The sequence below is a fragment of the Nicotiana tabacum genome, chromosome 1 (assembly GCF_000715075.1).
Source record: "Nicotiana tabacum cultivar K326 chromosome 1, ASM71507v2, whole genome shotgun sequence".
Classification (NCBI taxonomy): domain Eukaryota; kingdom Viridiplantae; phylum Streptophyta; class Magnoliopsida; order Solanales; family Solanaceae; genus Nicotiana; species Nicotiana tabacum.
Genome location: NC_134080.1, coordinates 90,435,502 through 90,507,590, shown reverse-complemented (window position 1 = coordinate 90,507,590; position 72,089 = coordinate 90,435,502).

The following is a 72,089-nucleotide window of genomic DNA, read 5'->3' as shown; positions in this document are numbered from 1 at the left end:
TTTTTATGATGTTTTTAGACCGTGTGGATGTTTGATTTGGAACCCCGGGTGCTTGAATGAGTTTCGGACGTGTTTCTGAATAGTTTTGAACTAAATCAGGTTGCTGGTGTATTGGTGCCTCTAATGTCATAATTACAAACACCAACATCGCAATTGCGGTCATAGCAAAGGGGCCTCATGTATCTCATTTCCGATGCCTTGATCGCATTTGCGAAAAATAGGCTAGACTAGGTAGTATCGCATTTGTCGTAATTTCGTTGCATTTGCGATTGGGACAGACTTAGCAGATGCGAAGCCAATGTTGCATTTGTGACTTCCCCCTTAGGCTGCCAGCAGCCGCACTTGCGAGACTTTCTTCGCAATTGTTAACCCAATGTAGCAATTGCGATAACTACAACTAAACAAAAGGTTAGAAAGTCAGGATTTTATCTTATTTCTCTTATTTTAGAACCCTAAACTCGGTAGGAGGCGATTGGAAGAGGGAATTTTCAATTACGATCATTGGGTAAATAGTTTTAATCAATTTCCAATATATTTCATGATTATATATGAGATTTAACATCAAATTTATGAGAATCAAAGAAATATTTTGGGGATTTTTGTCCAAGATTTGAAAAATAAAAATGGGTTTTGAGAGTCAAATTGGAAATGGATTTGAAAATTAAATACATATATAGACTCGTAGGTTATGGATACTCAAGATCTACCCTTTGACTCGGGTTTTGACCGAGCACGCCCGCTGTTGACTTTTGGAGAAATGGGGAAAATCATAGCTTTATCTATCGTTATTGGTTTCTCCTGCATGGTTTGATGTTATTAAGTCATTTTTATTAGATTTGAGCCTAACTTTGTGTGAGGGATTTACCCCTTAGGATTTGGAGTGATTAAGCTATTTGAATTATGTGAAAGATGTGTACACGAGGTGACAAGTGTATACACGGGCTTATATGTAGTATTTGACCGGTAGACACTCTTAGGTTACTTTTAAACCCTTAATTGAAATTATAATTATTTATTCTGCCTTTCGTTGTCTAGTTTACTCCTACATGTCTTATTTGAAATTATTATTATATATTCTAGTTTCCATTGTCACAGATTTCCCTGGGCCTTTATTTATAGTTGTTGTGACATGTTATTCATGCAATTGTCGAGTTATTCTCATGCCTTAGAAATAGTTGTTATTTTGTGCTAGCTCTTTCCTTATTAAATTTATGTTATGCGCTTGAATTGGAAGTTGTCGGTTCGTGGGAATACCTTCATTTTGAGTTATTGAAGTTGAAGTTGTGAAAGCTATTAACACATTGAGGTTGAAGTTGTGGATTATTAAGATATCTTTCCTCATTGAGTATTTGTCATACATTTTGTTATTTTTGAGATTCTTATTCATATTGTGGTTGATCTGTGGACTATATGTCATGGTAATATTGATATTATTGATTTTGGCAAGTGTTGCGGCATATGGGCACGTGTGGCGCGAGTTAATTATTGTTATGTGATATGCATGTAGTGGCATAAGGATGGGGTTTGTTGCGCATGCAATGAGATAAGGTGGGATTTATATGCATGTTGCTAGTAAGAAAATTACTTGAAGCCACGCAGTGAAATAAGGGGGCTAAAACGCGTGTAGCTATTTCGGAAAAAATATTTTCAAAAATAAATGCAAGGCTCCCGTGGTAATATAAGGAAGATTGTAATTGTGACTTGTGAAATGAGATTGTGAGGTGTGGTACCTCGGTTGTTATTCTTGTTGTACATTCCATATTCAAAGGCTTGTTGATTTGCAATAGTCGTTATCTTTTCTTCATTTTATTTACTTGTATTTTTACGGTACTTGATCGCTTGTTGTCCCTATCCTGTGTTTGATCATTTGTTATTCCTATTCTGTCGTCAAGTAATTAAGTGACTAAAAGTCGGATGTCGAACTCACAAGGACTTGTGATTAACTATTAACTAAATTAGAATATCCTAACTATCTAAATAAGAATTAAACATAGAAGTATTTGATTCTACTCTAATTAAAATAAAAAGAAAACCAATAATGAACTTTGAACAAAAGAAGAGCAGATTTTTATGTTATCAATGTTATGAAAACGATCTAGGCTTATGGGCTATCAGACATTCCTATTGTATTCTTCAATTGAATTGACTAACTAATTTATCTAGTTTATTAGTGAACAGGTTTAATATTGCTCATAAGAATCTGTCGAGTTCTTACTCTCCTATTCAAGCTAATCTAACGCCTATAGTTCTATGGAGTAAGAATCAACAAGAACGCATTTATAATTCCAGTACATCAACCAAGCAAGGCAATTAGGTATATGTCTATCCTAACCACGAATTCATTCCTCGATGCCCAGGTTCAAGAACTTGCTCTACTCAATCCTATATGCAATTTAGAATTACCACTTTCGAGTTCAATTCTAGATTCGTAGATAGTATTCAATAGGTGATCAAGAAATTAAATAATTAAGCACAAGATTAAATAAATAAACTAATACGATAAATTAAGAAATCAAGATCAATATCTGAATAACAATAGTCATGAAAGAACCACAACCCTAGAACGTGAAGTTTAGCTCCACATAGACATGGTAGCAAAACAACAAATCATACAAAGAAATATAAAAATTACAAAAGCTTGTGGAAGAAAGATGGAACTTGATGAATTCTGGCCTCCACGACGGCTCTGTGCTTGTGTTTTCCTCTCAAAAATGTCCTCATCGGGTGTTTCGTACTTTTTGTTCTCCTCTAAAAATCACGTCCTTCCTTTCAAAATAGGTTTAGATTATATGAGTTGGAGGCATCTTAGGGTCGAAATAACCGAGTCCTAGTCGAAATAGGACATATTCACGTCTCAAGCGTCTAGGGCAGCGTGGGGCGCTGCCCTAGCACTCAAAAATTTTAGCTGCTGTAAACTACGCCACAGCTAGCGCCCACGCTAGTTGTGGCCCTCAAATTTCACTATTTGCCTTTTTGTCCCGATTTTGCTCCAATTCGCACCATTTCGTCCCAAATTGCATATGAATGATTCTTACACATAGAAATACCACAATTTTGCACAAATCATCATATTAAACATCTCAAATCATCAAGACATGAGAAAAATGTGAGGCGATTTATATCAAAACATGCATACATTAAGCTGACTACTAACACCCCACACTTAAACGTTTCTCGTCCTCGAGTCAACCAACAAATAACTCTACTTTTTAGCACTCTACACCAATGACCATGGTTGATAGCATCAATTAAACTCTAGTATATGCAATCACCACACACTTCCCTTTAACTTATGCCATACTTCAAAAATATTCAAACAAAAACGATATGCTTATAATAATCCTAGCCTCACAAATCGACTCAATGTCACAATGTACTCGTGACTTGAACACCCAACGTCGTAGAGAAAACTAATAATGTTACCTATCCCTCGTATAACCATGTGCCCTCACAACAAAAGCAAAGAGAGTAAAATCAATCCACACATTCGAATCTCATGCTCACATATATCAAAGAAAATCGCTCACTCTCACAAAAGAAGTCACATGCATGTAATTGGTACCATAAGTTTGCCCTTAATGTAAATATTTGCTAATGTAAGCTTGTTCGATCAAAAATCAATTAGGGATTTTTCATGGTTGTAATGTGGGCTAGGGGACTGGTAGGATATATTTAGGAATAGTGGCTCAACCTCCTAAGCACTTTAACATATCACATGATAACTTAAGCACAGATTCCTCAATCCACTTTAATTTCACAATTACAATTACCCCCAACAATGTTCCCTCTTTCTTTAAGCACTACTTTAATTTATTCACTAGCAAGAACAAGACAATAATTTATTCATCTATATTGTTCTTCTTTTCTTTTTCCAGATTTTTCACTTTTATTTTCTTTTTCAATTTTCGCTATTGGTGTATTATTTTAAAAACAGGTGCACCTTCTTCCTTTCATTGGTTTCACTCAAAATCCACCCCACACATAGTCTCCTCTTACTTCTTTTAGCGCTTATTTTCCTATTAAAGTGCTTTAAGAGGTAAAAGGATCAAAACAATTCCAATTTAAGAACAAAAAGGGTATACGCTTGTAATGTGGGTGTCAAATAAAAGTCTATAGGCTCAAAAAGGTTAACTAGGGATATATTTTATTCATGATAAGCAATAAAGCTCAAAAAAGATCAAAGAAAGCCTAAAATCATTTTTCAAACCGAGCATCATCTAAAATTTCGCTTCAACTCACATACCAGGCAAGATTTAGACACAAGTACAATACATGGACTACACAAAAACCTCACCACACATGGCATATGACTCACTATGGACGGTCCCATTCCGACTCTCAAACAGTGCAAGTATTCACGGAGCCATGAGATATTAAGCATTGAGCGCAAAGTGAACATAAGTCAAGTAAACGAGATATAGGCACCACAAAACATGCTATCTAAGTAAGCAAGGCATCATCAATAATTTCAAATCATAGGAAAGATACTACACATGCCAAAGCCTAAATATGCTACTATCAAACAAGTCAAGGGCGCCTAGAAATCTCATCTTTCTTCCATTTATTCCCTAAATTCTATCTACTCTAAAAGAAAAAAAACTACCCGGTTCAAATTACATCCCATGGAAAAGTACCGATGCACAAAGAAAGACTACGAGGGATCATTACTACCTAAGGAAAGCTAAAAGACATATTTTTGGATTTTTTTGTTTAGACGTTAATCCCTCAAGAAAAGTGTCCACAAAATCCATCGTCAGGAAAAGTCAAAATTTTTTACTTTTTTTTTTTCCAATTTTTATTTTTTTTTCAAATATTTTTTTTTTACATAAAAACTACTGCACTAAGAAAGAATATTACACCTAACCTAGGATAACAGGAAAAATCATCCAAACAATTTCCTCACCCCACACTTAAAATTGTGCAATATACTCAATATACACTGTAAATAATAAGAGGGTAAAAGAGACTCCCTGGTAGGCCAAAGGCCGAAGCATTAGCAGCTCACTGATACTCAGACTTCTCTCAGGTATGATCCTTTGTTTGGGCTCCCCACACTTAGTTCCAACCACATGACTCACTTTTTCACACTTCCTATGGATTTGCTCCCTATGCTCAAAATTCTACAAAATAAAACAACACTACAAAAATAATACAATAAGAAAAAAAATAAAAAATAAAAGAAAGCAGTAAAGCTGGGTTGCCTCCCAACAAGCACCTAATTTAACGTTGCGGCATGACGTGAACCATTTTTTGCCTCCACCTCGAATTTATGAATTGCGCCCCCAATTTGGCTTCAAGCTTTTTGCTATGCTCTCGGGGTGGTGGGACAAATTTAATTGGGCCAAGCAACCAATATCGCATTCTGCACTTCTTGGCCTTCGGATGAGGTATGTAATTAAGTCTCTCTGGCACGAATAATTCAAGAATGTAAGCACCTCGTTCCTCTTCCATTGGCTCCTCCAAAGACTCAGATGACTCGATTTCTACGTCAACATCCAAACACAATGTTGAAAAATGTATGGAATGAGGACCAATATACCCTAACTCTAGAATTATATTACTCTTTACATCCTCATATTTACACACACTAGAGTCTCCAATTATAATATTTATCTACTTTCTCACATGACTCTAGAGTGTTTTCTTCAACATGGACATCATAAATAAAAGTATGGTCGAATGATTAACTCTCCACTTTTAACTCCTCAATTTGGCGTATAAGCTATTTTTCAGTTTCACACAACTCAGAACTATTTTGTTGGGCGTTAGACGCATCAACCTTTACAATCAATTGAGCTTCCAAGTTGTGAATAGTAGTGCCAACCTTTTCGATATCTTTTCCCAGTTCAGCTCTTCCTTCCATTAAGTCTTTCATCTCATCTGTAGTTTTCTCACATCGAGCTTCATATATTTCTAATAGTTCAGTTTGTTCCATTAGCCAAGTTTGGCTCAAAATCTCCACTTTTTCAAAATTTTCTTTTTGTTGGAACTCACTCTCTTAATTCGATTCTTCTATATTAGCCTTCATTCTTGTGATTGCTACCCTCATTCTTTTCATATCTTTTTTGAGTTCACCCTGTTGCTCATCTACTTGCCTCAGAATATACCTAATATATGCTTTACGTTCCATGTTCTGCACTCCATTGCCCCTATCAAACTCACAAACACTGTTAGAAAGATCATAATATGGGCTCAGAGAAGGATCAAAAGAATTAGGGCAACCATCCCAATGGCCATCTTGACCACCACACATATTACAAATATTACACTCAAAGGATTGAGATTGTGCGCACAACTCGCTCCCGGGAATATTATGATAATTTTTCCACCAGTGGGGTCCTCCACAATATTGACAGGGATATTCAAAATAAGAATAACCATCATTCGAATAATCTTCATTCCATGATGACATGCTAAAATAAATAAAAAATACTAACTAAACTAAAACACAAAAAATATGAATAGATAAAAAAGTAAATCTCTAATCTAGAAAATTAGCTAATTTCTAAGTTCACGGCAATGGCGCCAAAAACTTATTGTAGCTAAACGCACATGCAAGTATACGCGGTCGTCAAGTAATAAAGTGACTAAAAGTCGAATGTCGAACCCACGAGGACTTGTGATTAACAATTAACTAAATTAGCCTATCCTAATTATGTAAATAATAATTAAACCGAGAAGTATTTGATTCTAATCTAATTAAAATAAAAAGAAAACAAATAATGAACTCTGAACAAAAGAAGAGTAGATTTTTATGTTATCGATGTTATGAAAACGATCTAGGCCTATGGGCTATCTAACATTCTTATTGTATTCTTCAATTGAATTGGCTAACTAATTTATCTAGTTTATTGGTGAACAGGGTTAATATTGCTCATAAGAATCTGTCAAGTTCTTACTCGCCTATTCAAGCTAACCTAACGTCTATATGTCTATGGAGTTAGAATCAACAAGAACGTATTTATAATTCCTGTACATCAACCAAGCAAGGCAGTTAGGTATATATATATCCTAACCGCGAATCCATTCTCCGATGCCAGGTTTAATAACTTGCTATACTCAATTCTATATGCAATCTAGAATTCCCACATTCGAGTCCAATTCTAGATTCATAGATAGTATTCAATTGGTGATCAAACAATTAAATAATTAAGCGCAGGATTAAATAAATAAACTAATACGACAAATTAAGAAATCAAGATAAAATATCCGAATAACAATAGTCATGAAAGAACCACAACTCTAGAACGTGAAGTTTAGCTCCACATAGACATGGTAGCAAAACAACAAATCATACAAAGAAACATAAAAATTACAAAAATTCGGGGAAGAAAGATAGAACTTGTTGAATTCAGGCCTCCACGGCGGCTCTGTGCTTGTATTTTCCTCTCAAAAACGTCCTCCTCGAGTAATTTGTACTTTTTGTTCTCCTCTAAAAATCACGTCATGCCTTTAAAAATTAGTTTACGTTGGCTTTTATATGAGTTGAAGGCCTCTTAGGATCGAAATAACTGAGTCCCAGTCGAAATAGGACATATTCACGTCTCGAGCGTCCAGGGCAGCGTGGGGCGCTAGCCCTGGGGCTCAAAATTTTCAGCTGCTGTAAACCGCGCCACAGCCAGCGCCTTCATAGTAAGGTGTATAAGGTGTGTTAAAAGTAAGTAGTATTATAAGTAATTTGGGATAATTCTTAATTATATAGATAATCGGGTAATTGGTTAATTATTAATTAGTGGGAGATTAACTAGTTAATTAAGGATTAGTGAGTAATTAATTAGGATATTGGGATAAGTCTTAACAAGTCAAAATGTGGCATCCCCCTTGTAGTTTACGATGACTCTTAGTCATTCTTGATAGGTGGCAAGTTAGAAATGTGAAAATTTGTCATGTCTTATAACATGAGTCACCTACCCACTTTTAAGAAAAAAATTAAATATCCATTCCACATATTCCTTCTTAAGAAAGATTCAAATATCCATTTCTAGGATTTTTGAATATAAAACCACATTTTCATTTCTAACAAACATTAATACGTGATTCATTCTTACAAATTCCCTCCCATTTGCCCAACAAAGTGTGAAGTGACTCGGCTCCTCAATTGTTGCTCTGGTAGGTGCTATAGTTGTGGCACATGCCCAACCTCGGTCTCTACCTCTGCCCCGACCCCTAGCAACATCGGCCTTGGGGGAAGCATCATTAGTAACTACAATTCGTGTCTTCACCATCTATGAGGGAATAGAAAAACAAAGGCTCAAACTCCGAAATCAATAAATCTGTACGATAAGGAATGAAAGAAGTGGAATTTTCCTAATAGTTCTTTAGGCTCTCGAAGATAAGTACAAACGTCTCCGTACCGATTCACAAGACTCTATTAAACTCTCTCGTGACTAGTATAACCTATGAACCTAGAGCTCTCATACTAAACTTTTCACAACCCAAATCTCACCTTAAGGATTGTGATGGCACCTAGTCTCTAAAACTAAGTAAGTCAATCACTTACAATAGATAAACAAATAAAATATAATATTATGAAGTAGAGTTTAATATAAAAGTGGAAATAAAGGTTATACAAGCCAACACAACGATAATCACAATAACTCCCCAAGAATAAGTAGTACAAAGTCACGAACTCTAGCTGAATACATAGAAATATCTCAAAACAAAAATAGAATATTGTTTGGATAGATAATTGACAGTATAAATGTAAGGAAAGGGCTCCAAAGTACTACGACGATAAAGCAGATCTACCTTGAATCCTCGCGATCAAGAGCTAACACTACTTGGGCCCACTACTTCCAACACCTGTGTCTATACAAAAATATATTGAAGTGTAGTATAAGTATACCATGGTCGGTACTTAGTATGTATCAAGTCTAACCTCACTAGAGTAGTAACGAGGTTCAAGTCAAGATACTCACTAGTCAAATAACCTATGCAAATATTAAAAACTGGCAAAAAGGAATGATAACAAAAGCAATAACTATAATATCATCAAACTAAGCGATAACTATTTACATAAAATAAAAATCCCAATTTCGACAAATAAGTCATCAAATAGAGCCACACACTCACGTCACCTCTTGCGCACATTATCAATCACCCTGCTACGGCAAAGAGCTCATGCCACAACATAAGACATACCCCATATGGCAAAAACCTCATCCCACAATATAAGTCAGACTCGCACATCAAAGACCTCATACCACAATATAAGTCACATTCACACAGCAAAGACCTCGTGCCACAATATATGTCATACTCGCACAACAAAAAACTCGTGCCACAACATAAGTCACACCCGTACGACAAAGATCTCGTGCCACAAAATAAATCACACTCGCACGGAAAAAATATTTTGTGCCTCAACATATACCGCAATTGCACGGCAAAGACCTCGTGCCAATTACCAATAACATGTTCAAGAAGAATTCATCAAGTATCAAATAAAACAAAGAATTATAAAGACTTCCTTTTATTTAAATCTGTTATGTTACAATTAGCTCAACATAATGTGAGATAAAAATTTCACGTACGTAAAATCCATCCTGACAGCCAAATTATCACGTAATAATAGAGATACCAAGTAGCACATTGGGAAAAACACAACAAATCAAATAATATACATGACACACACAAGGAAGTCCTAAGCACAAATAAGAATACTCCCTTTTTCATCAATAATACGCCCCCAGACCATCACATATCATCCCCACATAGCCACCCTTATCTCACCGCCCACGCAATAATAAAATAAATGCCCACCTTATCTCTTCACACGTGTTTTAATAATTAACCCCCTTACCTCGCCACATGAACAAATAAGCAATTAAGCCAATCCTAAGGGGTAATTTTCCCATACAAAGTCAAGATACTTACCTCAAATAAGCTAAATTAATCCACTAATAAGCCCTTCCTATGCAATTCAACCACCAGATGGCTCGAATTTAGCCAAAATAATTTTGCCATAGGAAGCGATTATGAATAATAAAGCTTTGATCTTTAACTAAAATCAAGTGGTCAACCCAAAAATTCAACCCAGGCCCGCACCCAAAAACCAACAAAACTCACAAATTTTGAACTCCCATTCAAATACGAGTTCAACCATACGAACTTCATCCAAATTGGCCTTCAATTCATCAATTTATGTATTAGAAAAGTTTTTACTAAAATTCTCAATTTCCTCAATTTGATTCATCAAACAATCACTAAATTCAAGGTTGGAATCATGAAATATAAATAAATCCGCATAAAAAATAGTTACCCTAATCTAAATCATGAAAATCCCCTCCAAAATCGCCTATATTCGAGCTCTCTAACTCAAAATATGATAAAATAAACAAAGCCCTCGAAATAGAATACTTAAATGATTCTGACCGGTGATCCCGCGATCGCGAAGAACAAATCAAGCTCCTCCCACAATCCTTCCTCCCGAACGCGGTCTGACACCAATGAACGCGATGCTCACCCCTATTGGCCTAGGCAAAAACGGTCACCAACATGCGAACGTGAAGGCCATTAACTTGGTGCCTCATCCAGCTCACCCTCTATGTGAATGCGACTACTAGGGCGCAAACGCGATGAGCACAACTCGCCAGTGCTCTGCGATCGCAACGATCAATATGCGAATGCCGTGACCATTACAGATGCCTACCAAATTACACTCCACGATCGCAATGAACAGTAGAACACCAAAAAATCTGCGATCCAAACATGAGTGAAAATGATCCGCACTCATTTGAACCACACTTGAGGCCCTCGGGACCCTGTCCAATCACACCAAACAACATCAACATTACGAATCGCACCCCAATTCAAGCCTAATGAACTAATGAACTTTCAACTTCCAAAACTCACGCCGAACCATATCAAATTAACTCGAAATGACCTCAAATTTTGCATGCAAGTCTCAAATGACACAACTGACCTATTACAACTCCCAAAACTGCAATATGAACTTGATATCCACAAAGTCAATTCTTAGTCAAACCTTTCAAACATTCAACTATTCAACTTTCACTAATTCAAGCCAAAACAACATAGGAACCTCCAAATCCAAATTTGGACATACGCTATGTCCAAAATCACCATCCGAGCCTAAGGAACCATCAGAACTTTAATCCGAGATCAAATACGCAAAAGTCAAACTTGGTCGACTCTTCCAACTTAAAGCTTCTAAAATGAGAATTATTCTTTCAAATCAATCCTGAACCGCTCAAAAACTGAAACCAACCATACACGCAAGTCACAATACATCATGATATGAAGCTACCCGCAACCTCGAACCATCGAACGAAAATACAAATGATCAAAATGACTGGTCGGGTCGTTACAAGAATATTCCATTGAATTAAATATCTTACCTTCTATATGGGATAACTAATCTATCCCTTAATTGTTATCTCTTATCCCACCAACCAAACGACCCCAAAGAGTAAAAAATGTTGAACGTCTCTTTGACATCACAGGCTTTATCAATCCATAGATAACCAAAGGTTTATGATAACAAATGTAAAAAAAATATGTTAAAAGCAATTTATTATTTGAGCTGATTTGGAGCCCAAAGAACTAATTCAGAAATATTTCTTTGGAACTTGTGTTTGATATGGGGAATTAGTGGAGATTTGGTACTACGAGAGAGCATATTAATGAGAAGTTAGATATCCAGATTTGGTATAATATTTCCCATTTTTAGTTTTAAGGCCGGAAAAGGGATGTCATGAGTTACATTAAGAACCATATATATGAGTCGTGGCCGTTGCAATGAGATGGATAGGATAAGGAATGGGTTCCATGTGGGTTTGCTATATTTCTTAAAAAAGGTATGAGCATTTATAGCTAGTATGCAAGTGAAAGAAAGTATAATAAAAAGGTTCAAAATTAAAAGAATATCGTATTATTATGCTCAATTGAAAATAATGAGAAACCTAGGCAAGGAAAAAGGGAATATTTGTATAGAGTAAATAAAAAAGACAACAAGAAGCTTTGTCAACCACAAAGACAACAACTCTTAACAATCGGATCAACCAATGACGAACAACAATTATTTTATCTATTTACTGGAAAGGAATTTGGAGTAGTACGTACTGAATTTACTGTTTAGTTGTCTGAGAATTAAGAATAAGTAAATAGGATTAGAGACAGTAATGCAAGATCATGATTGTTGTCCAAATAATAAGGCCGCTTCTCTTTTCTGCTTGTATGTAAGAAATAGTACTATTAATAAGAATCTTCCTGCCTGCTTCTGTCTGCTTTGCCCATTGCCACACACTTTTCTGCCCCTATACAAATACAAACTATCCACGTGCCTAACATTTTTCATTCCCTACCCTTTCCATCTTGACAATAATTTCAGTGGCAAATCCGTTGGTAACTGCAATTTTTGACAGAATCGTTGGTAACTGATCCGTCTATGTTGCTTGTCGATTTTTTTTTTAATGCATTCCATTATATCCGGATTCACACACCATACGGCTCATTTAAGTGTAATCCTATAGTTGATTCTAAGTTTCTAACAATAATGTAATTCGTCATCTGATAGTTGGGCAAGATTATAAGACATATACCTAACCCTCACACATTACTTCAATAATCTCTTATGCGTTCAAAGTTATTTTCAAGCAGTCAAAACAGTAACAAGATTATGTTATAATGCACAATCTCACTGGTTACATCATTCCATTAAACTCGTGCCTCAGAAAGTTTGGTGCGAAGCTATCAGTTGGTCGCTTTCCAATTTATAAGTTCTCGCCTTATTAAAATCAGAAGTGTACGCCTTTAAAAGATAAACTAGTATACAACTTCCACGATGTGCTAATAATATTAAAGCGTATTAATTATGCACAATTGACATCTAACTTGTTTGAACAAATTATAAATATTATTGCTTAACAAATCAATGCAACATACCCAATAGTAAAATATCTATAAAATTAAGGAAGCAAATCAAATAATCATCGAATAATTTTCTGTTCCTCAGTTTTCTTTATTAGATTATCTACTGCTTGGTATTACTACTTTGCACTATGACTTTTTATTAATTTTTTTTTTCTTTCTCGTGAAATATTTTTTTTTTTAAATTTATTCTATTGTTCATAATTATTTAATTGTCTAGATTTATGAATAGTATTGTTAATACCAATTACCTAGTTTTTTTATTTTTTAAGTGAATTCAAAATATAAATATCGCCGCATGGTCTTCACCCCTCTCTTTTATTCTACTGTGATTAGTTTTATCCATTTAGTATTTTACTTATTATTGAAATAATTACTTCATATGTAATATAAAACATTGAATATAAATACGCCCGAGGTATAAGCATGGAAGTTCTTTTATTATTTTTTAATAAATTCTAATAATATTTTTTAATAATTATTACTTTCGTTTTATATGCAATAAGCAATGACATGTTTTCTTTTCCTTATTTATTTGTATAACTTCAGAACTTAATTTTAATTATTAAAAAAATTTATATGATAAATTTAATTTAATTTTATGTTTATTGTCACGACCCAAACCGATGGATCGCGACGGGCACCCGATACCTTACCCAACCGAGTACCAATATAACGTAACTTTTCATCTCATACTATCATAGATAACTGTGCCGGAAGGTTGCTGTGAGTCAGTAGAATATAACATGTGATACCAATTTATACATAAGACATACGGGCTTATAAAGCCAAAATAACCACTCGTATACTAAACATAGGCCGACAAGGCCATACAATCTTTTACGTACATGACATCTGTCTACAAGCCTCTAAGAATACATAATTTTCATAAAGGTTGAGAAAGAGTTCCGCGATACCAAATAGTACACGTCTAAATCATACTAACCAAACAAGCAACTCCGAAGCAAATGGAGCGCATCAACATCTTCCGCTGAGCTGATAGCCTACTTGGAGGGCTCTCGACTTGTCTATCGGGACCTGCGGACATGAAACGCACTGTCCTCAGGCAAAAGGGACATCAGTACGAATAATGTACCGAGTATGTATGTCACATAAATAAGTACATAACAGACATGGAAGAAATATAGAGTAAATAATTCACCTGTAAGTCTGGAAAATTTTGTAAATCATGAAATACTTATCGTGCCATGCATATGCGTATGAATGTCATGTCGTGCATAGGTACATGTTTCATAACATCATCAACCTCTAAGGGCATACCATCATATCATCTCGGCCATTGTGGGCAAAATCATCAATGCATACCAGCTGATCAGGTGGTGGTGCGTATATAACACCGTAACCTTTTCCCATATCCCATATACATATAATATACGTATATACGCGTATATAACGCCATATTGTCATGGGTCAATGTACATGAATGCAATGCATGAGAAGTACTGTAACGACCCGACCGGTCGTTTTGAGCTTTTGCACTTTTCTTGCCAATTCTCGGGCATGACTTGCCCTGTGTGTATTTTTCTGAGAGCCATGAACAGAGGATAAAATAATAGGACATATAGGAGTTCAAGAATGTAGGCATTTCTATACTTCTATGTATAGAGTCATTTGTGAAAGTTGTGCATTTGTTCGTTTCGTTTGTATCGTATGGATCATACCAAAAGAAAGAAGGGATAGCGTTAACATACCTAAACCGATTCTCTTAGCAATCTATCTAACCCATGTCTTTTGTGAAGAACACGTAACGCCAATTGAAAGATCATCCCACCGCAACACTCTTATTTTTGCTGGCTTTACTTATGCTCGATACCAAAAGATAAAATTTCAACTTCTGTAGCATTTAAACAGTTGATAAGCCATTGTTGATCTTGATCCATTAAAATTATATCACACTTAATTTTTTACTGTTTTAAGGGTTGTTGCCGTGTGTGTGTTGAAAAATTGGGGGGCTAGCACCTGAGGCACCTGTTGCTACCCCTAGACTTCCGGGGACTTTAGTGCAGTTCCTAAGCATGTTCGGTACATTGGATCAGGCGGTATTGATCCCAGCTGCACCAGCAACTTCACAGGTTAAGAGCGAAGCTACAACTCCCGCCGCCCGTAATCTAGAGCAACAAGCTCATATTTATCAGGTTTTAAGTATTATGCTGGTACAGCTAGTAGTTGCAATTCAGCCTAAGGTCAGTCTAGCAGCATTAGAGGAGGAGTAGAAGAGGTTGGGAAGGTTCAAGAAGTAGTATCCTCCTACTTTCATTGGCGTAACTTCTAAGGATGTGCATAGTTTTCTTGACTAGCATCATCGTATTTAACTATGGGCACAATGGATGTGAGCGGGGTCACCCTTACCACTTTCCAGCTGACAGGGCCGGCTTATAGACAGCGGCAGGCATATGAGGAGAGTACGCCAGTTGGTACAGCGACACTTACTTAGGCTCAATTTACTGATATATTTTTGAGGGAGTTCGTTCCACAAACCCTCAGGTATTCGATGTGCATAAAGTTCGAGTAGTTGTGCTAGGTGTCTATGATTGTGTCCAAGTATGCTATGAGGTTTGCTAAATCATCTCGTCATGCACCTGCTTTGGTTTCCACTATTAGAGAAAGAGAGCCCGCAGATTTATTGAGGGACTTGGTTATGGTCTCAAATATGGGATGGCATGGTAGTAGGAGACTGATACTCTATTTCATTAAGTTGTTAAGATCGCTAGGAGGTTAGAGGGTATTCACAGTCTTGAGAGGGATGATACAGAGGTTAAGAAGCCTCGTGGACCTGGAGGATCTACTGGTCCTTATTTTGGGGGCAGGGCATGTCATAGTATTACTTACTTGTGTGTATCATACATATTACGTGATTTGGGAACCCCAGGTCCCAAATATGACACCTACAAATGATCAAATATGACTTAGACGAGATTTTTGGTTTATTCTTCAAATTTTCAAACTCAAGAATCCTAGAGGCGATTTTGCAAAGAACTTACCTTACCCAAATCATTGGTAAGTGGATCTAAACTAGTTTTTTTTCAATCTTTCACTACTTTTCCTAAGATTTCAACCTAATATCTAGAGTTTTTATGGTGGAAATTGGGGTTTTTTTGGTAGAATTAGGGATTTTTGAAAAAATAGGGATTTAGACCTCAAATTGAGGTCAAACCCAAAACAAATTACATAACCGGACTCGGGGGTGAACCGGCAATCTGGTTTTTGTTTGAATTTCGGGTTTGGACCAAGCGATCTCAGGTGTTGACTTTTGTTGACTTTTTCAATAATGACTTAAATTGAATTCTTTACAATCGTGGGTAGTTCCTAAGGCTTAATTTGAATTGTTTAGTTGGTAAATTTGCTAGATTCTATTGGTTTAGAGGCTTGTTTGAAAGACAAAGCGCTGGTTGAGCTTTGAGTTTGGTCTTTGGAGCGAGGTAAGTGTCGTGGTTAACGTTGACTTGAGAATAAGACTTGTTTGTCTATTTGCTACATGTTTATATGTTGGATACATCATATGTGAGGTGACGAGTACTTATGCGTTGTTATCGGGTTAAAGCATGTGGGTGGGACTTGGTTCCTTGTAATTATTATTTTCTTTGATTATGTTATTCATGTTGAGACTAGTATTGTTAAATTGATCGCTCTTATCATGTTTACAGATTTTTGGTGATAATTGAGTATTGATTTCAATGTTTAGATTGGTATTGTGGAACCAAATGTTTAATTAAGGCTTCTTTTTGCTATGATATCCCTCTATTGTTATTGTTCATTGCTTTATGGTAAGGGAGAATGTTAATGCACGAAGGGTAATGCCGTTCCATACTGTGAGTGTTAATGCATGAAGGGTGATGCCTTGCCATATTGTGAGTATTAATGCATGAAGGGTGATGTCGTGCCATATTGTGAGTGTTAATGCACGAAGGGTGATGTCGTTCCATGTAATGAGAGTTAATGCACGAAGGGTGATGTCGTATTGTTTCTGTTGGAAATGATGGAGTTTTGAGGATGCATGGTCTTGTTTGTGTGCCTAATGTGGATGGACTTCATGAGTTGATTCTAGAGGCGTCCCATAGTTCCCAATACTCTATTCATCCGGGTGCTACCAAGATGTATTAGGACATGCAGTAGTATTATTGCTGGAGGAGGATGAATAAGGACATAGTTGCATATGTAGCTCGGTGTCTAAATTGTCAACAAGTAAAGTACGAGCATCAGAGACCTGGCAGTTTGCTTTAGAAGATTGAGATTCCTGAGTGAATGTGGGAGCGTATCACTATGGATTTCATTGTTGGACTGCCACTGACTTAGAGGAAGTTCGATGTAGTTTGGGTTATTGTGGATAGCCTGACCAAGTCAGTGCATTTCATTCCTGTGGCAGTTACCTATTCTTCAGAGCGATTGGCAGGGATTTATATCCGCGAGATCGTCCACCTTCACGGTATGCCTGTGTATATCATTTCTGATCGAGGTACGTAGTTCACCTTGCATTTATGGAGGGCCTTACAGCATGAGTTGGGCATACAGGTTGATCTAGGCATAATGTTTCATCCTCAGACGGACGGACAGTCGCAACACACGATTTAGATATTGGAGGATATGCTCTGCGCTTGTGTTATAAACTTCAGAGGCTCTTGGGATCAGTTCTTGCCACTAGCGAAGTTTGCCTACAACAACAACTATCATTCGAGCATCCAGATGGCTCCCTATGAGGCATTATAATGTAGACAGTGTCGATCACTGGTTGGATGGTTTGAGCCGGGGGAGGCTCGGTTATTAGGTACAGATTTGGTATAGGATTCCTTGGATAAGGTCAAGATTATTCAGGATAGACTTTGTGCAGCTCAGTCCAGGCAGAAGAGTTATGTCGACTGTAGAGTTCGTGATGTTGCATTCATGGTCGGAGAGCCAGTTCTGCTCCGGGTTTTACTCATGAAGAGTGTAATAAGGTTCTGAAAGAAGCGCAAGTTGAGCCCTAGATATATCAGACCTTTTGAGATTCTTCAGAGAGTGGGTGAGGTTGCTTATAAGCTTGCATTTCCACCTAGTTTATCAGTAGTTCATCCGGTATTCCATGTGTCCATGCTCCGGAAGTATCACGGTCCATCCCACGTGTTCGATTTCAGCTCTATCTAGTTGGACAAGGATTTTACTTATGAGGAGGAGCCGGTGGCTATTCTAGATCGGCAGGTTCGTCAGTTGAGATCGAAGAGTTATCCTTCAGCTCGAGTGCAGTGGATAGGTCAGACCATCGAGGTAGCTACTTGGGAGTCCGAGTCGGACATGAGGAGTAGATATCCCCACCTTTTCACTAGCCTAGTTAATTTTCTATGTCCGTTCGAGGTCAAACGATTATTTTATAGGTGTAGAATGTGATGATCCGATAGGTCATCTTATGTTTTTGTACCTAATTATGCACTTTGAAGCCTTAAAAACATTCGCATTTGCGATAGGCTCCTCGAATTTGCGAACCCCATGTCGCAAATGCGACACCTGCAACTGATCAAATATGACTTAGACGGGATTTATGGTTTATTCTTCAAATTTTAAAACTAAAGAACCCTAGAGGCGATTTTTCAAAAAACTTTTCTTTCCCAAATAATTGGTAAGTTATTCTAAACTAGTTTCTTTCAATCTTTCACAACTTTTTCTAAGATTTCAACCAAAAATCTAGAGTTTTCATGGTGGAAATTGGGGGGGGGGGGGTTTTGGTAGAATTAGGGATTTTTGAAAAATAGGGATTTATACCTCAAATTGAGGTCGGATTCAAAAACAAATTACATGATCGAGCTCGGGGGTGAATGGAAAATTAGGTTTTGGTCCGATTTTCGGGTTTGGCCCAAATGGGCTTCGGTGTTAACTTTTTCAATAATGACCTAAATTGAATTCTATACAATCGTGGATAGTTCCTAAGGCATAATTTGAATCGTTTGGTTGGTAAATTTCAAGATTGTATTTGTTCAGAGGCCTGTTTGAAAGTCAAAGCGGTGGTTGAGCTTTGAGTTTGGTCTTTGGAGCGAGATAAGTGTCGTGGTTAACGTTGACTTGAGGGAATAGGACTTGTTTGTCTATTTTCTACATGTTTATATGATAGGTACAACGTATATGTGAGGTGACGAGTACTTAAGCGTTGTTGTCGGGTTAAAGCATGTGGGTGAGACTTGGTTCCTTGTAATTATTGTTTTCTTTGATCATGTTATTCATGTTGAGACTAGTATTGTTAAATTGATCGCTCTTATCATGTTTACAGATTTTTGGTGATAATTGAGCATTGATTTCAAAGTTGAGGTTGGTATTGCGGAACCAAATGTTGAAGTAAGGCTTGTTCTTGCTATGATATCCCTCTGTTGTTATTGTTCATTGTTTTATGGTAAGGGAGAGTGTTAATGCACGAAGGGTGACGCCGTGTCATATTGTGAGTGTTAATGCAGTAAGGATGATGTCGTGCCATATTGTGAGTGTTAGTGCACAAAGGGTGATGTCATGCCATATTGTAAGAGTTAATGCACGAAAGGTGCTATCGTGCCATGTTATTATAGTTAATGCATTAAGGGTGATGTTGTACTGTTTCTATTGGAGATTGTGGAGTTTTGAGGATGCAGGGTCATGTTTGTGTGCCTAATGTAGATGGACTTCGTGAGTTGATTCTAGAGGAGGCCCACAGTTCCCGATATTCTATTCATCCAGGCGCAACAAAGATGTATCAGGACTTGCGGTAGCATTATTGGTATAGGAGGATGAAGAAGGACATAGTTGCATATGTAACTCGGTGTCTAAATTGTCAAAGACCTAGCGGTTTGCCTCAGAAGATAGAGATTGGGCCTCCACGGTGTGATCGTGTTTATCATTTTTGATTGAGGTAAGTAGTTCACCTCGCATTTCTAGAGGGTAGTTCAATGTGAGTTGGGCATGCAGGTTGAGCTTAGCACAACATTTCTGTATGCGGTGAATCCGGGGGCCCGATTTCCCTTGTGGTCATACTCCTCGAGGATCGAAGCCGAGGTTGAGACTCACCCTCGGGGGTCATCAGGTACCAGCCCCAAAGGGCATTGCGTTCTAATGGCTATAGTATGCGAGGGGGGGAATTCCAAGGCACACAGCTTAATCTAACAAAGCTGGCCTATCCGGGGCCTATCTCAAGTGTCACATCGAGTCGTCCCGTCTCCATGCTTTTACAGTTAATGCATTTTGTACTACAACGGGATTCCCCTCCTATATAAAGGGGATCCCCATCACTGTGTAACGCTCGGTTGTTGTTGCTCCAGTTACTCTACACAAGATCAATAATAACTCCCTTTCTTTCTTCTCTCTAACTTACTCGCTCGAGGCTACTCTTTTCATTTATTGCTTTCATACTTTTTCTTCACTATTGCTTGATATTGGTCGTAAATAGCCTTCTTTGATTATATCTTAACTATTATCCCCTTCCCGCTTACCCCCGATAGCTCGAACTCGAGCCCAGGCATCAACCTCGAAGCCTCTCATCGATCGGTCCGAGGCCCGTGCAGTAAGCCCCTCGGTTTGATTACTGCCTCGTTCTAGATCGAATTTCATCATTAAACTTCATACGCCTAGCATCAACTGCTCTAACAACTAGCATAAAAATAGATCATGTATTTTTAGAGTCCCATTTACAAATTTAATTGTTGTTACCATTTTCACGATAAACAGTTTGGCGCCCACCGTAGGGCTAAAAATAATAGGTTTCATTACAAAACACAAGTTATCTTTCACACTTTTTCATGCCCAAGATCTTCGATTTCAAGACAGAGCGCCTAGCTCGGTGAGCAAAATGGGGAACCAGAACTTTGAAAATAACTGAGAAAAGGACACGACTACTCCAGATATTGGTACACCACCAAACTCAACCGGGGCGGAATGGAAGGTTCTCCGACATGACATCCACATGATTATTGGGGGAACCAACGTTCCCCAAGGACCAAGAATTAAGCGAACAAGAACGTCCATTACGGAAGAAGGACCGACCCGAAACCACGTGCCCGAAGAGACCCTCATATTCAGCGAGGAGGACCTCGAGGCCATGATAGAACCGCTCAACGACACGCTGGTAATCTCGTTTCTCTTAAACAATACCAGCATAAAGCGCGTGCTCGTGGATCCAGGCAGCTCGGCCAACATAATTAGACCAGAGGTAGTAGAACAGCTGGGTCTACTCAACCAAGCCGTTCCCGTCCCTTGAATCCTCCACAACTTCAACATGACCAGTGAAGTAACGAAAGGAGAGATCACCCTCCCGATCGACACATCCAGCGCGATTCAGAACACCGAGTTCCAGATCATCGACGACGACATGAGGTACAATGCATTACTCGGCAAGCCTTGGATACATAGAATGAGGGCAGTAGCCTTAACCTTGCATCAGGTGATAAGGTTTCCCACAAGGGATGGCATTACAACCATACAAGGAGAACAACATGAAGCAAAAGAAATGTTCGCGGTTCACCATGAGGCGCCAATCCACACGTGCCCGATATCGGATGAGGATAGAAACATACAGGCCCCCGAGGACAACGGGGAAGATTTCTTCGCCCCCCGAACCTTCGTCACCCCCGAGGAATTGGATGAGACCAAATCGACAATCGAAGAGCTGGAGCACACCATTTTATTCGAGCACCTCCCGGATCATAAGGTATACCTGAGAACGGGGTTGACCCTGAACTCAGGACAGGGTTTATTCAATTTTTTAGTAACAACATCGACTGTTTCGCCTGGTCCCACCTAGATATGATAGGAATCCCACCAGAAATAACCTCCCATAGGCTGAGCGTTGATCCCAAATTCAACCCGTAAAGTAGAAGAGAAGACCGCAGTCTGAGGTAAAATATGCCTTCATCAAAGAAGAGGTAGCGAAGCTTCTAAAAATCGGATCCATTAGAGAGGTAAAGTACCCCGAATGGCTGGCCAACATAGTAGTAGTGCCCAAAAATGGAAACAAGCTAAGAATGTGCGTATATTACAAAGACTTGAATAAGGCGCGCCCCAAAGATTCCTTCCCATTGCCTAATATCGAATGTCTGATCGATGCTACGGCTGGCCATGAGACCCTCACTTTTCTGGATGCCTACTCGGGGTATAATCAAATCTAGATGAACCCCAAGGACACGGAAAAAACCTCGTTCATCACAAAGTATGGTACATATTGCTATAATGTAATGCCCTTCGAGCTAAAAAACGCAGGGGCAACGTATCAACGCCTAGTTAATAAATTTTTTGAGAATCAAGTAGGTAAATAAATGGAGGTGTATATTGATGATATGCTAGTCAAGTCCTTGCGCGTAGAGGACCATTTGAAGGAATCTTTCAACTTCCTCAAAAGCTACAAGATGAAGATCAACCCCGAGAAATGTGCCTTCAAAGTGGGTTCGGGCAAATTCCTGGGCTTCATGGTTTCAAACAAGGGGATCGAGATCAATCCCGATAAGATAAAAGCCATCGAAGAGATCACAGTGGTGAACAATGTAAAGGTCGTCCAACAGATAACTGGGCGGATAGCGGCCCTGGGCAGAATCATATCATGGTTATCAAACAAAAGTCACCATTTCTCCTCTCTAGTAAAAAGAAAGAGCAACTTTGAATGGATCCAGAATGCCAACATGCTCTAGAAGAACTGAAACGATACCTGACTAGCCCACCTTTGTTGCACACACCCAAGGAGGATGAAATGCTATACCTGTACCTGACCGTATCTGAAATAGCGGTAAGCGACATACTGGTTCAAGAGGAGAAAGTATACAATTTCCTGTTTATTACGTAAGCCAAACCTTGGGGGACGCCGAAACTCCGTACCCCTATCTAGAAAAATTGGCGCTCGCGTAAGCTGAAGACATATTTTTCAGTGTCACCGTATCTACGTTCTGTCAACGTACCCCCTCCAGAGCATACTACATAGACCCGAGTTATTGGGTCGATTGGCCAAATGGGCCATTGAACTCGGAGGGTATGATATCGAGTATCAACCTTGAACGGCCATCAAGTCCCAAATCCTGGGGACAACATGGCCGATTACTCGCCATCCCTCGTACCCGAGGTACATAAGGAACTTTTATTGAAATCAGGTGTGTCCTCTGGGGTATGGACCCTGTTCACAGACGGCGCCACAAACACAAGAGGATCCGGGCTCGGTATAGTCCTTAAGCCACCCGTTTGCGGTGTAATCAGACATTCCATAAAAACCGCAAGATTGACTAACAATGAAGCTGAGTACGAGGCTATGATTGCAGGTTTGGAATTGGCCAAAAGTTTGGGGGCCGATACTGTCGAGGCAAAATGTGATTCACTCCTCGTAGTGAGCCAAGTGAACAATAGCTATGAAGCTCGAGAGGATAGGATGTAGAGGTACTTGGACAAAATCCGAGTCGTGTTATGTTGCTTCAAAGAATGGACATTAGTCCATGTACCTCGAGAGCAGAACAGCGAGGCCGATGCCCTCGCGAATCTGGGATCTTCTGCTGAAGAAGAAGGCCTACTCCCTGGAGCTGTTGTCCAATTGATCAAATCAGTGGTCGAGGAAGGCTACGCGGAGATTAACTCCACCAGTCTGACATGGGATTAGAGAAATAAATATATTTATTATCTGAAAGATAAGAAGCTGCTCACAGATCCAAAAGAACCGAGGGCCATGCGAACCAAAGCAGCCCGGTTCTCGCTCGACGAGAATGGGGCTCTATACAGGAGAACTTTCGATGCCCTCGTGGTGGCATGCTTATGGCCAGACGACGCAAATTATATACTCCGAGAGATCCACGGGGGCACCTGCGAAAATCATTGTGGGGTCGATTCTTTGGTCCGAAAGGTGATCAGAGCGGGCTACTATTAGGACAACATAGAAAAAGACGCCAGAGAATTTGTCCGAAAATACGACAAGTGCCAGAGATTCGCTCCTATGATCCCCAAACCCGACGAGCAACAACATTCCGTTTTATCACCCTGGCCATTCATGAAATGGGGAATGGACATCGTCGGCCCTTTTCCAACGGCAGCAGGTAAGGCTAGATTCATTCTATTTATGACTGATTATTTTTCAAAATGGGTGGAAGCATAGGCCTTCGAGAAAATAATTCATCAATTTCATATGGGATCACATCATATGCCGGTTTGGAATCCCATACAAAATTACATGCGAAAATGGGAGGTAGTTCATCGGGAGCAAGGTAACACAGTTCCTTGAGGATACAAAATCAAGAGAATCCTGTCAATGCCTTACCATCCATGTGCAAACGGCCAGGCCGAATCCACAAATAACACCATTATTCAGAACTTTAAAAAGAAACTGGAGAGCGCCAAGGGAAAATGGAGAGAAACGCTGCCCGAGGTGTTATGAGCATATCGAACAACTTCAAAATCAAGCACCGGGGAAACACCTTTCTCTCTAGTGTACGACGTCGAGGAATTGATACCGGTGGATGTTGGGGAACCGAGTGCCAGATTCCGGCACACTAATGAGGGCTCGAACAATGAGTCCATGACAACGGCCCTCGAGCTACTCGATGAAAGGCGGGAAGTCTCAATGATCTGGATGGCTGCCGAGAAGTAGAAAATCGAAAGATACTATAACAAAAGAAAAATTCTCCAATATTTCGGGATCAGGGACTTAGTCCTAAGGAAGGTTACTCTCAACACCCAAAACCCTAATGAAGTAAAGATGGGCAAGAATTGGGAAGGACCGTACCGTGTCCTCGGGATAGTTGGCAAGGGATCCTATAAGCTTGGCACCATGGAAGGCGAACAACTTTCGAGCAACTAGAATTTATCGATGCTTAGGCGGTATTACTGCTAGGGCACTTGATTGGAAAACCCCACAAAGATCCTCGAGCAAACGTTGCACTCTTTTCCTTCGACCGAGTTTTTTATCCCGAAATGGGTTTTTGCTGGCAATGTTTTTAACAAGGTAACATCCACGTGCCACCTAAGAAGGACTCAAAAAACCTACCAGGTTTTCTTCGCAATCAACCCTGTACTAGGAAACGACAAACGGGGTTCTGATAGAAATTGTTGTATCGGGCCAAACGGTCGAACGAACCGTGTCCGCATTAGCTGGGCTTACGACAACACAACGACATGTATTTACGCCAAGCAATCAAAGAATATCTTTCGCCAAAAGCATCTCGTACTCCAAAAGAAAATTCAGCATGCTCACGGCAAGGATCCCTCCACCGAGTACGTCCCAAAATACTTGGAGACTTAGCGCCAACAATTTGGCACCCACACAACCTCAGGGTCGGAACTCCGTGCTCATGAGGCCCCATCAAGGCAATTCCAGGTTCACGAGTAATGCCCATCGAGCCTAAGCAAACTCGATGACTGTCGTCAATCGCCATTCATTAGAAAACTCCAGGCTGTAAGACCCCGATCGGTCAAACTCGGCATAACAACAAACAACTGTAAGACCTCAACAGGCATGAAATACTGTAAGACCTCAATAGGCATGAAACAACTGTAAGACCTCAACAGGCATGAAAAAACTATAAGACCTCAACAGGCATGAAAATTTTGTAAGACCTTACTACATGGATAAAAGTCAATCCCGAAGTTTAGGCTATGTGTCGCATTTGTAAGACTCCCAAAAGGGCATACCCTTAGTGCAGATGCCTAAACTATCACACTCAGGATCAAAAATGGCTTCGGCCAAACACATATGACTACGGTCAAAATGGATGCACCAACTAAATTAAGCGACTCGGGGACGCCCGACCGTCGCTAACAAAATCACAGGCCATTACTTCGAAAAGAACCGGTTAAAATAGGGTACCCTCAACAGGCAAACGAGCTTTTACCATCTCAGCTCCAAATCACAAGGCTTCGAGCTACTCAGCCTACGAGCTAAACCTTCCGAGGTGCTCGAACATGGCCGTTAACAACTTCAAATCGAGGTTCATCCCAAAACGACGACGGGTCAAGCAAAACATTTCAAAAAGTCCTAAACGAAAGGAAAACAAAGCCTACATATGCCCACGGGCAAAAGCGTAAGATCCATTGTTACCAGCGATCCTTAGGGCCACACACTAAAAGGTCGCAACGACCAAAAGCGTAAGAGCCACTGTCGCAAGCTTAAAAATTGAAAACTTGAGGATTAAAATGATCTCGAGTCGTAACCCGATTTAGAGACTGGATCCAAAATAGTTAAGTATACATACCTAAGGACACAGCGTAAGATCCATCATCGCCAGCTTTACAAGCCTCAGGGCCACATACATAAAAGGTTGCTTTAGCCCGAGGCATAAGAGCCATTGTCGCTTGATTTTAAACTTGAGGGTCGATTAAGCTCGAGTCGCAACCCAACTCGGAGACTGAACCCAAAATAGTTAAAATACAAATGCCTAAGGGCAAGGCGTAAGAGCCATTGTCGCCCGCCCATACAAACGCAAAAGCTTGAGGGTCGAATAGGCTCGAGTCGAAATCCGACTTGGAGACTAAACCCAAAACAGTTGAACAAAGCATAAGAGCTCTAATGCCAGTTTACATTAAAGGTCGCATCTACCAAGCGCATGAAAGCCCCCGAGTTTGCCTAATGAGCCACAGAGCTATATCGCAGGTCTAAGGTTTCTCGACAATTCTTGCTGAATTCCAGGCAAAGAGGTGAATAGAGAAAACAATGCTGCAGGATTCACTTTATACATATGCCAGTATGAAAATACTATATACAAACAGGAAGATCAACAGAAAAATCGACAGGAAAATAAAAAAAGATCCTAATCTATTGTCAAACCGGCATCCTCAATGGCTCCCGAAGGGTTGCACCCAGGCAGTTACGAGTCCCCCGACAGCCCCTTCTCAACGGCATCTTCTCTCCTCGAGGATTCACCCCCATTTTTAGCACCACCCGAGCTACCGTCCAACGCGCCACTAATGGTCTGCTTTCGGTAAACCAGCCACAAATGACCCACAGCTCGAGGTAAAGTCGGGCTAGCCCCCTCAAATGCCTTCTCAATGTAAGAATCTGCGACAACAACTCTCCCCCCCCCCATGCGAGGTTACAAGCACCTCGGCCTCGGCTTTGATCTGAAACAATGCAGCCACCCGTTCGGAATGGAGACCCTTGTACTTGTCACTATCTTCCTTAGCATCCTGGAGCTGACGCTCGATCAAGGTTACTTTCCCTTGGAGGCTGTCCCTCTCGGAAGCCATTTCGTTTACGTACCGACTAAGATCAGAAATTTTGGCATCTCTAGCCTGAAACTCCCCTCTCAGCAGGGTGTTCTCCTTCTCAAACTGCACAAATGAGACCTGAGAAGTTAAAAGCGGTGGAATCTCACAAGGGTTCTAATAATAATTAAAATAGGGGATGAGTAACCTGCTCGGTAAGATAGGCTTTCTCACGCTCACGGCGGCTCACCTCATCCTAATACTGGGTGAAAGCCTATTATAAAGCACTTTAGCCTGAAGCCACGTAGAAAGACAATTTAGAAAAAACGAAGACCGGAATAGCCCAGAGCTGCGGACAAGGTTAGCAAAAATTACTCGCTCACAAAGTCTGCCCATCTCGCCGAGAATGAATGAAGCATCAACCTCGGGACCTCCCTCGAGAATGGTCGGCGACCTCTCGAGTGCATCTCTGCCTTTGACTAGTGCTCCTACTTTATAAGGCTCTTCACGCGGAACTTCTTGCACTTCCTAAGACGGTAGGATCTCTCCTTGAAGAGAATCAAAAACAACCAAAGGGTTAAGAGGATCAGCCAAAATCTCCATCCCTTGTTCAACCTGGACCCCGGATCCAGGCCCCGCCGAACTGACCACCAAGGGCGCCCAGCTCGGGAATAATTCTTGCCACCTACCAACTCGGGGATAGTGCTTGATACTCCATCCATTGCCTCACCACCCCAAAGCTAGGCTACAATGGCATCAGACTCCGGTTCGGGAGCATCTGTCCCCACTGCCCGAGGGTTGGTCGAGCCTATATGCTCTTTGGGGACCACTGAGAAGCTGCTTTCTCCCTCACCTTTAGCTCATGGGTTTCCCGTCGTCTCGAAGGTCACAACTACTGGTCAACCTTGGAATCTTCCGCTTTAACCATCTTAAGCTCCGGAGGCCCAACCGGCAAACTCCCCTGCCTTTTCTTCTTCTCGTCAAACACCAGGGCGTCCCCTCCAATGGGTGGTGCCTCCTTCATCAAAGGGATTTCCCCCAGACCTACATAAATGTAGAGGTTAAATACAAAGGATGAAGAGCGCCGCTAACAGCGTTCTACGCCAAAGTATGCGGATGCAACAAGGCTCGAGGCTTACCATGGTCTTTGGCTTCCCACTGAGCTCGAGATAAATCTCTCCACACTCGTTCGGTATTTGGGCAATTCAAGCATAAGCAACCAACCCAACCCCGGAGTTCCGACACCGCACCAGGGAAGATCGCTATGGCTGAAAAGGAAAGAAAGGCTGAGTTAGATGCTTGAAGAAATATAGCCAAAAAGAAGCAAGGACAACACATTTACTTACGCCTAGCGTTCCACTTCACAGGGAATGACATCTTTTCCACTTGAATCAGGTCAAACATCCTCACTCGAATGAATAGACATACCCATCCCTCATCCCCAAGCTCTTTGGTGCAAGCAAAAAGGGATCTCGGGGCTCGGTAGTGAAGCTTTATTATTCCCCCACGGAGAAGACGGGGACTATATATTCGGATTAGATGGTTGAGAATTAAGGGCATCTCCTCTATCATGTTCGAGTAATGTGTAATCATATAAACCATGCGCCAGAACTAAGGTTGAATTTGGCCTAGAGTCACTTGATAACTCTGGTCGAAGTCAATAATCATGGGGTTGATCGGGGGCGAGGATGGCCCCACTGGCCCCAAGGTAAATGGGTAGGTGTATACACTCAGAAATCCATCTTTATGAGCCGTAATATCTTCCTCCCAAGAAGGAATCTCCACAAGCACAGTATCCCCCCAGCGACAGTTAGCCCTCACTCTCTCGACGTCCGTTATCGAGCTGATATACTGATTTACAAGCTCGCGATGCCCTGGCTTCAAGGAAGGTCTCTCGACCTTGAAATCTAAGGTCATCGCAAAGGATCCTGGGATTCATTCCTCAGCACAAGGGGGAGTAGCCACTTCGCCTTGAGAGAAAAACGAAGAGGATGAATCCGCAACCTCCTGGGAAGCAGAAGTGGAAATTTTTGCCATGTCTGAAGGAAGAAAAAACATTGCGTTCCTGAAAGAGAACAAGAACCAAGGAAGAACAAATCTTATTAGGGGTTTTTGGCACGTGATGGGGTATAAAAAGAAAGAAAGGAGTATTTATAAAAGCACCATGTGTGCATTGAAGGAAGCCAAAAGGCAGCCAGCCGCTGTTGTCAATACGGAAACTTGCAGGAACAGCGCGCATGTTGCATCTTGGCACCTCGCTGCCCTCGCCAATCGCAAGAACATCGAAGGAAGCAAAAGTTCAGGATCGTTTTTTTCGTTTCTTACCACTTTCACCCTAAGAAACGCGGAGACTATCTGTATGCGATGAACCCAGGGGCCCGATTTTCCCGTCATTAGGTCATCTCGCGGTCATGCTTCTCGATGATCGAAGCCGAGTTTGAGACTCACCCTCGGGGGTCGTCGGGTATCGGTCCTAGAGGGCGTTCTAACGGCTATAGTATGCGAAAGGGGAATTCCAAGGCACACAGCTTAATTTGACAAAGCTGACCTTTCCCGGGCTTGTCTCAAGATGTCACATCCAACCGTCCTGTCTCCATTATTTTATAGTTAATGCATTTTGTACTACAACGAGATTCCCCTCCTATATAAAGGGGATCCCCATCACTTTGTAACGCTCGGCTGCTGTTGCTCCAATTACTCTACTCAAGATCAATAATAACTCTCTCTCTCTCTTTTCTCTCTAACTTACTCGATCGAGGCTACTCTTTCCATTTATTGCTTTCATACTTGTTCTTCATTTATATCTTGACATTGGCCGTAAAGAGCCTTCTTTGATTATATCTTAACTGTTATCCCCTTCCCCGTTATCCCTGATAGCTCAAACTCGAGCCCAGGCATCAACCTCGAAGCCTCTCATCAATCAGTCTGAGGCCCGTGCAGTAAGCCCCTCGGTTTGATTACTGCCCCGTTCTAGCTCGAATTTCATCATTAAAATTCATACGCCTAGCATTAACTGCTCTAACAACTAGTATAAAAATAGATTATGTATTTTTGGAGTCCCATTTACAAATTTAATTGTTATTACAATTTTCACGGTAAACAGTTTCATCCTCAGACAGACGGACAGTCCGAGCACACGATTTAGATATGGAAGGATATGCTCTGCACTTTTGTTATAGACTTCAGAGGCTCTTGGGATCAGTTCTTGCCACTTGCAGAGTTTGCCTACAACATCAACTATCAGTCGAGCATACATATGGCTCCCTATGAGGCATTACATTATATACGGTGTCGATCGCCGATTGGATGGTTTGAGCTGGGGGAGGCTCGGTTATTGGGTACAGATTTGGTACTAGATACCTTGGATATGGTCAAGATTATTCAGGATAGACTTTGCACAGCTCAGTCCAGGCAGAAGAGTTACGTCGGCCCTAGAGTTTGTGATGTTGCATTCATGGTCGGAGAGCGGATGTGTCACGACCCCGATTCGCCCTCCGTGAACCATCATGACGGCACCTAGTGCCTATGACTAGGTAAGCCTAAATTTGCGAAAGATAAACCAAATTTGCAAAAATAAAACAATTTAAGACAGAATTGGAGTAATAAAACAGTGTTTAAAAGTGCCGCTCGGCATACACAATATCTAACTCTCAAACCAATACATACTTTTAAGACCTGGAAACCCATGAATCACAAGCTAAGGATACTACATAGTGCTATAACTCGAGAATAGTCTAAAACAAGTAAATACAGAAGGGTTGTAACTACAAAGAGAATAGAGAGAGACTCCTTGGTCTGCGGACGCAGCAAATATACCTCGATGTCTCCAAAGGGTTGCCTCGCCTCAAGGATGATAAGTCTAAGTCGAAGTACCTGGATCTGCACATGAAAAATATGCACAGAAAGGGCATGAGTACACCACAGCAGTACTCAGTAAGTCCCAAGCCTAACCTCGGTCGGGTAGTGACGAGGAAGGTCAGGGCCCTACTGAGGTTAAATAAAATATAAAGTTTGACAATATAGAACAGAACAGTATAAATGAATACAGCAGTAAAAGTAACACAGGACATAAAAGGGCAACAACAACTATTACATAGACAAGGTATACACAGTAAGAAATACGACTTAGCACCAAAATAACAATCGGGGATCTCCCAGGGATACCATACTGTAGTCCCAAATATACATATCCAATGGATCTCCCGGGATCCCGCCCCGTAATCCAACTCGTAGTGCGCGGAGATCTATCAGAATCTCGTTCCGTAGTCCCAAATGTAAATACCCAATACTGGGGGAATCTACCAGGTGCATTCTCGTAGTTCCATATAAATGTACAAGAGGATCTACCGGAATCCCACATCCGTAGACCCAAATGTAAACAGACAAGGGGGAGCTACCCAAAACCCACATCCGTAGTCCTAAATGTAAATACACAGCAGCAACAGGATAATATTCCGAAATGTCAAATTTCATATTAAGGCAAACAAGTAATCCTAGCCTAGCATGTTGCAAAAGATTCAGGTAAAGCCGTTTAAACAAATAAAGCAATTAAATCACTTAGACATGCTTTTCTAAGCTAGCAACAGGCTTAACAGTGCAAGTAATAAAAACAAGAAAGAAAACATACTAGTAATTAATTAATGAAAAACCAGATTTCCAACAATAAGCACAAGTACGCACTCGCCACCTCACGTACAAGGCATTTCAATTATCAATAATACCAAATTCTAAGGGGAAGGTCCCCCACACAAGGTTAGGCAAGCCACTTACCTCGAACCGGCTCAATAATCAATCTGAAACCACGCTATTGCCATGAGTACTCGACTCCAAATGGCCTGAATCTATTCAATTCAATTTCATAATGTAAATAACACTTCAAGTAACTTATTCAAAAAATGAAATTCTAAGCTAATATGTGAAATTAGGTAAAATGACCAAAATGCCCCTCGGGCCCACGTCCTGGAATCGGGTAAAATTTATATTTTCAGAATCCTCATACTCTCACGAGTTCATGCATACCATAATTATCCAAATATAAGGTCAAATTCCTAATCAAAAGTAGAATTCTAGGTCTAAGAACTTTCTTCCAACGTTTCTCCAATTTTCATCTCCAATCTGAATTTAAATGATGAAACTAACAATAGATTTATGGAATATAACTAGAAAGGGTTAAAGAATCGTTACCCAATGATTTCCTATTCAATTTCCTCTCAAAATCGCCCTTTCTCGAGCTCCAAATTGAATTTCCAACTTTTGAAACTAAACCCTCAAAATTTCATATTTCTGCCCAGCTGTTGCCACATCTGCGGTCCTGGGACCTCTTCTGTAGTCCCGCTTTTGCGGAACACTGGTCGCATCTGCAACTTCTCACTTAAAGCCCATCTTCCGCATCTACGACTTCGCATTTGCAGATGCGGTACCGCTCCTGCGGAAATCCTACCGCTTCTGCGATCCCTCCTGAACTTCCCCATTTCCGCTTCAACGATAGATCCGCCGCTTCTGCGGCTTCGCACCTGCAGTCCCACACTTGTAGGTGCGGTTATGACAGAAAAATAGCTGAAGCGGCAACTCCAAGTTACAAAAATCTTCCCGTCAACCATCCGAAATTATCCCGAGGCCCGTGGGACATCAACCAAACCTACCAACATATCCCATAACTTAATTCAAACTTGTTCCAACCTTTGGAACTCTCAAAACAACATCAACACACCTATTTTTCATCGGATTCAAGCCTAAGAATCCCAAAAACTCTAAAAATACGCTTTCGATCAAAATGTCTATCAAACCTTGTCCGAATGACCTGAAATTTTGCACACACGTCACATTCAAGACTACGGAGATACTCCAACTTCCGGAATTCCATTCTGACCCTCGGATCAAAATCTCACTATCGAACCGGAAACTTCAAAATTCGACCTTTCGGCATTTCAAGCCTAAATTTGCTACGGACCTCCAAAACACGATATGAACACGCCCCTAAGCCCGAAATCACCCAACAGAGCTGACAGAACCATCAAATTTCCATTTTGAGGCCGTTTTCACACTATTCCGACTACGGTCAACTTTCCAACACTTAAGCTCTCATTTAGGGACTAAGTGTCCCAAAACTCTCCAAAACTCAAAACCGAACATCACAACAAATCAAAATAGCAGAAGTAAACTCGGTTAAAGCAGTTAATAGAGGATCAGGGCATAAATTCTTAAGATGACCGGCCGGGTCGTCACATCTTCCTACACTTAAACATTCGTTCGTCCTCGAACAAGCATAAAGACATACCTAAAGTCGTGAAAAGATAAGGGTAACGGCTGCACATATCCTACTCGATCTCCCAGGTCGCCTCCTCGACCGGCTGACCCCGCCATTGGACCTTTACTACAACAATGTTTTTTGACCTCATCTTTCTAACCTGCCTGTCGAATATTGCCACTGGCTCCTCAACATAGGATAGATCCTTGTCCAATTGTACTGAACTGAAATTTAACATGTGCGATGGATCACCGGGATACCTCCGAAGCATCGAAACATGAAATACTGGACGAACTCCTGCTAAGCTGGGAGGTAAGGCAAGCTCATAAGCAACCTCCCCAACAGGCCTCAATATCTCAAAAGGCCCAATAAACCTCAGAATCAACTTTCACTTCTTCTCAAATCTCATAACACCCTTCATAGGCGAAACCCGAAGCAGAACCCGCTCTCCAACCGTATAGGAAACATCACGAACCTTCCGGTCCGCGTAACTCTTCTGTCTGGACTGGGCTGTATGGAGTCTATCCTGAATCACCTTAACCTTCTCCACAGCATCCTGAACCAACTCTGTGCCCAATAATGTAGCCTCACCCAGCTAAAACCAACCCACCGGGATCTACATCGCCTACCATATAAAGACTCATACGGTGCCATCTGAATGCTGGACTGATAGTTGTTGTTGTAAGCAAACTCCGCCAATGGCAAGAACTGATCCCAAGAACCTCCAAACTCAATCACACATGCATAGAGCATATCCTCAAGAATCAAAATAGTGCGCTCGGACTGTCCGTCCGTTTGAGGGTGAAATGCGGTACTCAACTCCATACGAGTACCCAACTCATGCCGATCGGCTCTCCAGAATCGTGATATGAACTGAGTACCTCTATCTGAAATGATGGAAACTAGAATACCATGCAGACGAACAATCTCTCGGATATAGATCTCCGGCAACCGATCCGAAGAATAAGTAGTACACACAGGAATGAAATGAGCGGACTTGGTCAGCCGATCCACAATCACCCAAATAGCGTCGAACTTTCTCAAAGTCCGTGGGAGCCCAACTACAATGTCCATGGTGATCCACTCCCACTTCCACTTCGGAATCTCTATCTGCTGAAGCAACCCACCCGGTGTCTGGTGCTCATATTTCACCTGCTGACAGTTGAGGCATCGAGCTACGAATCCAACTATATCTTTCTTCATCCTCCTCCACCAGTAGTGCTGCCTCAAATCCTGATACATTTTCGCAGCACCCGGATGAATGGAATACTGCGAGCTATGGGCCTCCTCCAGAATCAACTCCCTAAGCCCATAAACATTGGGTACACAAATCCAACCCTGTCAATACCTCATCATCACCAATAGTCAAATCTCTGGCATCACAGTGCTGAACCTTGTCCTTGAGGACAAGCAAATAAGGGTCATCATACCGCTACTCCCTGATACGATCAAATAAGGAAGACCGAGAAACCATGCAAGCTCGAACCCGACTAGGCTCCGAAAGATCCAATCTCACAAACTGGCTGGCTAAGGCCTGAACATCCATCGCCATAGGCCTCTCTGATGTTGGTAAATAAGCCAAACTCCCTAAACTCTCCACCCGGCGACCCAAGGCATCGGCCACCACATTGGCCTTGTCCGATTGATACAAAATAGTGATATCACAGTCCTTCAGCAAGTCTAACCACCTCCCCTAGCGCAAATTTAGATCCTTTTGCTTGAACAAGTGCTGCAAGCTCCGATGGTCAGTATAAATCTCACAAGGCACACCGTATAAATAATGGCGCCAGATCTTCAGGGTGTGAACAATGGCAGCTAACTCAAGGTCGTGGACCGGATAGTTCTTCTCATGTACCTTCAACTGTATAGACGCGTAGGCAATCACCCTACCGTCCTGCATCAACACCGCTCTGAGGCCAATCCTCGAGGCATCACAATAAACCATATAATATCCCGAACTTGTAGGCAGTATCAAAATTGGGGTGGTAGACAAAGCTGTCTTGAGTTTCTGAAAGCTCGCCTCACACTCCTTGGTCCACTAGAATGGAGCACCCTTCTGCGTCAACCTGGTCATAGGGGCTGTAATCGATGAAAACTCCTACACAAAACGACGGTAGTAGCCCGCCAAGCCAAGGAAACTGCAGATCTCTGTAGCTGAGGATGGTGTGGGCCAACTTTGCACGACCTCTATCTTCTTAGGATCCACCTGAATAACCTCACTCGATACCACATGGCCTAAGAATGCCACTGAATCCAACCAAAACTCACATTTCGAGAACGTAGCATATAACTTCTTCTCTCTCAGAGTCTGAAGCACAGTCCTCAGGTGTTGCTCGTGATCTTCTCGACTTCGGGAATACACCAGAATATCAGCAATAAAGACAATGATGAACGAGTCAAGATACAGCCAGAACACACTGTGCATCAAGTGCATAAAGGCTGATGGGGCATTGGTCAGCCCAAATGACATAACAAGGAAATTGTAATGACCATACCGAGTCCTGAAAGCAGTCTTCAGGATATCTGGCTCCCGAATCTTCAACTTATGGTAACTTGAGTGAAAGTAAATCTTAAAAAACACCCGTGCGCCCTGAAGCTGGTCAAATAGATAATTAATACGAGGCAGAGGATAACGGTTCTTCACTATAACCTTGTGTAGCTGGCGATAATCAATAAACATACGCATTGAACCATCCTTTTTGTTCACAAACAAGACAGGAGCACCCCAAGGCGATACACTGGGCTGAATAAAACCCTTATCAAGCGATTCCTGTAACTGATCCTTCGACTCCTTCAACATATGAGGAGCCATACGATACATACGAATAGAAATGGGATGAGTTCCCGGCAACAGATCAATGCCAAAATCAATATCTCTATCAGGCGGCATGCCCCGAAGATCAGCTGGAAACACATCGGTAAAATCCCGTACTACTGGGACTGAATCAATTGAAGGTGTCAATAATGACATCTCTCACATAGGCTAAATACGTATCACTCCCCTTTTAAACCTTGCGCTGAGCTTTAAGGAAAGAAATAACTCTACTGGAGTGTGATCTAAAGTACCCCTCCACTCAATATGCGATACACCTGGCATAGTCAGCATCACGATTTTGGCGTGACAATCAAGAATAGCATAATGGGATGACAACCAGTCCATACCCAAGATAATGTCAAAATGTACCATCCTGAGCAACAATAAATCGAATATGGTCTCAAAATCACTAAGAGTAACCAAATACGACCGATAAACACGGTCCACAACAAGAGAATCTCCCACAAGAGTAGAAATATAAATAGGGAACTCAAACAATCTCGAGGTACACCTAAATGCGGAGTAAAATAAGAAGACACATAAGAGTAAGTGGATCCTGGATCGAATAAAACAAATGCAACTCTATGACAAACCAGTATAATATCTATGATGACAGAATCAGAGGCAACAACCTCAGTACAGGTTGGAAGAGCATAGTATCTGGCCTGGCCTCCCCCTCTAGGGAAACCACTACCTCCCCAACCTCCACCTCTAGCTGGCTAAGCAGGTGGGGTAGCTATTTGAGCTGTAACAATAGCCTGAGAACTCTACGAGGCACGCTGTGGCTGAGAAGTCTGTGGAGGTGCACCCCTCCCAAGTCTGGGGCAATCCCTCACCATATGGTATGTGTCACCTTACTCAAAACAAGCTCTTGGAGGACGTGGTGGCTCTGACTGGACTGACCTCTGAAAGCACCCGGCATAGGAGGCGCGCCAGAAATCGGAGGTGCGTAATAAGGCTCCTGAGGCCTAGGAGGAGCTGGAATACCACTGGCTGCTGGAAGAGTTGAATGAATAGAGCGACTCATATAACCCCTACCATGACGACCAGTAGCTGGGGCACGGATACTAGAGAAATGTCCCGACTCTCGAGACCTCTTAGCATATCTCTCCTCTCTCTCCCTAGCATGCATACCCTCAATCCTCCTAGCAATGCCCACCACCTGCTGATAAGAAATATCCATCTCCAACCCACAAGCCATGCTAGACCTGATGCTAGGAATAAGCCCCTCAATAAACCGGCGAACCCTCTAGCGAACAGTAGAAACCAAGGCTAGTGCATGCCTAGCCAAACTAGTGTAACAGACAACATACTCTGAGACAGTCATAGTACCCTAGCACAAATGCTCAAACTCTGCACGCCACACATCCCTGAGGCTCTGAGGAACATACTCTCTCAGGAACATATCTGAAAACTAAGCCCAAGTCAGTGAAGCAGCCTCATCTGGACTGTCCAACTCATAGGTGTGCCATCACTCATAGGTGGCTCCTCCAAGATGAAAGGTAGTGAAGGAAACCCCGCTCGATCCTGATATACCCATGCTATGGAGAATACGGTAAGACTCATCTAGAAATCCCAAAACATCATTTGATGCTAGAGCACCGAATACAGGAGGCTTGTACTTCTTGAACCTCTCAAGCCTCAGCTGATCATCCTCGGAAGTTGCTGCCCTATCCTCGGACTGATCTCAAACTACAGGTTATATAGGAATAATCTTAGGGACCTACTCAACATGCATTCGCTGCTCAGGAGTGCGGGCGGCGGGAGTCTGTGCTCCTCCCTCGGCCTGAGACATAGCTGCAGCAAGGGGAAGCAACCTTACCTAAGCCAAAGTTGTGTACATGCTCATGAACTGTGCCAGAGTCTCCTGAAGAGCTGGAGTAGTAGTAGCAGTAGGCGTATCAGGTGCCTCGACTCCGGCTGGAACTGCTGGTGCTACTTCGGCGATAACTCGCGCAGGTGCTCTGGTTGCACCACGTGCGCGTCCTCGGCCTATACCCCGACCCCGGCCTTTGATGGCTGCAGTAGGGGGCACGAGGGCCTAATCATCTCGGGTAGCATGTGTCCTCACCATCTGTGAGAGAATAGAAGACAGAAATTTAGAATTGTGATATCAAAATCTTGCATGATAAGGAAATCAAATGAAGTGTAATTTTCCTAAGACTTCTCCGTACGGATCAGTGAGACACTAATAAGCCGGCTTGTGATCCATGACTCCTATGAACCTAGAGCTGTGATACCAACTTGTCACGACCCCGGTTCTCCCTCCGTGAACCATCGTGATTGCACCTAGTCTCTACGACTAGGTAAGCCTAAATTTGAGGAAGATAAACCAAATTTGCGGAAATAAAACAATTTAAGATAGAATTTGAGTAATAAAGCAGTGTTTCAAAGAGCTGACGGTGTACACAATATCTAACTCTCAAACCAATACATACTTCCACGACCCGAAAACCCATGAATCAGAAGCTAAGGATACTACATAGTGCACTAACTCCAGAATAGTCTAAAACAAAAAATACAGAAGGGCTCTAACTACAAAGAGAATAGAGAGAGACTCCTCGGTCTGCGAACGCGACAGATATACCTCGAAGTCTCCGAAGGGTCGCCTCGCCTCAAGGATGGTAAGTCTTAGTTGAATTACCTGGATCTACACATGAAAAACATGCACAGAAAGGGCATGAGTACACCACGGCGGTACTCAGTAAGTGCCAAGCATAACCTCGATCGGGTAGTGACAAGGAAGGTCAGGGCCCTACTGAGGTTATATAAAATATAAAGCTCGAAAGTGTAGAATAGAACAGTATAAATAAATACAGCAGAAAAAGTAACACAGGATATAAAAAGGCAACAACAACTATTATAGAGACAAGGTAAACACATAAAGAAATACGACTTAGCACTAAAATAACAATCGGGGATCTCCCAGGGATACCGTCCTGTAGTCCCAAATATACATATCCAATGGATCTCCCGGGATCCCATCCCGTAGTCCAACTCATAGTGCGCGGGGATCTACCGAAATCCCGTTCCGTAGTCCCAAATATAAATACCCAGTACTGGTGGAATCTACTGGGTGCATTCCCGTAGTTCCATATAATTGTACAGGCTGATCTATCGGAATCCCACATCCGTAGTTCCAAATGTAACATACAAGGGGGGAGCTACCGGAATCCCACATCCGTAGTCCCAAATATAAATACACAGCAGCAACAGGAAAATATTCAGAAATATCAAATTTCATATTAAGGCAAACAAGTAATCATATCCTAGCATGCTGCACAGGATCCAGGTAAAGCAGTTTGAATAAATAAAGCAATTAAATCACTTAGACATGCTTTCCTAATCTAACAATATGCTTAATAGTGCAAGTAGGAAAAACGGGAAAGAAAATATACTAGTAATTACTTAATGAAAAAATGGATTTCCAATAATTATCACAAGTACACACTTGTCACCTCACGTACAAGGCATTTCAATTATCAAAAATACCAAATCCTAAGGGAAAGGTCCCCCACACAAGGTTAGGCAAGCCGCTTACCTCGAACCGGCTCAATAATCAATCTGAAACCACGCTCTTGCCACGAGTACTCGACACCAAATGGCTTGAATCTATTAAATTTAATTTCATAATGTAAATAACACTTAAAGTAACTGATTCAAAAAAAGAAATTCTAAGCTAATACGCAAAATTAGTTAAAATGACCAAAACGCCCCTCCGGCCCACATTTCGAAATCGGGTAAAATTTATATTTTCAGAATCCTATTACTCTCACGAGTTCATGCATACCAAATTTATCCAAATCTAAGGTCAAATTCCCAATCAAAAGTCGAATTCTACGTCTAAGAACTTTCTTCCAACTTTTCCCCAATTTTCATCTCCAATCCGAATTTAAATGATGAAACTAAGTATATATTGATGGAATATAACTAGAAAGGGTTAAAGAATCATTACCCAATGATCTCCTCTTCAATTTCCTCTAACAATCGCCCTCTCCCGAGCTCCAAATCGAATATCCAACTTTTGAAACTAAACCCTCGAAATTTCATATTTTTACCGAGATGTTGCCTCATCTGCGGTCCTGGGACCACTTCTATAGTCCCGCTTTTGCGGAACACTGGTCATATCTGCAACTTCTCACTTAAAGCCCATCTTCCGCATCTGCGACTCCCCATCTGCAGATGCGTACCGCTCCTGCGGAAATCCTACTGCTTCTACGGTCCCTACTGAACTTCCCCATTTCCGCTTGTGCGATTGATCTGCTACTTCTTCGGCTTCGCACCTATGGTCCCACACTCACAAGTGCGGTTATGAAGCTGCAACTTCAAGTTCCAAAAATCTTCCCGTCAACCATCCGAAATCATCCCGAGGCTCTCAGGACCTCAGCCAAACCTACCAACATATCTCATAACTTCATTCAAACTTGTTCCAACCTTCGGAACACTCAAAACAACTTCAACACACCTATTTTTCGTCATATTCAAGCCTAAGAATCCCAAAACTCTAAATATACGCTTTCGATCAAAAGTTCTATCAAACCTCGTTCGAATGACCTAAAATTTTGCACACACGTCACATTCAACACTAAGGAGCTACTCCAACTTTCGGAAGTCCATTCCAACCGTCAGATCAAAATATCACTATCGAACCGGAAACTTCAAAATTCGACCTTTTAGCATTTCAAGCCTAAATTCGCTACTGACTTCCAAAATATAATCCGAACACGCCTCTAAGCTCGAAATCACCCAACGGAGCTGACGGTCAACTTTCCAACACTTAAGCTCTCATTTAGGGACTAAGTGTCCCAAACCTCTTCGAAACTCGAAACCGAATATCCAAGCAAATCAAAATAGCATAAATAAACTTTGGGAAAATAGTTAATAGGGGATCGGGGCATAAATTCGTAAGATGACCGTCTGGGTCGTCAAAGGATATTGCTCCGGGTTTCATTAATGAAGGGTGTAATGAGGTACGGAAAGAAGGGCAAGTTAAGCCCTAGATATATCAGACCTTTTGAGATTATTTAGAGAGTAGGTGATGTGTCTTACAAGCTCGTATTGCCACCCCGTTTATCAGCAGTTCATCCGGTATTCTATGTGTCCCTACTCCGGAAGTATCACGGCGATCTGTCCCACGTGTTATATTTCAGCTCTGTCCAGTTGGATAAGGATTTGATTTATGAGGAGGAGCCGGTGGCTATTCCGGCCCGGAAGGTTCGTCGGTTGAGATCGAAGAGTTATCCTTCAGTTCAAGTGTAGTGGCAAGGTCAACCCATCGAGAAAGCTACTTGGGAGTCCGAGTCAGACATGCAGAGTAGATATCCCCACCTTTTCACCAGCCCAGGTACTTTTCTATGTCCATTCGAGGACGAACGATTATTTTGGAGGTGTAGAATGTGATGACCCGATAGGTCATATTTTGTTTTTGAACCTAATTCTGCACTTCCAAGCCTTAAAAGCTCATTTTAACCCTCATTGATTTGCGTGCATAGTCCGGGCATGTTTTCGTAAAGCTTTTATGTTAAAAACTATGAAAAATATAAAATTTTGCTTTGGAAACCATTTGAATTGACTTTGGTCAATATTTTGAGCAAACATACCCGAATTAGTATTTTAATTGTCCTGGTGGGTCTGTATCGTGATTTGGGACTTGGGCGTATACTCGGAATCGAATTCAGAAGTGCCTAGACCAAGTTATCAGACTTTGTTTAAATTTGAAAGTTAAAGACTTTATGATTTGTCTGTGAAATTTGGTGAGAAGCGTAGTTGATTTGACGTGATTCGGACGTCTGGTTGGGAAAATAGATGTTTAAATGTTTTCTTAAAAATTTCATTTGATTTAATGCTCAATTCTTAGTTCTAGGTGTTATTTTGGCTATTTGATCTCGCGAGCAAGTTCATATGATGTTTTTAGATTTGTGTGCACTTTTGGTTTAGAGCCTTGAGGGTTTGGCTGAGTTCCGGATAGGATACAGAGTGAAATTTGGACTTAGGACATTGCTGGTGTGCTTCAGATTTTGTTGTAGGCCTTAGACCTTGCAATTGCGAGGTCAATCATCGTATATGTGGCCATTGATGGACTCGTATTTGCGATCTACTCATCGCATTTGCGAAGAGTAGCTGGGAAGGCCAGAGTTTATAATTGCAAACAAATCTTTGCATTTGCGGATTGGGGCTGGGCAGGTAGTGATCACAAATGCGATCAATGAGTCGCATTTGCGGAAGGATCAAAGTTCGTATTTACGAACAATTCATCGCAAATGCGATGAAAGTAGGGATGTGGAAACCTTCACATTTGCGATACGTTCTTTGCATTTTTGGGGCTCGCATTTGCGAATCCCACGTTGCAAATGTGACACTCGCAAATAAGGGAGAGTGTTAATGCATGAAGGACGATGTTGTGTCATATTGTGAGTGTTAATGCATGAAGGACGATGTCGTGTCATATTGTGAGTGTTAATGCACGAAAGGTGATGCCATATTGTGAGTGTTAATGCACAAAGGATGATGCTATGCCATATTGTGGGTGTTAATGCACAGAGGGTGATATCGTTCCATGTTTTGAGAGCTAATGCACGAAGGGTGATGCCGTGCTGTTTCTGTTAATTTATATGGTGAGGTTGAGAGTAAAATCACGAAGGATGATGTCATGCACTTTTCTTTACTATGTTTAATTATTTTCATTGGTGCAAGGCATATTGACTGTTATAGTTATCATTGCTGTTGTGATTCTATTCTCTTGCATTCCCCTCAGCATGTCCCCCTCCCGATTTTACTTGTCTATCTTTTATTTGTTGTTATTTGTACATACACTGTTATCTGCACATGTTTATTATGTTTGTATCTTGTCATAGACTCGTCGCCACTTCACCGAGGTTAGGCTCAACACTTACGAGTATATGGGATCGGTTGTGCTCATACTATACTCTGCACTTATTGTGCAGATTTTGGTACCGGCCCTAGCTGATTGTGAGGTTAGCAACTGGACTTTCTCGTCAGGAGACTCAAGGTAGATCTGCTGGCATTTGCAGACCCTGGAGTCTCTTCCTACTCTTATTATTTTAATGTTTCTTCTCTTTTAGAACAATGTATTTTCTTTTAGAATCTGTTTGTAGTAAGTCATAGTAGCTCGTGAGTTGTTACTCCAGATCCTAAATGTATCAGATATAGTGGGTTTTATGTTATTCCACAAATCAGTTTTAGCTTTTGCTTAGTTTAATTTCTCATGTTATTGAAATTGGCTGATGTTGACTTAAGAATCATGTAACGTTGGCTTGCCTAGCAAGTGAAATGTTAGGCGTTGTCATGGTCCCGAAGGTGAAAATTCCGAATCGTGTCAATTTTGAGGCACGAGGTCATTGCCATGCGAGTGTGACTTGTATTGTGTCATGAGGTCTTTGCCGTGCGATTGTGACTCATATTGTGGCATGAGGTCTTTGTCGTGCAAGTGTGACTTATATTGTGGCACGAGGTATTTGTCGTGCGTGTGTGACTTCTTTTGTGGCACGAGGTCTTTGCCGTGTAGGGTATGTCTTATTATGTGGCACGAGGTCTTTGTCGTGCGAGGGTGATTGATAATATGGATACGAGGTGCCAGGAGTGTGTGACTCTATTTGATGACTTATTTGTTGAAACCTAGCTTTTTATTTGTTTTAAATGGTTATTGTTTAATTTGATGAGATTAAAGTTATTGCTTCTGTTTATTATTCCTTTTTGCTAATTTTTGATATTTTTCTAGGTTATTTAACTAGCAAGTGTCTCGACTTGAACCTCATCACTACTCCACCGAGGTTAGTCTTAAAACTTATTAGGTACCAATAGTGGTGTACTCATACTACACTTCTGCATATTTTTGTATAGATTAGGTCTTGGAGGTAGCGGACCTAAACAATGTTAGCTCTTGATCGGGATGATTCAAGTTAGAGCTGCTTGATCTTCGCAGTCCTTTAGAGCTCTTTCCTTACGTTTATACTGTCAATTCTCCATCTGAATAGTATTGTATTTTTGTTTTAAGATATTTCTATGTATGTAATGATTCGACCAGTCATTTTGAGCATTTGCACTTCGCTCGATAGTTTGGGGGCACGAGGAGCTCCGTATGATGTATTATGAGTTGTGTGTAAAATTTGATTTCATTCCGAGTTGATTTGTTATGTTTCGGAGTGAGTTTTTGGAAGTCAAAAGTTTGCAAGTTCATTAAGTTTGATTTAAGGGGAGTTTCGTCGTTTTGATATTGTTATGTGTGTTTGGAGGCCTCGAGTAGGTCCGTATTATGATATAGAACTTGTTGGTATGTTTCGAAGGGGTCCTGAGGGGCTCAGGTGAGTTTCAGATAGGTTTGAGTTGTGTTGCGCTCGTTTTTCTTAGTTTCCACATCATTTCTTTAAGCATAAATGTTACCACATTAAACAAATGAGCTCCGATTTCTGTTTTGATTGAAGCATTAGATCCGTATTGTAAATACAGAGCCATATAAAAAAGAATTGTCAAATTTGGACATCGTATGAGGATTTTATGGTCATTTTACTAAGAATTGGGTTGTTAGATTTTTCAGATTAATTACGAAATTGCCACTGATTGCGTTTAACAATCTGCACTATTTTCAAATATTGAAACAAACATAACTTTTTCAATATAAGGTCAAATTGAGGGATTCAAGAGCCTATCTTGACTAGAATTTCATAAGAAATCTATTGGAGTTATTAAAAGTGAGTTTCGAGATCTTTTGGCATAAGAAACAAGGCAGAACAGTATTAAAATGAGAGTTTTGTTCATTTAACATATCTTGAGTTGGGGAGCTCGGAATTGGGTAATTTTCGAGGCAATTTTCAGCATATGAATTGAGATAAGTGTTCTCTACTCAGTTTTGGTTATATTTCATGAATCTATATTCGATTTTAGCTTTTGGTTGATGAATTTTAAAGAAGAAATTAGGGGTTTTAGCCTAAAATTTCATAATATGAATTTTTGAGTTTTAAACCCGATTGGGAGTCGGATTTAAGTGAAACTAGTATTGTGTAACTCGTAATTGAATGATTTTACAGATTTTGTGAGTTTTGTCGAGTTTCGAGGTGCGGGCCCTGGATGGACCTTTTGGCCGATTTTGGGCTTTTGATTAAAGATTCGACCTTTTTCGATTGGGATTGGTTCCTTTAGCATTGTTTGATACATTTGAGTTATTTTTGATTAGTTTCGAGTCGTTTGGAGTTTTGAACGAGCGTGATGGCATTTTTGGAGCATCGCCTGGCTTGCTCGGTGTCGGAATTGGCTTGTTTAAGATAAGTAACTCTTCTAAACTTAGTGATGAGGGTATAAAACCCCGAATTATGTGTTATGTGATTGGTGTTGAGGTGACGCACATGCTAGGTGACGGGCGTGTGGGCGTACACCCTGTGAGTTGTGACTCTATTGTTTCCAGGGCACTATTTAGCGGCCCACTTGTTGATATTTATGTTTTTCACCATGTGATAAAGTATTTGAGTTGTACATCATGCTAGATATCATGTTTAGGTTTTATGTTGATATTGTTGGGACCCCTAGATGACATTTCTTGCTGTCATCTCATTGATTTTATTGATATTTCGTACTCAATCACATTCATGCATTCATATCATATCTTAGTCTTAGTTGTTATTTATTGATACATCATATCATTATTCCGGGTCAGTTTTCATGACATTATGAGCCCGTGGGTGAGGCTGGAGAGATCGATGATTGAGTGAGGTCGAGAGCCTGATTATGAGTGACAGATATAGGATCAGGCTGCACGCCGCATCATATTTTATTGATTTATGCCATGATTGGCCTATTATAGTGCTTGGGCTGAAGGAGCCCCTCTGGAGTCTACACACCCCAATGAGCGCGAATGATATTATTGAGGGATGGATTTCCCTAAACATGGATTTGTACGAAGTATTTCATGTCTAGAGATGGATTTCTCCAAAGGGTTTGATTGCCCTTTTTCCTCGGTACTGGGTGACTTATAGTTAGTGTTGTATATGTTCCGGAATGGATATCCCTAGGCCGCATGGGCCATATACAGTACCGAGTGCTTGGGCATTTATATATTATTGAGGGATGGATTTCCCTGGACATAGATTTTTCCGAAGTACTTGATACCTGGAGATGGATTTCTCCACAAGTTGGACTGCCTTTTTCCTCAGTACTGGGTGACTTATAGTCAGTGTTGTATATGTTCCGGGATGGATTTCCCTGGGCTGTGTGGGCCATATACAATACTGAGAGGTTGAGTATCATGAGTTGAAAGTGTGATACAGTGAGGTTGAGTACTCTGAGAGTGTGAGTACATGATTCATCTCTGAGATACATGGCATTGGCATGCATATATGGCGTACATGCATAGAGATGCATTTTTCTCATGTTGTACGGTATCACATCATTCATGACTTTTTACACACATTGATATGTGGGCATAAAGTAGTATTTCAAACTTATTACTTGGAAAGGAAATGAAACATTTTTATCGTGGAAATGGTTTTTCAAGAAAATTACAGTTTTCAAACTATCTTGAAAAATTTCGATGATTTTGATATTGGATTTGGGTTTGCACTAATATCCTTGAAAAGCGGAACTATTTTCAAAAAACTGTGCAAAAGCTGGACATTTTTTATCTCTAAGATTATTTCCTTGTTTTTATGTTATACGTTGTATGAACTGTTATTGGTTATTGGTGTTGGACCCGACTCCTCGTCACTGCTTTCAACCTTAGGTTAGGTTTGTTACTTTTTAAGTACATGGGGTCGGTTGTACATACTGCACTTCCTGCACATTTCGTGCATATCCCGGATGCCGATGTTGCTTTGTTCGATGATTGTTGGATTTGAAGGCATACCTGTGTTCCTGCTGCAGCTGCCTCTTGTTCACGGTAGCCTTAGATTATAAAATTATATTTATGTACTTTTCAAATAGAAGATGTATTTTCTTCATATTTGCTTTGTAAACTCTATTCTTAGAAGCTCATGATTTGTACTACCAGTCCTTGAGGAATGTAAAAAATTCAGTTAACTTCTCTATTTAATTGTTTGGTTGACTTTAATGGAATTGGATAGTTATTAGTTGGCTTACCTAGCGGGTTGTGTTAGGTGCCATCATGACTAGTGGATTTTGGGTCGTGACAATGTATTTAGCTAGAGTTCGTGACTTTGTACTATCTAGTCTTAGGAATTTGTTGTGATTAATGTTGTGTTGGCTTGTATTACCTTTATTTGCGCTTTTATATTAAACTCTGCTTCATAATATCATATATTTATTGGTTTAACTATTGTAGTTATCAATTTACCTAGTTTTAGAGACTAGGTGCCATCACGATCCTTAATGTGGGATTTTAGGTCGTGAGAATCCTTGTGTGTCCAGTCCCACCAACCAAATGATCCCATCATATATAAAGACACTGTTGAGTTTAAGTTGTAAATGAAAATGAAAGGATATTGTCTCATATGAATTAAAGAAAAGAATGTTGTTGGTTTATATAGAAAAGCACTTTTACACTAAACTTCGGTCAAAATCGGTCGCGGCAGCTTGCCTCGGCCTTGTCTTTCGATTCGCATTCAAATTCGGTCAAATAATTTAATTGATTAATAATTTTTTGCACCAATAAATTCTTTTTATTGCACGAAATATTATTTTAAATTAAGGGTGTGTTTGGTATGAAGGAAAATGTTTTCCATGAAAAATATTTTTCTAGAAAATATTTTTATGAAAAATGAGTGATTTTATCACTTATTTTTCGTTGTTTAGTTGGTGAGTAAAAACCTTTTTCCAGAAAATATTTTCTAGCGTTTGGTTAGAAAGTAAAAAATATTTTTTTAGAAACAATACTCGCAATGAAACACTAGAAACAACAGTTAGAAACAAGAAGCAAATAGACAGAAATACCGTAGAGTAAGCTGGACACAGTTTAAGTCTGGTGAGATCAAATAAAGGAAAACAAGCAACAACTCAATAAGAACAACCAATTTTACACCAGATCCAGGAAATTCCACGAGGTACCAAATCTCATAATCACAAATTATGGGTTCCAATTCTTGAACCCTAATCATTTGGCCTCTTGTGCCCATATTACAAATTTATAACCGTATGGAAGACTCATGTGCCAAGAGAGTGACAATATCTAATATCTACACGGACCACTCACGCGCCAACAATAATAAAGACTCATGACTGCACGGATAACTCACGTGCCAACAAGATAACTCTCACATAGAAGGCAAGTATACGAGAGTAAATGTAAATTGTCAACAACATCGGGATTAATCTTATTAACCAATAAGAGTGATTTATTTACGTGTATACTTGTGAAAGTGTTCTACCACAATTCAAGTCAACAAGTAAGAGTAAAGACAGTAAATATCACATAAGAAACAATCACCACGAAATGTACATAGTATAACTCACTCAGGATAGGCACACCACTACACAAATAACAATAATAACAATGCCCCGAGGCCATCACAAGTCACCACAAATCATTTCCAACATATCTCACCTTGTCTCGCCACGTGCACTTTAATAAAGTAAATGCCCGCCTTGTCTCGCCGCTCATGCCTAATAACATTCCCACCTTGTCTCGCTACATACACAAACCCACACATATAGCTCGTCTTATCATACCACATGTGCATAGATCAGTAGTAACAATAGAATGGAAGAAATCTCGTGCAACACAATAACAATCGCACGGCAGAAAGAGGTAAATAATAGGGGTGCTCCTGAGGTACCGCCTCATAGTCCCAAAAGTAAATATGCAACAGGGGTGCTCCTGAAATACCGCCTCGTGGTCCCAAAAGTAGATATGCAACAGGGTCGCTCTCGACGTACCACCTCGTAGTCCCAAAAGTAGATATGCAACAATGACAAAAAACACAAGAATACGACATGTAAATCAACTCGGGAACTCCAAAAAATAGAAAGATAGAAGGACAAACTCACAAAGGAAAGGTACCAGATGAAATAATGGTACAACATAGCAATAAATCAATAAGTAATAGATATTGTGTAGAAAAGATACCACGTAAATACAAAATTCAACGATATGGATAACGTGAATCCACGACTCCAATTAAGGGTTACTCAACAATGATAAGGGGTCGCAAACCTTCAATTAGGGTTGAGAAATTATGGAAGAGAATTAACAAACTCAATTAGGGATAAGGAATTACGAAAAGGATAGCATATCAATGAAAGAAGTAACAACTTCAGTTAAGTCACATAAGAGTTTAGTTAGTAATAAGAGCAAAACATGGAACAATTAATTCCAATTAAGACACGTAAGGTGAATTTAGTGAATGGGAAATTTAACATAACAAAACAACTTCATATCTAATGAACATAAGAACCCGAAAGCCCTAAACGGTCAAATTTTCACAAATAAGCCCGAGCACATACTCGTCACCTTGCCTACACCCTGCACATGACACAATTAGGACCAAAGACTCAAATCCTAAGGGGTAGTTCCTCCTCCCCCTCCCCCCACAAAGTTAGGCAAGATACTTACCGTAAAGAAGCTTGATCGCTAATCTAAAATGAACTTATCGAGTGCAGACGACTCTAATCTAGCCAAAAATAACTTCAAAGCATAAATAAAACTAATAAAAAAACTATTCTAGATAATAAAGCTTCAATATTTAAAAAAACTAAAAATCAACCCAAAAGTCAACCCTCGGGACCGCACCTCGGAACCCAATGAAATTTACTAAATCCGGACACCCATTCAATTACGAGTCCAACCATACTAATTTCATCCAATTTCGACTCTGAATCGATGTTCAAAACCTAATTATTCTCTTTAGAAATGTTTTTGATAAAAACCCCTAATTCTCCAATCAAAATATGGATTAATTCAAAAATGAAAGTCTATAATTATATTAAAATACAAACTTATAGTTAGATACTGACCTCCATAATAATACAAGAAGAACGCCGCAAAAATCACCTCAATTGGAGCTCTAGAACTCAAGATATGCTCAAAATACCAAAATAACTCGGCTTGTTTTTTTTTTTCAACTCTGGAATTTCCGTTTTTGCGACAAAACATCCACACCCGCACATTCCCAGCTATAATTTCCACTTTTGCAGACCGTTTTTCGCACCTGTGGGGTCACAGATGTGGACCTAACTTCACTTCTGCGAAGCAGCAACACCAGCTCTCTTCTCCGACACTTAAATGAGCATAACTTTCTCATACGATGTCCAAATTCGACGATTGTTTTTTATATGGCTCCCTAATTACGATATGGATCTAATGCTTTAATAAAAACAGAAAATGGAGCTTTTTCTTAATGTGGTACCATTTGTGCTTGAAGAAATGAAGTAGAAATGTCAAAAACGAGTGCAACACAATCCAAACCTATTTGCAACTCACTCGAGCCTCTCGGGACCACATCCGAACATACCAATAAGTCCCAAAACATAATGCGGACCTGCTCGGGGCCTCAAACAGCATCAAAACTACGAATCACACCTCAAATCGAATTTAAGCAACTTACGAACTTTCAACTTCTATAACTCGTGCCAAAACATATCAAATCAACCCGACATGACGTCAAATTTTGCATGCAAGTCTCAAATGACATAATGGAGAAAATCCAACTCTTGGAATTGTAATCTGAGCCCCATATCAATTAATTCAACTCCCGGTCAAACCTCTTAACCTTCCAAAAATATCAACTTTTCAATTTTTTCCAAAATGCTTCAAATTATCCTACGGCCCTCCAAATCCAAATCCGGATCCATGCTTAAGTACAAAATCACCATACAAAGATATTGGAATCATCAAAATGCCATTTTGGAGTCGTGTACACAAAAGTCAAACTCCAGTCAACTCTTACCATTTTAAGCTTCTAAAACAAGAATCCTTCTTCCAAATTGATCCTGAATCATCTGAAATCCGAACTCAACCACACATGCTAGTCATAATACATAATATGAAGCTGCCCGAGACCTTAAGCCACCGAATAGAATACTAATTCCCAAAATGACCAGTCAGGTCGCTACATTCTCCCCCCTTTTAAATAAATGTTCGTCCTCGAACGTGCCAAGAATCATCCAGAAGTCATCAAATCACTGAATGTATTCATCCTACATACATTCGTGGGTGATCCTACGTCACCCCAATCCGCATAGGCCCGATGATACCATCTCAACCATAATTTATCCTTTCCACCAACACCAATAAGCCTTAGAACTGAAACTTTCACCATTCGTTCATCTCCAAAAGACCCGATTCCTACATCCACCATTGGTACCAACCCCAACCAGCTGCAACATCTTATGCCTACACCCACGAGATACAACTCCACAATGTAACACAAAACATATATGCCCATAACAACATCCATGATCACAATAGCTGCTAGTAATAAAATCCAGTATCGGCAATTATCCTCATATCCGTTAGAACCTGTACAAACCTTCACAACACTGATGATGATGCAATAAACATGAAGACCTCATAACAATTCACCCGGACCAACAAGTCACAACTAACACTACCGAGTCACACACCTCGCAAGCTAAAACTCAATAAGCACAACACGAAATGACTGAATATGTAAGGAGAAACACATAAGAGGACTATAAAACAAGCCCGACGGGCACAACTCCCTATCAATACCATTCTATGAATCACCTTTGCAATGAAAATCATAACATATGAAAAATTTACAAGGATCTCATCCTGATATAACTTCCATCGCGGCACGCAGCCCGGTTCAAAGACATCAAATCACATTAATCCGCGATGGTCTCACCCTCAACTCTGAATCATAAGTAGAATACACATCATACCAACCAAAACCTTCCACTAATTCAATTTCGTCAATAAAATCATAACACTTACTGAACTCTCACCCCGGTAGAGCACCTAAATCATAAATCGTAACCAAATTACTCAGGAATCACATCAAAACATACTGTAATGGACAAGCGGAATTCACTTCTAGTCTCGTAGGTCTCAGTAATGAATTGTAACAACATGATAGACACAGGATATAACTATAAAATCTCCCATCAGGGGTAAACAAACAAACAGAGTACTAAATCGTGAAACTCACCCACAGATGAAGCAAAAATAGGGGGACTCATCCCGATAAGCTGAATCGAAACCAAAATATGAATGACTATACCAAATAAAACCATTCATGTACGACACTAGCATGTACAGTGGCCTCATACCTGCTTTAGAAAGCATATCAAGGGCCGTGACTCCCCCTCTTAGGCGCCCTCTACTCGCCTGACCTATACCCCAAGCTAGAGGTGCTGGGGCTTTAATAGGACAGTCGAAACCAAACTCATAGCACGAATACTCGCTATCACACGTTTGTCCAAAGTCTGGGACAATCTCTCACCATGCGTTTAACATCTCCACACTCAAAGAAACCTCTCTGCTGATGTTGCTATGGAAACTGTGTGGTACGGGTACTCTGAGACCCATGGGTACTTGAAACATTGTGTGAAACCTGAAGTGCAAACCGAACTGGCTGACCCACAAAACCTCTACCACGCCGTACCCTGCCTAAAAATAAGGACCAGTAGAACTCTCTGGTCTGCGAGGCTTCTTAGCTTCCATGTCCTCTCTCTCGTGACCTCGCCTACCCTCTCTCTCTCTCTCTTCTAGCTCTGCCCGTCCTCTCTATCCTAGTTCCGCATGACCTCTAATAGGCGAGCGATCTCTACCACCTACTAAAATAAAACATCTGACTCTAACTTTTGAGCCATGATGAACCGAATATCATATCTAAGCTCCTCAATGAATCAATAGACTAACTATCTACTTGTAGCGAACAAAGCAGGTGCATATATGGCCAAATCATTGAATCTAATGGTATACTCTGACACTGGCATAATGCCTTGGTGCAGTTGCTCAAACTTAGTGCACCGTGCATCCTAAAGGTACTGAGGAACAAACTCTCTCAGGAACATCTCAGAAAACTAAGTCCATGAAAGTGAAGCTGCATCGGCCAGACTACCCAATCATACACTCACCACCACTGATATGTCGCTCCCTTAAGCTAGAATGTAGTAAAAGCAACCCTACTAGTCTTCACAATACATGTAGTGTAGAGAATGCGGTGACACTCCTCTAGAAAGACTTATGCACTCTCTAAAGCGAAACCACTGAAAGTAGGAGGGTCATACTTCTTTAACCTTGCAAGTCTAAGATGTTCTTCCTCAGATGTTGCTGCTCAATCATGAGCTGAACTGGAACAACTGGTTGTGCCGGAACCACACTTGAAACATGACCAATGTGATCCCACTTCTCTAAGGTGCTGGCGGCGGGAGTTTAAGCTACTCCCTGGTCTGTGAAGTAGTTGGTGAAACCGGAATCAACCCCCCCCCAAGCCAATGTACCAAACATGCTCAGGAATTCTGCTAAGGTCTACTTAAGTCCGGCAACAATAGTTCCCTCCAGTGCATGTCCCCCAATAGGAGCTATTCGCGACACCTCAATGACTGCTCTAACAGGTGCTCTAGATGTAGCACATGCTCCTCCTTGGCCCCTGCCTCTGTCTCTGCCTCTATCTCTAACAATACCGGCTCTAGAGGCAGCGTCATCAGTAACTACAGCTCGTGTCCTTACCATCTGTAAGAGTATAGAATGACAAAGGATCAAACTCTGAGGTCAATAAACTTGCACGATAGGAATGAAAGAAGAAATATTGTCCTAATAGTTATGTAGCCTCTCGAAGATAAGTACAGATGTCTTTGTACTAATCCTCAAGACTCTACTAAACTCGCTTATACTCGTAGCAACTACGAACCTAGAGCTCTGGTACCAACTTGTCACGACCCCAATTTCCCTCCGTAGGATATTGTGATGACACCTAGTCTCCAAGACTAGGTAAGCCTAATACTTAATGAATTAATAGCAAAATTTAACCAACAACAATGAATTTTGATATGGAAATTCCCATACAGGCCAACAATCCCAAAACCAGTAGTACAAGTCATAAGCTCTACTGAGTTTGCTATAAAATGCCCAAATACATCGGAATAAAAATAAAACTGTACAAGTACAATATCATAAGGTGACTTTGAAACTTGCGAACATGACGTTAGGTTTACCTTGAGTCTCTACAGCAAAACCTGAACAACTAGCTATTGATCAACCAACTCCAAAATATATGGATCTGTACGAAAATGTGCAAAAAAGTGTTGACGATGAAAATGTAGCGGTGCCCAGTAAGTATCAAGACTAACCTCGGTGGAGTAGTGATGAGGGACAGTCAAGATACCTACTGGACTAAACAACCTGAACAAGTATGAAGGTGAACTAACGGGGAAACAATGTTAATATAAAGCTAAGCATGGTAAGGAAGACAAAACAATACTCACAATGAAACACAAGAAACAACAATTAGCAACAAGAAGCAAACATATAGAAATATTGTAGAGTAAGCTGGATACAATCTTGTAGAGTAAGCTGGATACAATCTAAGTCTGATGAGACTAAATAAAGGAAAACAAGTAACAACTCAACAAGAACAACAACTTTTACACTAGATCTGTTTAGGAATTTCCACGATGTACCAAACATCATAACCACAAATCATGGGTCCCAATTCTTAAACCTTAATTGTTTGCCCTCTTGTGCCGACATTACAAATTCATAGCCGTTCGGATGACTCACGTGCCAAGAGAGTGACAATATTTAATATATGCATGGACTACTCTCATGACTGCACGGATAACTCACGTGCCAACAAGATAACTCTCACATAGAAGGCAAGTACATGGAGTACATGTCAATGGTCAATAACATCAGGATTTATCTTCTTAACCGATATGGGTGATTTATTTACATGTATGCTTGTGCAAGTGTTCTACCATAATTCAAGTCAACAAGTAATGAATGGCACATAAGAAACGATCACCACGAAATGTACACGATATAAATCACCCACGGTAGGCACAATACTACGCAAATAACAACAATAACAATGCCCCCAGGCCATCACAAGTCACCACAAATCATTTTCCAACATATCCCACCTTGTCTCGCCACGTGCGCTATAATAAAGTACATGCCCATTTTGTCTCGCTGCACGTGCATAATAACATTCCCATTTTGTCTCGCCACATGCGCAAACTCACATACATAGGTTGCCATGTCACGCTATATGTGCATATATAACGAGTAATAATAGCACGGTAGAAACCTCGTACAACACAATAACAATCGCATGGCAGAAAGAGGTAAACAACAAGGGCGCTCCCGAGGTACCGCCTCGTAGTCCCAAAAGTAAATATGTAACAGAGGAATCTCCCGAGGTACCGCTTCGTAGTCCCAAAAGTAAATACACGTAAGGGGGCTCCCGAGGTACTACCTTATAGTCCTAAAAGTAGATATGCAACAACAACAAAAGCACAAGAATACGACAGGTAATCAACTCAGGAACTCTAGAACACAGTGATATAGAAGAGCAAACTCACAAGGAAAGGTACAATAGGAAATAATGGTAAAACAAAGCAATAACTGAACAAGGAAGATATATTTTGTAGCAAAGATACCACATAAGTACAAATTCAATAATAGGAGGGATAACGTGAATCAACGACTCTAATTAAAGGAAGTCAACAATGATAAGGGATCACAAATCTTTAATTAGGGTTGAGCAATTACGGAAGAGAATTAACAAACTCTGTTAAGGATAAGCAATTACGAAAAGGATAGCATAGCAATAAAAGAAGTAACAACTTCATTTAACGATATAAGAGTTTAATCGATAATAAGAGCACAACATGGAACAATTAATTCCAATTAAAACACATAAGGTGGATTTAGTGAATGGGGAATTTAACATAATAAAAAAACTTCATATCTCGAGCACGTAATCGTCACCTTGCATACACGGCTTTGCATGACACAATTAGCACCAAAGACTCAAATCCTAAGGGGTAGTTCCCCCCCACAAAGTTAGGGAAGATACTTACTTCAAAGAAGCTTGATTGCTACACTAAAATGAACTTCTCGAGTGAAAAAACCTTCGGGTGGCTCAAATCTAGCAAAAGTAACTTCAAAGTATAAATAAAACTCATAAGAAACTATTCCCGAAAATATAGCTACAATCTTTATCAAAAACTAAAAATCAAGCCAAAAGTCGACCCTCACGCCCGCACCTCGGAACTCGACAATATTTACTAAATCCGAAAACCTATTCAATTACGATTCCAACCATACTAATTTCAATCAATTCCGACTTGGAATCGATGTTCAAGACCCAATTTTTCTCTTTAGAAATATTTTTGCTAAAAACCACCAATACTCCAATTAAACATTGATTAATTCAAAAATGAACTTCTGTAATCATATTAAAATACAAAAATAATAAGGATATTCTGACCCCCATGAAAATAAAAAAAGAACGCCGCGAAAATCAACTCAATCGGAGCTCTAAAACACAAGATATGCTCAAAATACCAAAATAACGCAGTCTGATTTTTTTATACTCAGGGATGTTCGCTTTTGCGAAAAAACATCCACACCTGCGCATTTCCAGCTATAATTTCCACTTTTGTGGACCAATTTCTGCATCTTTAGGGTTGCAAATGCGGTCCCAACTTCGCACCTGCGAAACACCGGCTCTCTTCTTTGACACTAAAATGAACATAACTTCCTCATACGATGTCCGAATTCGATGATTCTTTTTGCTATGACTCCGTAATTACAATACATATCTAATGCTTCATTAAAAACAGAAATTAGAGTTTATTTTATTAATATGGTACCATTATGCTTGAAACAATGAAGTCGAAACATAAAAAACGAGCGCAACACAACCCAATTCTATTCGAGACTCACTCGAGCACCTCGGGACCACATCCGATCATACCAATAAGTCCCAAAACATAATTTGAACCTGATCGAGCCCTCAAATCACATCAAACAACATCAAAACTATGAATCGCACCTCAAATCAAAGTTAATGAACTTATGAACTTTAAACTTCTACAACTCGCGCCAAATCCGAGCCTCATGTCAACAAATTTAACTCCCGATCAAATTTCTTAATCTTCCAAAACTTCAACTTTCTAATTTTTACCAAAATGCTTCAAATTATCCTGCGGCCCTCTAAATTAAAATCCGGATGTATGCCAAATTCAAAAATCACCATACGAAGCTATTCGAATCTTTAAAATTCCATTTCAGAGTCGTCTATACAAAAGTCAAACTCCGATCAACTCTTACCGTTTAAGCTTCTAAAATAAGAATTCTTCTTCCAAATTGATGCCGAATCATCCGAAATCCGAACTCGGCCATACACGCTAGTCATAATAAATAATACAAAGATGATCAAGAGCTTAAGCTATCGAACAAAATGCTAATTCTCAAAACAACCGGTCGGGTCGTTACAGGTTAGGGTGAGTGGAGTTTTGATGGGGTGTGGTTTGGGGGTGGGTTGGTAGGGGTTTAAGGGGATGGGGAATGAGGGATGATTGGAAAGGAGTTTTGGGAAATTTTTTCCCTTCTCTTGATAGAGAAAATATTTTTCCCCAATTAAAGGAAAATGAGTTCATGAGGAAAATATTTTCCAAAATATTTAAGCCAACAAAACATGGAAAAATTGGTAAACATTTTTCGAAAAATATTTTCTTTCATACCAAACACACCCTAAATTTTCCATCTTTTTTTCCTAAGAGACATGGTTATTCCCGAACAGACACTTGAAAGTGTAATGACCTGGCCATTCGTTTTGAAAGTCGTAGCCTCGTTCCCCTATTTACTGCTCATTTTATGCTTTACAGTTATTTTGTGACTTACCGGGGTAGTTGGTTCAGGTTCAGAGAGGTTTCGGAGTGAGTTGAGATATATAGTCTCAAGGTTAGAAGCTTAAGTTGAAAAGGTTGACCAGATATTGACTTGTGTGTAAACGACTCCGGAATAGAGTTTTGATGGTTCTGCTAGCTCTATTGGGTGATTTTGGACTTAGCAGTGTGTTTGTATTGTGATTTGGAGGCCCGTAGTAGAATAAGGCTTGAAATGGCAAAAGTTAGAAATTTGAAAGTTTAACCGAGAGTGGACTTTGTAGTTAGCAAGATCAGATTGGGGTTCCGAGAGTTAGAATAGGTCGGTTATGTCATTTGTGACATGTGTACAAATTTGTGGGTCAATCAGATGTGATTTGATAGGTTTCAGCATCGAATGTATAAGTTGGAAGTACAAAAGTTCTTTAGGCTTGAATTGATTCGTGATTTGTAGTTTTAGCATTGTTTGATGTGATTTCAGGGCTCGACTAAGTTTGTATGACGTTTTGGGACTTGTTCGTATGTTTGGTTGAGGTCCAAGTGGCCTTGGGTGAATTTCGGATGGTTAAAGGATCAATTTTGGACTTGGAATACTGCTAAAGAATTTCCGGTATCTTGTTCAGGTTTCATTCTATGCGATCGTGTGAGTAGGTACGTGATCGCAGAAGCTTGTTTAGGTCAGCTTAGATTTTTCTCAATGCTTTTGCGAAATAGGGTACGCGACCGCGTAGGTTGACCAGGTAGAGCATCGCAAACGCGTGGGCATAGTCGCGTTCATGAAGAGGATATGAGGTAGGAGTTGGGGCACACACGTTACTCTATGTGAACGTGTGGGTGGTTGTGTGAGCGCGTAACTTTGAGGGCCAGGGCATCGCGATCGTGTGGAGGTCTCCTTGTTTGCGTAAGGTTAATTCGTAGGGCAGCATTTTTTTGTGCTTTGAGATCGCGAAGGTTTTCCACGATCGCATTGAAGGGCGCCTGGGTAGAAATTTAAATATTTCAAAACGAGGGTTTAAGTTCATTTTCATAATTTGATTTGGGAGCTCGGTGGGAGGCGACTCTTGGAGAGACTTTCAAGTGGGTTATTGAGGTAAGTGATCGTTACTAAGCTTTCATTAAATTCCATGTATATGTCTTTAATTTCATCATTTAATTAGTAATTTGGGGTGGAAATTGGAGAAAAATGGAGGAAAGTTGTTAGGCTAAATTTTGAAGATTTGATTGAGATTTTGGTGTCGGATTTGAGTAATTATGGTCGGAGTGGACTCATGGTTGAATGGATGTTAAGATTTTGACTTTTAACAGATTCTGAGACATCGGCATGGGGCCGACTTTTTGGTTGACTTTTTAAATTTTGATTAAGAATTTAGTATTTTATTATGGAGTTGATTCCTTTGGAACATACTGATTGTATCGAACTGTTTGTGGCTAGATTTGAGGCATTTGGAGGCCGTCTCGCGAGGCAGAGGCTTACCGAAGTAGGGATTTGCACAGTTTTAGGTAAGTAACACTTCTAAAATTGATCTCGAGGATATGGAACTCCAAATTTTGTGTTATGTGATTGGTGTTGAGGTGGCACATGTGCTAGGTGATGGGCATGTAGGCGTGCAGTGTTAGAATTGTGACTTTGTCGATTTCATGGAACTGAATAATTGATAAATCTTGTTGTTACCCATATGTTACCATGTGTTAGAGCTATTGAGCTGTCAGTCATCTTAGAAACCCTATTTAGGCTATGTTTTGGTACAATAGTGACCTAGTGGTCATTCTTTGCCGTTGAACTAATTGCATAACCTGTCAATTTGTAACCAATCACTGTTATTACTTACATAATACATCTCAGTCTCTATTTTCTTTACTTGATACATCATATTTGGACTGATATCATGATTCTGTTGAGCCGGAGAGACTAGAGATATTATTAACTGAGTGAGGCCGAGGGCCTATTGTGAGTGGTATTTATGGGATCGGGCTACATGCCGCAGTAGATTTATCAATTTATGCCATGATTTGGATTATTATAGCGCTTGGGTTGGATCAGCCCATCCTGAGTGTGCACATCCATAGTGGGCGCAATGCTAGTAGTTATTTACATTTGGGTTGGATCTTCCCTGGTTTATTTGCATATGGGCTAGATCTGCCCTAGTTTATTTGCATTCCGATTGGATCAGACATGTTATGTGTTAAGTTTTGTTGTAAAATATGAAAGCATGTCTAAGTTCTTATTGAAAGCATGTCTAGATTGTTGTTCCTTCACTAGTAGACTATGAATTTTTGAGATATCACTGTCATAATTTCTCTAAATTTATGTATTGTTAGATGTTGGAAGTGGACAGTAATAATTAGACTTGTCACTACTTTCAGTCCGGAGGTTAGATTTATTACTTATTGAGTTGGTTGTACTCACGCTACCCCCTACACCTCGCATGCAGATCCAGGTGCTTCCGGTCACGATAGTTGTTGAACTGCAGAGTACGGACCTTCGGAGATCATCGAGGTAGCTGCTTGGTGTTCGCAGACTTTGACTCTCCTCCCTTATCTTTAATTTATTATTCAGTCTTTACATTCTAGACAGTGTACCAGACTATGTCTTTATGTAGTTGCTCATGTACTCAGCGACACCCCTATTTTGGGAGAGATTATGTATTGAGTTATGATTTCGTATTCTGTTTTTAAGATATTTTCCTTTAATTAAATTATTTTAGTATCTTTCAAAGATTAAAAGTGTTGGAATTGTTGAGTATACGGATTGCCTAGTACTATGATAGGTGCTATCAGGACGGGTTGGTTTCAGGTCACGACAGCTTTGCACCTATCATCTCACCCCTGGTAGCCTATAAATACACAGGTCTTGCCTCAAACTTCATAGACCGAATTTTCGAGAACTTTTGCTTATAACTAAAATTAAATATGTTCTGCATTGTCTAATTTTATTTATGTTTTTAAGTTTGAAGTTTGCTGGAGTTTGTAGTAGCGTTACTCCAACAAGGCAAATTAATTCTATTAGGGATGAAATAATCTTATACTTCCGATACTATGACGGAGTAAATTCTTAAGGACCCAACGTGAATTTTATGGGCTCGATATAAGTAATTCAAGTTTCTCTTTATTGGTTCAATGACTAACAAACTACTTATAGAAAAGTTATAACCTTCTTAATATCTGTATTTGTACACACTAATCAAGTAGAAAAATGATTAGTGTGAATTATGATTCACGTATTATACCCCTTGTTGTTCTTGTAGAATAATGCACATCTTTCTAGTACGCAGTTGATTATTGCCTATCAACTATGCTATTTATTGTACTGGAGTTGCTTCTTGCTTCACAAAAATATCTAGTTTTACAAATGTGTGAAATTTACACAGATTCCTTTAAAGCAATTCAACCAAATGAGAAGCTGGAAATAGCCAACCACAATCATTCACCCAACATGCAACAGATTTAGAACTTCTAGGCAATTATGGTTATTGCAATCGAGCTTCAATGTCAATAATATTGAGGCCGTAATGCATTGATATCTTGTACCACGTATCCTGAAAAAAGTTTTACTGAAAAATCACAATCCTGAAATAAATGTCAAACAAGATATATATTCTTTTTCCGGAAACGAAGTAAGACAACACGCACGGGCCCGCACAAATATTCTAGTGTTAAGACTTGTGAATATTACAAATTACGATTAAACATATGTGATATAAAATATGAGTCTCAACTTAATTAACTCTACTCTTCTATTGGACTTACCGAAACCATTCAATTTTTTATTTGTTTACCCTAAAATTCGAATAACAATTAAACATATATTGTGATTTTAAAAATATGTGATTTAATCAAATACCAATTAATAAACAAGAAATTAAATATATAAATTAAAGAAGTAAAGCAAGTCAAACCAGTGTGTAAACCAAGTCTTTACCTCGAGTTATGGTGGCCTCGAGGTAGGTTAGTAAGAAGAAGAAAATTATATGGCAACTTTGATGAATAGTAAGCAAGAAAGTGAAAAATGTATATTCCATTGTCACTAAATCGTGTGTAACAAATGAATGGTGTCCCCTTTATATAGTAGGAGTGTCCCAAATAAGGTACACTTCTAATTATAGTAGGGAATCTTATTAGACAGTTTTCTAACCGCCAAGTACAAATCCGTTCCGGAATTTACACAGGGATATTCAGGCCATTGCGGGAATCTCGCTCTTTCTGTTACTAAATCGTAATGGTGTTATCTTGAGGTTGGTCATACTCGTACTTGGTCTTCATCGAGAACTTCGGTCTTCAAGTTCTATACTCTGCCATCGAGCTCGAACAAGGTCCGTTTTGAGCTTTTTCGCGAAACAGCTCCCCGGGCCTACGACATCGGGCATACCTGATTTCGATCGTATACAGATAATCCTCACAGTTCCTAGAATAAGATGATAAGAAACTATTTGAGCTTCGATTTTCCAGAGGGCTTGATGATAATGACATCCTCGTGACGTAAGCGCTCGAAGTGACCGAAACATCCCGTCGGTTCGCTTCCCTAAAACATTAAATGCTTGCCAGTGGCGGTCGGCAACTAGCACCGTCGAACCATCGCCGGTTGGCTATAAATACAAGGCTTCTTATTCGAATTAAAAACTTTACTTACATTTTTCACTTCCCTGATCTTTCCCCCTCTTCATCTCTCTCTCTCACTACCTCAAAAAGAGAAGGCTACCTCTTCTTCTTCCCGGCCTACCGGCGACAATGCGCCGGCTCTTCACGAGATTGTCCCCATCCCCCGTGTCACAAAGAATGACTTCAAAGTCGAGAATCCCACTGCGAATCCTGGCCGGTGCGAGCATGCATCGAGATATATATGCTCGATAATGGAGAAACACCTCGAGGCCATGAAGAAAGACTGTGGCTAGGGGGACGAGGTCGTGGTACAGATCCCCGCCCCCAAGGAGAGTATCACACATCTGGAGGGGTCCCTGAGTGTCTATACTTTCCCCTTCACATTGGGTCCCATCGACCCAATCGTCATCGACTTCTGCAAAAAGTACCAGGTCACCCTCGGCAGATCTACCCCTCTTTCTGGCACATAGTAATCATGCTCCATTACTTCTCCAGTAAGGCCGAGGGGCTAGAGTTCTCCCTTAACTATCTTATCCAATTTTATAAACCTCAGCCTTTAACAGGGTTGATCTAGCTCCAACGCCGGTCGACCAAGGCCTTCTTTGCCAGCAATGATGAGGACAAAGGTCAGGGTTGGATGAGCCGGTTCGTGCGAGTGAGGACCTGCGATATCATCCCAGAGGAGAAAATGTCGTTCGCGAAGAAATGGAACCCCCATCGTAAGTGAAGTTTGGTATCCCTTTCATATTCCATTTTTGAATTGCGTGATGCCTTCATCTTTTTTGCAGTTGCCGCTTGGATTCCCCGTGTAGTGATCGACCTCGAAGACTAGGTCCGAAAACTAGCTACGACCTCCTCGTATGACGAACGGCGTTGGCATGACTTGGTGAAGGGAAGATTGGAAGCCAAACATCATGGTAAGATCGTCTTGTAAGCTTTTGATATTTTCCTCTTTATCAGAGATGTTTCCTTACTCATATCCAATTCTCCTTTGTGCAGGCATCAGAGATGTCTCTAAAATGAGGCGCCCCCCCCAGGGAAGGAACTGAGTCCCCGATTCTGAAATTGAGGAAAAATAATAATAATAGGAAAAGGGTATCGAGGCCCAAAGACCCCCAAGACAAAAGGGCTCCAGCTCGAAGACGCATGATGAAACTCATTCTTGTGGATATAGACTCAGTCCACCAGCTGGATGATGAAGAAGAAGACGAGGGCAAAGACTCGCCGCTAGTGGTTTGAACCAGCAAATTGGTTGAAGTTGCCAAGCCCTTCCGAGCTAAAAATTCTACCTCGTGATGGAGAGGCTCCAAAGAAAGATGAGGGCAAGGCCCTTGAATCGCCCAAGGTCGAGATTGTTCCTCGACTATCAACAAGCACAACAAAGGGGGCAGGTTTCGAAATCCCCAGTACTTAACAGAACACCCCGAGTGATTCGCTCGAGGCCATGAAAATGGGTCACTTTCCCTCTCCACCAGCTTATTCTGAAGAAGCCATAAGGGAAGCTCGGGTTATGCAGACACCTGAATTAGGTGGAGGCCCCAGTGAAAATGATCCCTTACGGGATTTCTTTACCGGGGTTGATGATGCCGATGATATCAATGACGCATCTACCCTCTTCGAAGAGGCTTAACGTCTTTTCTCCCAAGTGAGCATTAATCTTTATCATTGCGATTTTCTTTTTCTTCTTCTCTCTTTACCCAAACTGATTTCCTTTTTTTTGTGTAGGCTTTCACCAAGTTTAGGGATGATCTGAGCCAATGCGAGGCCGATCTCTAGAAGACATCGGATGAAAGGAACGTTTTGAAGCTCCTTTGCAATAAAAAGGATGAGGAGCTCAGGGACTTCCAGATAGATTTGGCCAAGGCTCGTAAGGATAGGGCTGAGCTAGACAAGCAGGTAACTGTTATTTTGAAAGGGTTAGGTCTACTCGACCCAACTGTGGAGGCTAATACTTCAATGTCTCAGCTTTAGCAAAAGCTAGATATGATCGAGCTGCTTCATAGGAGGTCGATAAATTCAAGGCCGATTGCAATCGGTGGAAAGAGAATATGGACCGTCTTACTGCAGAGAAGGAGGATGCTTTAGCTAAACTGGCATCTGCTGAGGATTAACTCTTGGGTGCTAAAGAGAAAAGTTCTACCCTGGCCAAAAGGATTGACGAGCTCGAGGTCAAGCTTGCTAAGGCCAGGGCTCAGGTTGATAAGACAAAGGTCAGGACTGACAAAATCATTGCCATATACTTAAAGGATGATGAGGCTGTACAAACGCAGCTAAGGGAAGCCTCCGACCGAGAGTGACAGAGTAATGATTTGGCCAAGTGCCAATCCCAGAGGGAGACCCTCGAGAAAATCCACGCTGAAGGATACGACCTCACTGAAGAGATAGCTCGAGCAAAAGGAGCTCGAAGTTGATGCTAGATTTCTTGTGTCCTCCTACTCCGACGATGATGATGAAGGCAGCCAAGGCGGGTCTGATAATGCTGAGGTCCCCAAGAGGAAGCTGCTCCCGAGGGAGAAACCTGCCCCAGGCATAGTTCGGATTTTTTTTGTATGTTTCTTTTTCTTTTTGTAAGACCTATTGTCGGTCTCTCGTACATATCTTTTTTAAAATAAAAACTAAAATTTTTCTTTAATGCCTTCTCAGCTTTTCTAAACATGTTTCTTGCTTGGAATTTTTTTACATAGTTTTATTCTTTGAATGGCGTGTTTGAGACTTTGTCTCGGATGGCTTCCTTGAAGTTGTTGTGATCGAGTTCGAATAAGGTTCGAACACTGGGGCATAGACCCTTAAGGCAATGTGCTAGATAACGGAGAGTCCACGAGCCATAATCAAGTTATTGTATGTTTGGGATTGGGATACTCGAACCCTTGGGTTCGGATTGGGTGAGAGCAAGATCTTGAACCCTAAGTGTTTTGGACCTTAGAGTCTTTTTAGATAGGGCAGCTATGGCCTCTAAATGATGGCTATTATTCTCCCTTTTTGTCTTAAAAGACATAGTAATAAATTTCTTTATGCCTTAGCATGTATGTTTTACCCATTGGGTTTTTTAGGGTCCTATGTCGATTGAGACCAATTTGTTTTTTATGCCTTCGGACGTTTATATCTCTTTAGGTTTTTCAAGGGCTTGTCGCGCCCCCTTTTTCTCGTAAAATCGTGTTTATGACATTTTGGTTGGGACAACTCTCTCCTTTTGGAAAGAGGGTTTGCATTTTGAAGATTCGTCACCTAACGATTTAAGGTGCGTTAAGGCACCTATAGGGTTTATAACTACGTTTGGTAACTAGAGAGATAGGGTAAGGGCTTGAAATTATCCTAAGGGGAAGGTGTTAGGCACCCCTCAGGATCCACTAGTGTGGTTCCCGGCCAAACAGTTTTTGTGAATTTGTACAATTAGCAAATAAACAAGTATGACTCAAATAGTAGGGGATTTAAGTTTAAACACACAGGTGTTAAAAAAACAACTAATGAAGCGCAAGATTTTTAAAAGAATTACAATCTAAGCATATTTGTGAATATAAAAGGGTATCCTAGGTTTGTTTATAATATGGATCAAATCAATGCAAAACCGGGTATGACACTCCTCAAAGAGGGTCTACACGTGGTATTAACGCACCGATCATATCCATATTTATCCTCCCCCATCCCCCGTGAAAGTAATTAAAGCGAGGGTTGGTCTCGACCCATATTGCATGTTGTTACCCGTCCATTCCTATCAGTCCCGGAGGAATTTAGGACTCTTATCTTATAAAAAGGGGGTTCTAGACAGATCCTCAAGTTTAAAGGTAAAATACTAAGGCGACATATAATAAACAAGTAGGACTTTAATTAAAGGGAGCATGGAAGACAAATGACAGGCTCAGATATACCTCCACACCCAGTACACATAAACAACATGACTCATACAAAATTAAGGTCTAAATTTTTTATCCTAAGCATGGTATCTAAGTGATAACAGCAGTGTCAGATTTAATACATAACTCAGAGAAGAAGTCCTAATCAGACTTGCCTACTGATTTAAGCATGCTGACAGTTAAACATTAATCACAAAGATGGTTCTAGTTTTATTTTAAAGTTTATTACCTAAGGCTTGCCTAGGCGTAAAATAATATGAAGTAGTTACCAGAATTATTAAAACAATTTAGCAGTTACTTTACCTAAAGCATGTTGTTCTAAATGTTGCAAAGACATGCAGGGATTGTGACCAGTTTCACTTGAACAGGATAATCAAACATGAGACTGCTTTATGTCCTTTTAATGCATCAGTAGTTTAGCTAGGTGTGACTGAGCGAGTGTGAACGAGATCCTAAAACAGGGTATCTAACATGCATATATGAAAATGCAGAATGATTTCAGGATATGCAGAATTCCTAAAGCATGATTTCTAAATGTGCAAGGAGTTACAACATGATTTCAAGATGTGCAAGAGCAACAGTTTTATGTTGATGCTGTTATTTAGCCTAAAGCAGGATTTCTAAGTGGTAAAATGATGTTAAATAAGATGTTGAAACAGTAAATCTATGAACATGGTATCCAATGCATGACATGCTTTGAATGTGTTGGTCTTACACATGGATTCTAATGCGCATATAGGAAATGTAAACCTAAGGCATGGTTTCTACCCATTGATGTTGATAACATATATAACTACTCTCCCCTTTTCACTAGCCAACCCCAATATTCGTTTACAGTATATTATTACAGACCAACATTGAAATGAATTACATAAGAAAAGACAATAAGAAGTTACACTATATAGATCTTGAAAACAGGCCCAGATTTGCAGAACCTCAAATGCCAGGATTGTTTCATAGCCTTTCTCATATCCGGGTGTGTCAGAGTTTCCTAAGGACCTTAAGAGATCCCGGGCAGTGCTCACATCCAGATTTCATAGCCAAGACAGAGTAAGTGGGGAGACCAGCTTTCATGTGTCCAACTTGAGAGGGAGCTCAAGGTTCCCAGGCAAGGATCACACAAAATGGGCAAGAACTTAGTGGTCTAAGAGTAGAGTGAGAGTGCTTGACATTGTTTTGAAAAGATTGAAGCAGGACAACAGTTTGAAAAAGAGACTTGTTTGAGATAGTTTTGTAAAACAACAGGGGGAGTTGTTCAATAGGACAGTTTTGAAAAGAGAGTAGAGTAACAAACAACAGTCCAAACACAGCACCCAAAATAGGTTCACACATAACCAAGGAATATAGGACCACGGCAGGTTCTGCAACCACACGCAAGAGTAGTGGGATTTGGGGACACATAAGCAAACACACAGTTGCAGGAGCACTTAAGTAAAGAATCAGCAATATGCTAAGGGGTTGGAGAACTTCAGATTTAACACAGAATCATGTAACTTAAAGATAGCCAACAATTTTGCACAGACAGGTTCAAGCCATAAATTAGAGAAACATAAGTAAGTAAAGGCCACATTGGGGTATATTAGGAGGGGGTATAACATTTTATAAACATGATGAGTCTAAAGGAGGGGAGACATTCAGAAGCATGCTGATGAAGTAATGAAGCAAGCATATTAACTGCAAGTTGAACAACAGAACCAAGCATGCCAGAACAAGATGAAAAGAAACATGTTGTTTTGAAACATGAATTGAAATCAGAACATACCAGTAAAGAAGATAGTAAACACAAAGTGAGGGGCAAGAGAGTAGAGTAATCAGCCTTGGCTTACAGCCGGCTGATTTAGAACAATAGCAAGTAACCAGAAAAAAGAGAGCAAAAGAATATTTCTCTTTTGAGTGAGAGTGTGTTTTTGAACTTAATGTGTTCGTGTGTGTAATGAAAAGAGAAGAGGGTATATATAATAGTTTGAAAGTCAGGCCAATAAGGTAAGAATCAATTGTCCAGCAATTATAGAACTACAGAATCAATTAAGAATCGAAAATCAGCCAAGTCTCCTTTAATTAAGGGATCAATTTACCAACGGTAAAGACAAATAATGAAGAGATTACATAAGACTAGAACATAGCACATAAGGAAATATTTTGATGCATAGTAAGTATAGAATAAGTAATTAGGCTAGGTTCAGAAAATTTAATTAAGAAAAGTACTTAAGAACCAATTGATAGCATAGTCGACCAAAAATAAGGCAAGAAAATATCATAGAGGTTGAAAATCTGTAAGGAAATCATCACAGGCGATTAGTAAAGAGCATCAATTACAGAAAATTAGGGATTCAAATAGGAGTAGTAATGATTAAGGGGAATTATTACAAATTGCTGTAAGTAAATGAAATATTCACAATATAAGCAAGAAGCAACAAAATCATAAACCCTAATAAGCATAGTCGAGTAAAAATCATATAAAGTCAGGAATTCAGATAGAAAAATAGTACTGACTAGAGGAATTAACACAAATCTCTTTTAATAAACAGAATAAACATAGTATAGGTGGAAGAAGAAAAATCAGAAACCTTAGTGAGCATAATAGGGTAAAAATCATAGAAACATAGAACATATTCATGAATAACGGACATGCGAGCAAATTAAACGAACAAATAAGCAAGGGCAGTTCTCAGAACCCAGGATTAAGACCAAAATAGTTAGGTTTTCAACATGATAAATCAGATAAAAGGGAAAAACTTAAAGAACTATTTAAACATAGTAAGAATTATAGAATAATACCAAAAAAACCAAAGGGAAGACGGTTTTGAAAAGGGGTTAAGAAACCATAGTTTGAAGATGAAAAGATGTTTTTTGAAAACATCGGAGAGATTCTTAAGAAAACAGTAAAGATAACTCAGAAAACTCTTAGATCTGTTACAGATCTAAGAAGTCAAGAGATAAAATTAGGGTTTGAGAGAGAGATAACCCAGGTATGGAGAGATTTCGGCTTAGAAGCCATGGATCTAGCCGGAAAAAGAAAGATCTTACTCGAACAACCATGGACGACCTAAGAATGGCGTAGAAATCATGGGAGGTGAGTGAACGATCTTCTGGTTCCCTTGAGGGCCTCAAGGTAGCAAGGATCCGTCATGTGAGGGGCCATGGAGGCTAGGGGTGGTGGTGGAACAACCATTGATACCGGCAAGCCAACGACCGGCGAATAGGAGCCATGGTTGTGCAGAGAGCTTGAGAGAAAATGAGAGAGTATAACGGCAGAGTGAAAAAAGGAAATAAGAGGATGGGAATGAGGGTTTGGGGGGTTGTCTTTAGGTTAATTATGGTTTGGGGGATCCGGACTGTTGATTAGAATTGATCAATGGTCAAGATTGGACCAGGGATTGGGTTGGGTAGGATTTAGGTTTGGGCCTGGTGTATTGGGCTGTTTTAATTGGGTTTGGGCTGGTTTGATTTAGGCTAGAATTGAAATGAAATAGGCTATTAGTTAAATACCCAATTAAATTAAATAAAATAATTTATAAAAATAGTTGATAATCGTACCAAATGAATCTCATGCATAGAAAATATTTAAAAAATGATTACTTAGTTTAAAATACAAATGCTTAATTTCCGGTCAAAAAATAGTATAAAATCATATGATTGGGCTATATTTGCAAAGTTATTGCAATTATAGCCAAAAGATGTCAATTTGGCTAATTATAAAATAATTTGGTTTAAATAGGACCATAAATAATAAATAAAATCAAGATATGATTTTGAAATCATTTGTAATGCCATTTTGTAATTATTTATTGGGAATAAAATGTTAGATAAATTAATAAAAATATAGAAAAATTATAGAAAAATACAAATTCCTATTAATGCATGATTTTGCAGGTATATATGCAATTTTAAAATATTTTGGGGAAAAATTGGGTATCAACAGCTGCCCATCTTTACCCGGGAAGGATGAAAGAGTTTTCGGGTAAAGAAATAATGGCCAATTTTGATCGAGCGAAATAGTTCGAGAGATTAGGCCGCACCTTGGATTCTGAGCTGCCTACATATCTCTGGTTTCACAGGAATTAGGCCATATGAAGTTCCGGGTCTATCGACGGAGTATACCGATGAAGCCATTTCAAGAACGGACGCAGCAACTAGGGCTGGGTGAGTGAACAATTTACAGGAATGGTTCGGTTTGATATGGCTGAGGGAACTAGAGCGGGATCGCTCCTGCTGGGATAGCCATTGCTCACCGGCTTACCTGCAAATAGAAGCAATACAAGCGTATACTGTGCATACAAGCGTATACTGTCGCGCCCCCTTTTTCTCGCGAAATTGGGTTTATGACATTTTGGTTGGGACAACTCTCTCCTTTTGGAAAGAGGGTTTGCATTTTGAAGAGTCTCTACCTAACAATTTAAGTTGTGCTAGGGCACCTATAGGGTTTATAGCTACGTTTGGTAACCAGAGACAGGATAAGGTCTTGAAATTATCCTAAGGGGAAGGTGTTAGGCACCCCTCAGGATCCACTAGTGTGGTTCCCGGTCAAACAGTTTTTGTGAATTTGTACAATTAGCAAATAAACAAGTATGGCTCAAATAGTAGGGGATTTAAGTTTAAATATATAGGTGTTAAAAAAACAACTAATGAAACGCAAGATTTTGAAAAGAACTACAATCTAAGCATATTTGTGAATGTAAAGGGGTATCCTAGGTTTGTTTATAAAATAGATCACATCAATGCAATACCCGGTATGACACTCCTCAAAGAGGGGATACACATGGTATTAACGCACCGATCATCATATTCATATCTACCCTTTCCTGCCCCGTGAAGTTAATTAAAGTGAGGGTTGGTCCCGACCCCTATTGCATGTTGTTACCCGTCCATTCCTATCAGTCCTGGAGGAAGTTAGGACTCCTATCCTATAAAAAGGGGGTTCTAGGCAGATTCTCAACTTTAAAAGTAAAATACTAAGGCAACATATAATAAACAAGTAGGACTTCAATTAAGGGGAGCATGGAAGACAAATGAGAGGCTCATATATACCTCCACACACAGTACACATAAACAACATGACTCATACACAATTAAGGTCTAAATTCATATCCTAAGCATGATATCTAAGTGATAACAGCAGAGTCAGATTTATTACATAACTCAAAGAAGAAGTCCTAATCAGACTTGCCTACAGATTTAAACATGCTGACAGTTAAACATTAATCACAAAGACGGTTCTGGTTTTATTTTAACATTTATTACCTAAGGCTTGCCTAGACATAAAATAATATGTAGCAGTTACTAAAATTATTAATACAGTTTAGAAGTTACATTACACAAAGTATGCTGTTCTAAATGTTGCAAAGACATGCAGGGATTGTGACCAGTTTCACTTGAACAGGATAATCAAACATGAGACTGTTTTATGTCCTTTTCATGCATCAGTACTTTAGCGAGGTGTGACTGAGCGAGTGTGAACGTTATCCTAAAACAGGGTATCTACCATGCACATATGAAAATGCAGAATGATTTCAAGATATGCAAAATTCCTAATGCATGATTTCTAAATGTGCAAAGAGTTACAACATGATTTCAAGATGTGCAGGAGCAACAGTTTTATGTTGATGCTGTTATTTAGCATAAAGTAGTATTTCTAAGTGGTAAAATGATGTTAAATAAGATTCTGAAACAATAAACCAAAGAACATGGTATCTAATGGATGACATGCTTTGAATGTGTTGGTCTTACACATGGATTCTAATGCGTTTATAGGAAATGTAAACCTAAGGCATGGTTTCTACCCATTGATGTTGATAACATATATAACTACCCTCCTAGGGGT